This window comes from Rattus norvegicus, chromosome Y, assembly GCF_036323735.1.
Source record: "Rattus norvegicus strain BN/NHsdMcwi chromosome Y, GRCr8, whole genome shotgun sequence".
Taxonomy (NCBI): Eukaryota; Metazoa; Chordata; class Mammalia; order Rodentia; family Muridae; genus Rattus; species Rattus norvegicus.
In genome coordinates, this window is record NC_086040.1 from 26954054 (window position 1) to 27026142 (window position 72089).

General features: G+C 39.3%; 1 long non-coding RNA gene across 1 annotated transcript; it reads right to left on the reverse strand.

Moving 5' to 3' along the window:
• Positions 1-8592: 8592 nt before the first annotated feature.
• Positions 8593-34818, reverse strand: LOC134484523 (uncharacterized). The gene is made up of 3 exons (XR_010061972.1): positions 33658-34818; positions 19694-19914; positions 8593-8907 (listed from the first exon to the last, which is right to left on the reverse strand). It is a non-coding gene; the product is annotated as an uncharacterized LOC134484523 (long non-coding RNA).
• Between the last annotated feature and the right edge of the window lie 37271 nt (positions 34819-72089).

Consider the following 72089-nt stretch of genomic DNA (forward strand, 5'->3'; position numbering starts at 1 on the left):
ATGTTTAATCATAAGGAAAATGCAAATCAAAACAACCCTGACATTCCACGTCACACCAGTCTGAATGGCTAAAAAAAAAAAAAATCTCAGGTGACAGCAGATTCTGGCAAGGATATAGAGAAAAAAAAGAGCACTCCTCCATTTTTGGTGGGATTGCAGACTGGTAAAAATCATTCTGTGAGCTTCTTTAGAAAACTGGGCATTGCACTATCTATGTACCCAAGTATATCTCCCCTGAGCATATACCCAAAACATTCTCCAACATACAACAAAGACTCATGCTCCACTATATTCACAGAAGAAGATGGAAATTACCCAGATGCCCTTCAAGAGAGGAATGGATACAGAAAATGTGATAAATCTACACAAAGGAATACTACTCAACTCTCAAAAAATGACATCATATAATTCATAGGCAAGTGGATGGAACTAGAAAATATCACCCTGAGTGAGGTAACCCAATCACAGAAAAAACACTCATGGTATGTAGTCAATGATAAGCGGATATTAACCCAAATGCTCTAATTTCCCAAGATGCACAGACCACAGGAATTTCAAGAAGGATGACTGAAATGTGGATGCTTCATTCCTTCTTTAATAGGGCAACAAGAATACCCATAGTAGGGCACGGGGTGTCAATGTTTAGAGAAGAGAATGAAGGAACAGTCATTGGGGCCCATACATATACAGCCACCAAACTAAATAAATGGATGAAGCAGCAATGAGGGGCAGGCTGACAGGAACTGGATGTAGATGTCTCCTGAGACACAAAGCCAGATAATGGTAAATACTTAGGCAAATGCCAGCAGCAAACCTCTGAACTGAGAAACGGATCCCCGTTGAAGGAATCAGAGAAAGGCCTAAAAGAACTGAAGGGGCATGAGACCCCATGTGAAATAAAATGCCCACCAACCAGAGCTTCCAGGGACTAAGCTACTTCTCAAAGACTTTACATGAACTGACCCTGGTCTCCAAAATCATAGGAATCACTGAATGCCTAGTAGGGGCACCAGTGGAAGGGGAAGTCTTTGGTCCTCCCAAGACTGAACCCCCAGTGAATGGCATTGTTGGGAGAAGGGCAGTAATTTGGGGGAGAATCGGACAGTAACACCCCTGTAGAAGGGGAGTGGGAGGGGCTAGGAAAATGTTAACATGGAAACCTGGAAAGCAAATAACATTTGAAATGTCAATAAGAAATTCCCAAGTTAATAAAGATTGAAGAAAAAAAAAAACACTCCTTCTGGAAGAGGAGAATGTATCATTTTCCGTTCAGTATCTGTGGGAAGAATTTTGGACACTTGGGCAAATGTGGAATAACCCTATAGAACATTGGAAACATTTGGTTATTTCCGCAAAGTCTTGGGTGGGTAGTAACATCTTGGGGTAAAATGGGAGATCGAAGTTCTCCATGTCTAGATAGGGAAGGATGTTGGGAACCTGGAAAGTGTGGGGAAATTACCTGTCCAAGTTTGTCAGTAGAAGAGTCAGCAGAAGGTGGCCCAGGCACGGTGTGATCTACTTTGAATCTTTCAGTGTTTTCTCCAGTACTGTGTTTTGTAGATGTTGCAGGCACTCTGGCTACCAACTCGTCAAAGTCCATATTTTCTTCAAACCCAGTAGAAATAACCCACTTTTTTTTTTTTCATCTTCCCAAGAATGAGCACTAAAGATGCGGCCACTCTCTTTCTGGTAGCAGGATGTAAGCACATGTTCTGGTATCCCTGGTCAGTGGGTTACTCAGTGATCTGCTATCCTTGGTCAGTGAATTACTCATGCCCTCAGGAACCCTCAGAGGAAGTGGAACTGTCCATTTCTTCTTCTCTGTCAGTTCCGGTCTGTGGTCTAGGACCCCCTTACTGACTGAAGCCTTCATATGATCTTCGAGTTTCCGTAGCTTTTCTGTAGCACGAATATCAGGTTTTTTTGAATCTCTGGTCTTCATAGGGTTTTGTGCATCTGAACTTGTACCGAGTGCGTCTAAGTAGTCCGGGAGGTACAAAGTCGCTCGGGTCTCTGCTGTTCAATTGCTTCCCACACTGGTGTAGGAAGTTATAATCCGGTTGGGGGACACTGAAGGCGGTCTCAGGTGGCGAACACTGGGAACCCTTAAAGTGCTTCCCCCATTGGAGTCCGGTGTTATAATCATCTTGGGGGACTCTAAAGACGTTCCAAGGCCGAGGAGGCTGGGAAATCGGCGGTGCATGGTCAGAGGGTAAAGTCCGGGATGAAGCTCACTGGCCTCTCTCCACACATCTGGCCTTTTAGTCGTTAGGAAATTGAACAAGAAATGGCAAATGGGCTACTACTCGTGAAGTGGCAGTGAATGTACTTCCCAGTGGTGAGGAACATCAGTTGAGCTGTATCATTTGAGTATTGCTCTCTCTCCCGAGAACTTTGGACAAGTCCGGAAGGCAAAGCAGGGAAATCTCGAGTGACCATTGATCTCAGGAAACAACCAAAGCTCGAGAGGGCCTGTCCTCGAGTTAGCACGGGGCAGTAGCGAGGACTGCATGGTGCAGTCGCGAGGTCTGCACGGGGGACGTGAGGTCTGCACCGGGAAGTCGCGAGGTCTGCAGGAGGCAGTCGCGAGGTCTTCATGGCCCAGTCAGGAGCTGCCTCACTTGTCAATTCTGCTTGTAGTAGCGGGCGATCATCCAAGCTTCCTGAATGGGGAGGATCCCTGTCGACTCTCCTCCTTTGAATCCAGAGTGCTATCTGATCTTGTGCACACTGTCAGGGGCCAAGACAAGGGATTCTGGAAGGATCAACATGAACGGAAAGGGCAAGGAGTGCTTAAGACACTGTGCAGTCAAGCGACTCTTAAAACAGGGTAGTTTCCTGTAAACTGAAGGCCATCAGTGGTGCAGTCATGTGTCTTGGAGCCTCAAAACCGAATGTGAAAAGCTGATCCAGACCCTTGCTCCTCAGAGACTGCAGGGACTAGAAAATCACTGGTGGACTGTGTTAGGGAATGAACATGTAATAGGATATGAATAGAGCATAGAATGCATGTGATTGATATTAGAATTCCATGTGACTTCCAGGTGTTTCTGTGATGCTTGTGACTTGGTGTTCATTATTTTTTCTTGTCCTAAAGCTCTTAATATTATTTCCATGATGATATTTTTGAAATATTGAGTATGCTACTCAATGGAATGTATTTTCTCTAGTCACATATATTGAAATTCTAAATGTCTCTTGTTATCGTACACAGTTGCCTGGCTAGAAATCCTGGGATGCATTCAATACTAGTAAGTTTATTGAACACATACTGTTCGTGTTACAAATTTTGCTTGTAATTAATTCTTTTGGTGACCCCCAATTAGATTGTAGAAATGGCTCCTGCCTTTTACAGACATATCTACAATCACCCTTGCTTGGAGAAAGGAGTTAAGTGTTATGCCTTCTTTGAATGAAGAGAAAGACCTAAGGCTACACTCCTCAGAAAACAAGAAATCAGAAACTGTAGGAAGAAATATGCATCTAGGCAACAATAAATGTTCCAAGCTAACCTGTGCAGTAAAATAATGTATGGAAAATGCCACTCCTTTATTATTAGTATTATTAATCATTGTTTTTGTTTTCATTGCAAATATTAACCACTTTCCAGTCCCTGTTAATAAACCACCCCACAGTATACTCCTCCACTTTGTCTCTAAGAGGGTGCCTCCCCAAATCTCCCACTCATTCTTGCCTCACCCCTCTAGAATCACTCTTCTCTGGGACATCAAGCATCTAAAGGCCAAGTGCTTCCCCTTCCACTGATGTGAGATGAGGCAGTCCTCAGCTACATATGTAGGGTACCAGACCATATACATTCTATGGTTGGTTGTTAGGGCCATGGGAGCTCTGAGGTGTCTGCTTAATTGATATCGTTATTTGACCTCTAATTACAATCCCCTTCAGCTCCTTCAGGCCTTCCCCTACATCTTCCATTGGGATCTCTAGGCTCAGTTCAATGGTTGGCTGTGCTGGCAGAGCCTCTCAGAGGTTAGGCATACCAGACTCCAGTTTGCAAGCAGATCTCAAGATCAGCAACAGTGTCCAGTTTGGTGTTTGCAGATCTCTGGATGGCCTTTCCTTCAGCCTCTGCTGCATTTTTGCCCTGCATTTCCACTAGACAGGGATAACTGTGATTTAATAAGAGATGGGTGAGTTGTCCCATTCTTGCACTGTGGACCGTGTCTATCTACTGCAGGTGGTGTCTTCAGGTTCAATATCACTGTTGTTGTGTATGTTGGCTAATGTCATCAATGTTAGGTCCAGGGAACCTGTCACATCCTTAGTATCTGAGAAATTCGAGAGATTACCCCCTTACAAGTGAGTGAATGCCATGTGCCTTTATTTGTGTTAGGGTTACTTCACTCAGGATGATATTTTCTAGTTTCATCCATTTGCCTATGAATTGCCTGAAGTCATTCTATTTAATACCTCAGTACCACACCATTGTGTAAATGTACCACCTTATCTGTTTCTCTTTTGAGGGACATGTGGGCTCTTTCCAGCTTCTGTCATTTATAAACAAGGCTGTTATAAACATAGTGGTGTATGTGAACTTGTTGTAGGTTGGAGCAAGTTTTGGATATATGCCATCGAATGGTACAGCTGGGTCCTCAAGTAGTAAATACTACGTTCAATTTTCTGAGGAACCTCCAGCCGGTTTCCAGAGTATTTAAAGAGCTTGCAATTTCAACAGTGACAGAGTGTTCCTTTCTCTCCACATCCTTGCCAGCCTCTTTTGTCACCTGACATTTTTATCTTAGCCATTCTGAGTGGTATGAGGTAGAATCTCAGGATTGTTTTGATTTGCTTTTCCCCAAGGACAAAGGATGTTGAAAATATCTTTAGGTGCTTCTCAGCCATTCAATATTCATCAGTTGAGAATTTTTGTGTTTAGAACTGTAGTCCACTATTAAATAGTGTTATTTGGTTCTCTGAAGGATAGCTTATTGAATTTTTTGTATATATTGTAGATTAGTGCTCCATCGGATATAGGATTTTTAAATATCTTTTCCCAAGATGTTAGTTGCTGTATGGAAGTAATGACAGTGTCCTTTGCCTTACAGAAACTTTGAAATTTTATGAAGTTTCATTTTTCAATTTTTGATCTTAGAACAAAAGACGTTGGTGTTGTATTCAGGAAATTTTCCCCAATTCTAAAGTGTTCAAGGCTTTTCCCTGCTTTTTCATCAGTTAGTTTCAGTGTATCTGGTTTTATTTGGAGATCTTTTTTTTAATTTTTTTTATTAACTTGAGTATTTCTTATTTACATTACCAGTGTTATTCCCTTTCCAGTTTTCCAGGCAAACATCCCACTAAGCCCTCCCCCTCCCCTTTATGGGTGTTCCCCTCCCCACCCTCCCCCCATTGACACCCTCCCCCAACAATCACATTCACTGGGGTTTCAGTCTTACCAGGACCAAGTGCTTCCTGTTCCACTGGTGATCTTTATGTGGAGGACTTTAATCCACATTTACTTAAACTTTGTACAAGGAGATAAGAATGGATTAATTTGCATTCTTCTACATTCTGCCCTTCAGGTGAAACAGCACAATTTTTTAAAAAATGCTATCGTTTTTTCCACTGAATGGTTTTAGATCTTTTATCAATTTCCAAGTGGCCATAGCTGTGTGGGTTCATTTCTGCATCTTCAATTCTATTCCATTTATTTACCTGCCTGTCTCAATACCAATACATTACAGTTTTTCATCACCATTGCTCTGTAACACAACATGAGCTCAGGGATGGTGATTTCCCCAAAATGCTTTTATTTTTGAGAATAGTTTTCTCTATCCTGGGATTTATTTTATTCCAAATAAATTGGCAAACTGTCATTTTTATGTCTGTGAAGAATTCACTTGTAATATTGATGGGGATTGAATTGAATCTGTAAATTGCTTTTGGCAAAATGGACATTTTCACAACATTTGTCCTGTCAATACACAAGCATGGGAGATCTTTCTAATTTCTGAGACCTTCAATTTAATTCTTCAGAGACATATGTTCTTGTCATATATATCTTTCACTTGCTTGGTTAGAGTCACACTGAAGTATTTCATATGCTTTTTGACTGTTGTCAAGTGTGTCATTTCTGTAATTTCTTTCTCAGTCTATTTCTCTTTTGAGTAGAGTACTGATTTGTTTGAATCAATTTTTTACCCTGCCACTTTGCTAAAGTTGTTTATTAGGCTTATAAATTCACTGGTGGAAATTTTGGGGCCAATTAAATATACTACCACATCATCTGCACATAGTGACATTTTGAATACTTCATTTGCAATATTAGTCTGTTTACCTACATTTGTTGTCTAATTACTCTGGCTAGGACTTCGAATACTATATTGAAAAGGTAGGGAAAGAGTGGGTGTCCTTGTCTAGTTCCTGATTTTAGTGGGATTGCATTAAATTTCTCTCCATTTAGTTTGATGCTGGCTACTGGTTTGCTGTATATTGCTTTTACTGTGCTTCAGTATGGTCCTTGAATTTAAGATATTTCCAAGACTTTTAACTGTAAAATGCTTTCTCAGCATCTAATGAGATAATTAATTGTTTTCTTTTCTTTGAATTTGTTTTTATAGTGGGATTAGTTTGATTAGTGATCAGGTTCTGTATATTAAACAATCCCAGTATCTCCAGGATGAAGCCTACTTGATCATGATGGATGATTGTTTTGATGTGTTCTTGGATTTGGTTTGAAAGAAATTTACTGAGAATATTTGCAGGGATATTCATGAATAAATTGGTCTGAAATTCTCTTTTTTTGATGGGTCTTTGTTTGCTTTAGTTATAAGCATAACTATGGCATCAGAGAAAGAATTGTGTAGTGTTTCTTCTATTTCTAGATTGTTGAATAGTTTGGAGAATATTGGTATTAGGTATTCTGTGAAGGTCTGAGAGAATTCTGTACTAAACCTTTCCAGTCCTGGGATCTTTGTTTGGGAGATATTTAATGACTGCTTCTACTACTTTATGAGTTATGGGAGTATTTACATGGTTTATCTGATCCTGATTCAACTTTGGTAACTTGTATCTGAATAGAAAATTATCCATTTATTCCTTACTTTCCCGTTTTTTTAAGCATAGGCTTTTATAGTAGGATCTGATAATTTTTCGAGTTTTCTCATTTTCTATGGTTATATCTCTATTTCAATTCTGATTTTGTTATTTTTAATTTGAATACTAAGGATTTGCCTATTTCTGGATTTTTCAAAGAACCAGCTCCTGGTTTTGTTGATTCTTTATATAATTCCTTTTGTTTCTACTTGGTTGATTTCAGTCTGGAGTTTGATTATTTCCTGCTGTTTAGTCCTCTTGGTGTATTTGGATTTGTATTGGTTCTGAGATTTCAGGTGTTCTGTCAAACTGCTAGTGGATCATAGCAATTGTTTCTTTGTGGAGGCTCTCAGAGCTATGAGTTTTCCTCTTAGCATTTCTTTTTTGTGTTCCCAAGTTATGGCTTCATTTTCATTAAATTCAAAAGTGTCTTTAATTTTTTCTTTATTTCTTTCTTGAACAAGTTCTCCTCGAGTAAATCATTCCTGAGCTACCATGTATATGTGGGTCTTTGGTTGTTCTTGTTGTTATTGAAGACCATTCTTAGTGTTTAGTGATCTCATAGGATGCAAGGGATTAATTCAGTCTTCTTGTATTTGTTGAGGCCTGTTTTGTGATGGATCATATTGTCAGTTTTGGAGAAGGTACTATGTGGGACTGAGAAGAAAGTGTCAGGAGCCATGACTGGACAAGCTAATAAGTGGCAGGTGATCATCTTCAGATGAACAGCATCGGATTACTTTATAATCCACAACTGGTACACCCTTATTAAGCAAGGTTGTAATGGATTCATTTTGGGAAAGTTTCCTGCTATTAAAATGCTATTCCTGTTGTTATTATTAGACATATATAACAATAATTGAGTTATAGCACCTTTGGAGCACATCTCTGCAGGCCTATGAAGTTGTACTGTCCCGTAGTGTTAGTATACAGACAAGTAGATGAATTCTTTAGTCTTAATAACGATCCTACAATAAATCTTAAAATTATATCAATGGTTATTAAGCTCTTTTATAGTGGGACTGCTATAAGTCTCTTTCTATTAGTCAAAATTCCAGTGACAACTCTGCCAGTCTCCCAGGTGTCACCAGTTAACTGTTCTGAGAGAGTAAACAGACTTAATCCTACTCAGAACACATTCCAAGAGGTTCCAAAACAGTTATCAAGAGTCAAACAAAGAGATCAAACGATTTGGTACAGGTGAAAGGACACAAGATAAGATATTGACTGGGTTTTTCTATATATAACTTCACTAACAACTATGGTTTAGGATCTTCAGTGAGCCTGTGGAGCTGACACTCTTGATGAATGTTTAGCCAGATAATTACTTCTGATGGATAATCGTGATGTCATGCCCCACCACCATGATGTCATGTCCCACACCCATGATGTCCCGCCCCCTTCCCAGTGATGTCATGCCTGAGTCCCTTGCTAGAATGGTTTCATCTATTCACCAGGTAGCATTCTGAATGCTGCCTTGGAACCACACTCCTCCAGGCTCCTACCATTAATACTCCCTCCTTCTATCCTCTCCCCTTCTTATCTGAGAGAGTGGAGGACCCCTCTGGGTTCACCCTCTCCCCTGGCACATCAAGTCTCTACTCAACTACATTCATCGTCTCCCACCAGGTCCTGAAAACGCAGCCCGGGTAGGAGAACAGGATCCACAGACAAGTGACTGGTTTAGTGACCCCACCTGAAGATCATTGTGCTCCTCTGTCTCTGTCTACACTTCCCTCAGCCCTTCAGTGAGACTCACTGAGCTCCATTCAATATTTGGCCGTATGTCTGTGCACGTGTGTCAGTCGGCTGCTCTGTTGAGTCTTGCAGAGGACAATAATGCTACCCTCCTGTCTGCAAACATAAGAAAGGACCATTAATAATGTCAGGGTTTGCTGTTTGCCCATAGGATAAGTCTCACATCCGGCCTCTTACCTTGTCGCCATTCCCTCATTTCCTCTTCCATCTCTGTACTTGTGTTTCTTATAGAGAGGACAAATTCTGTGTCAAAATTTTGGGAGTGTGTTTGGGTTATTATCCTTCCACCCTGGGTCCTCTGTGGCTATGGAAAGTGACCATTTCAGTACCCGTATCCCCACTGCTACGAATCTCAGCTAAAGTCACCCTCATGGATGCTGGGGTAGCCTCACACATCCCAGATTGCAGGCAAATAATACAGATATCACCCACCCTGGACAGTCACTGATTTCAGTTTATTCTCTTGGCCCTCTGTCCCTCTTGCCCGTCTCTCCCAAGAAATGATTCTCAAACCCCATTTCCCTTCCCATCCTCTCACCACCCAATCCTTTCCTTCCATCTGCCTACTCTCATTATTTTATTCATCTTTCTGAGTGAAATTTAAGCATTTTCTTAGGCCTTTCTTCTTGTTTAGCTTCTTTGGTCCCGTAGATCGTAGCTTGTGAATTCTGTACTTTATGGCTAATACCTTCTTTTAAGTGAATATGTACATCTTATTTTGTGTCTCAATTACCTCATTCAGAACAATACTTTCTCATTCCATCTACTTGACTACATCCTCACAATGTACTCATTTTCATAGCTGCATAGTATTCCATACTATAAATGAACCACATTTTCTGTAGCCATTCTTTAATTGAGGGGCATCTGGGTTATTTCTATTTCCTTCTCATTATGAAGAAAGCAGTAAGGAAACTTATGGAGCACATGTCCTTGAGGTATGGCAGAGGTCTTTTCAGTTATAAGGCCAGGAGTAGTATAGCTAGGTATATATATATATATATATATATATATATATATATATATATATATATATATATATTGGTTTATATGCAACTTCAACAAAGTTTAACTCCATGTTTAGCTCACAAGTTATTGTGAAATGCTGAGGGCAGAATTTTTTACACTTCAGTTTGCTTATATGGTGAATCACTTTGATCGATTTTCATAGACTGAACCACTCCTGCAGCTACAGGAGGAAGCCTACTAGATGGCACTGGATGGAATATTCATGTGTCCTTGGATTTTGTTTTCTATAATTTTACCTAGTATTTTTTCCACCTATGTTCTTAAGGGAAGTTCGTCTGAAATTCTTGCTGTGTTGAGTCCTTTTGTGATTTAGGTGTCAGGGTGACTGTGCTGTCACGGAATAAGTTTGGCAATTTTCCTCCTGTTTCTGTTTTTTGGAGTATGTTGAGAATTCTTTGAAAATCTGGTAGGACTCTGTGCTCAAACAATCTGGCCTTGTGGCTCTTTCAGTGGGGAAACTTTTAATTACTCTTTTGTCTCTTTAGGTGTTGTAGAGCTATTTACATAGTTTATCTTACCTCAGTTTACATGTGGTCAGTGTTATCCATCTACAAAATCATCCATTTCATTCAGAGCTTCAAATTGTGTAACCACCAGGTTTCTGAAGTGAGACCTAAGGATTTTGTGACTTTTATCAATGTCCATCGATGTGGCTCCCTGATCATTTCTGATTTGGATGCTATTTCTCCTCCTAGTACATTATCTGTCTTAGGGTTTGTCTGTCTTGTTGATGTTCGCAAGGAACCAGCTATTTTTTTTTTTTTTGTTGATCTTTGTATTCTTTGTTTCTGATGTACCACTTTCACCCCGAGTCTGATTATTTCTTGCTGTCTCCTCCTTTAATATGTATTTGCTTCTTTTTATTTTAGAGATTTAGGGTGTGCTGGGAAGTTGCTAGTGTTGGTTCTCTCTGGTTTCTTTATGAAAGCGCCTTGTGCTGCATATGCATGTTCCTCTTAGCAATGCTTTCCTTATTTCCCTTAAGTTTGGAGAAGCTGTGCCTTCATTTTCTTTGAATTCTAGGAATGCTTTTTTTTATGTCTTCTCTGAACTGATGGTTCTTCAGTTGCGAGTTATTGAATTTCAATGAGTTTATACACTTTTTCTTATTGTTGAAGTCCAGTTTTAATCCATTGTCATCTGAGAAAATACAATGGTTAGCACAGTCTTTCTGTATCCCTTGTGGCTTTTTTAGAGTGTGAGAACATGATCAGTTTAGGATAAGGTTCCATGAGGTACTGAAAGGAGAGTGTTTACTTTTGTATTCAGGTGAATTATTATGTAGATACCAGTGAGGTCAACTTAATTGAACCCCATGTTAGTTACATCATTTTTTTTTAATTTCTGTCTCAATGGCCTGCCCTTGGTAAGAGTAGGACATTGATATTCCCTACTACTCATTTGTGAGGTTCGATTTGATATTTAAGCTTCAGCAATATTGCTGCCTTTGTCTTTGGCATATAGACATCTAGAATCGAGATGGCATTTTGGTGGATTTTTCTTCTGATGCATATGAATTGTCCTTCCCCAACTCTATTGATTACTTTTGGTTGCATGTCTGATTTGCTGGATGTTAGAATATCTACACCATTTGTTTCTTGTGTCTATTTGCTTGGAAAAGCTTTTCAAACACCTTTGTATGAGGTTGTGTCTATCTCAGTTGCTGGATTGTGTTTCTTGAGTGCAACAGAAGGATAGATCCTGTTTTTAAATCCATTGTGATAGCCTGTGTTCTTTTACTATTGAGTAGAGGCCATTAATGCTTAAAGGCATTAATGATAAGTGATATTTAGTTCATTCTATTTTGATGTTGTCGAAGCATGGTTATTTTTTTTTGATTGCATATTTTTTGGTTTTTGTTTTTTCGATTGGGATGTTTGAGTGTGTATGTGAGTATTAGATATGTTCTGTAGGGTGCATGGCTTTTTTTGTTAACATGTTTCGTTTTTGTTTTTTGGAGGAGCTGTTAGAGTATGTGTGTGAATATGAGAACACTTCTGTAGGTTATGCTGTGCAATTATTAATTTCTAGTGGGAGGCAGGGATGGTTCAATTTCTGAAAATCCATCAATATAATGCACTACCTAATGAAAATAAAAGAAAAAAATCACATGATAATCTGATTAGATGCTGAAAAGGCTTGCAAAAATATTCGAAACCCTTTTCATGTTAAAAGGATAAGAGCGAGCAGGGATACCAGTCCTATGCAGAAACATAATAGAAGCAATGAGCTGCAAGTCGGTACCCAACATCAACCTAAATGGAGAGAAACATAAATCAATTCCATTAAAGTCAAGGACAATGTAAGGATGCCCACTATCAGTAGAGTATTTGAAATTCTATCCATGGTAAAAGAATGGTTCAAGTTTGGTTCTGACATGGAGTATGGCCAAGGCCTGAGAAGGAGAAATGGCATAGAGATTTAGAACTCCTGGGTTATGGCCCACTCTTCAGCACAGCCTCATTGGACCTTGGTGAGTCATGAACCCAACGAGGACTTCATGCAGACTGTTGCTCAGTTATACCACTCATATCTCTCTTAATCTAAGAAGTGCATGAAAATCCTCATGGAGATTCCCACCACTCACAAGGCAGCACCATTGGTATTGGCAATAACAGTGGTCAAGGTCTTTTAGGGATTGCCTCTGGGGCAGATCAGTGCTTTCATCATTGTCTGAAGAAATGTACAATGGTCAGAGACGACCACAACCCTTAAAAAGATTTTTGGAAAATAAAATTGTTCGTGAAGCTGGCTAAGATGTTTCCACTACTGTCTCTGATGTAAAATAAATATATATATATATATATATATATATATATATATATATATATATATATATATATATATGGAACAATTTGAAGTTCGGAAAGGCTGGGATCAAGAACAATGGTGGCACAGGTAATGGTGTGACTGTCACAGAAGCTGGACTGTTGATGACTGATTTCTGACCCAGTTTTACCCTCAGCTTCCTGATAAGATTTAATAAGGATTTCCAATCACAGACGTATATTCTGATCATTTAAAGCAGATATGACGTTTTTATACAGATGTTTAGATTTCTTTTTTTTTTTAAAGATTCTTATGAGGGTACTTTTAATGATAAATAATACAATACTTAACCATTGCTCTAGAAATTCAAATTGCTGCCTACAGTGAAGGGAAACCAACTGAAAAAAGTACTTTGTTTGTTCTTTGTTACTTTATAACAAATTGCTTACTTATGAAGTTACGTTGGCCTTGGGAGTAATTTGTTTTCTCTACGTGTATTATGTAATACTAGGTCTCATACAGTGTTGGGTACCACTTTTTTTCACCATCAAGCAAGAGAAGAAAATTAGTACATGTTCACATTTGCAATTTTTAATGGCTTGAAAGATTTCACTAGGATATCAAAGCTACTTGTTGTGGTTTGCCCTGAAGTTATCTGTATTTTGATGCTAAATCCACTGGCCCAAGGATAGTTGCCTAGTCTTGTACTCAGAACTCAGGTGACTTCACAAGAACCACCTCCCATTGAATTTGTAAAGTACATGTGAGGGGCAGGAACAGGATAGAAGGAATCCTGTCATTGGAGGAGAAGGAAGGATGGGCGGGAGAGATGTTTGAAAGGAGAGGAGGAGACTAGAGGAAAAGGGAGAGACAGCAAGAGGAGAGGGTGAGAAGCCATTGAAGGTGAAGTCAAGATTCTGCTCTCTGTATTTACAGGTTGGTATTAATGTTCCTAAGGGATAGATGGTAAAGTGCTTTGTTTGTTTAAGTGGGCAATTATATCTTATTAATTGGGTCAAAATTATTGTGTTGTGTGTTCTTTTACATGAGGGTTTGAGGATAGGAAAGTGTGTGGCAGCAAGAGACACTGGGCAGCCAAGGAGTGGGGATGTGTTTTCCCAAAGATATCTACCAGATATCATGGGACAATATGGTGCCAGTGCTAGCGGTGTAAAAGGCAACATTACTTTTTTCTTTTCTCTTTTTACAACAGATCATGAACCAAGGTGATGATCAAGAATCCAATAGCATTCCTTAGAGTTTACTGAAAAGTTTTATTTTCTAAGTAAGAGGACACAGGCTCTATGTTAAGGCATGTGATAACTTAAGGCCAGGAATTCAAACAATGAAAAAGCGAAGCAGCCTGTACTGACAGGCTGTAGGTCCGCTGCTCTGTGATAAGTAAGGGCAGCTCAGAGAGTTAAGAGATTAAAGCTGCTTTTTAAAGAAAGTTGTTTAGAAAGTTTTTCAGGATACTCATATTCTTTTTAAGGTGGGCTCCAAGTGAATTTTGGGATTAAATCCTAGCTACACAAGGTACTTCATTATTACAGGTATTATTAAAAAGTGATAAAATTTGGTTCTAGGAAGAAGAGTGTAGAGACATTTCCTGAAACGGGGGATTTTCATAAATGCTTCAGAACTTAGATAAGGAAAAATTAGTCACTACCCCCAAGTAGAGAGTTGTGATAAATGTCTGTAACAGCAGGCAGAGTGAATGCAGACAGATATTGTAGAAGTTATTAAGGTTAAAGAAAAATCTGTGGCTCCGGGTAGAGAGCTTAAGTGATGGATATATTTTGGGCTAAAGCCCTGAGTTTTAAGTTGCATATTGATTTTAGAATTGATAGAATGTTGTGGTTTGCCTTGAAATTTTCTCTGAATTTGTTAAATAAAGGCAAGAGCGTGAGATTTGGACAGAGGGAAATGTCAGGAGCAAGAGGGGGATTAGATTCAGAGAATAGGGTTAGAGAGGACAGTTGCTGACAGTTGAGCCAGTGGAACCTGAGCAGGAGGGGGAGAGGATGGCACAGTTGGGACTGTGAAGGGAGGAGAAGGAAGCAAGGAGGAGAAGGGAATGGTTTAGAGATAGGATGGGGAACTGAGAAGAGTTAGAAGAGACAGGAGATGGAGATAGCGGAGGAGAAGGAAGCTAGGAGCAGAAGGGAACGGTTTAGGGACAGGATGGGGAACTGAGAAGAGTTAGAATTGACAGGAGATGGAGAGAGGGGAGAAGCTAGGAGTCTTTGTAAGAGAAAGAGAAACTAAAGCATGAAAGGGTTGATATATTTGGGAGAGTGAGTAAAGAAAGAGAGAGAGAGAGGAGAAGCAAGGAGTCGTTGTGGGAGAAGCTGGAGACTTGGTAAATATAAGGTGCAAGGGATAGATGGTACCGGGCTTTGTATGTTTAAGTGGGCAATTATATCTTACCAATTGGAAATAAGATTATTGTGTGGTGTGTTTTTATATGTAAGAGTCTCACTGTAAGAAAGTGTGTGGCTGGGCTGTGTTTCTGCCAAGATATCCAGCAGATATCTGGGGCACTGAGGTGTGGAACCCAAGCAGGGTAAACCAACCAGAGAAAAACATTTACTGTTTCATTTTTATTTTTTATTTTTTATTTTTATTAATTTTTACAACAACAATAGAAGGTGCTTAAGTTTGTTTTAAGGAGAGTAAAGAGACTACCTGAATCACGTGGTGATTTTCATCTGTGGTTTGAAACTTAGGGAAAAATTGGTCTTATTTTGCAGTTTGTGTCTGACACTGATATCTGGGAGATAGAATTGTTTCTAGTTGAGACTTCATCATCTCAGTCTTTTCACTAGTAATAATCTGAGTTCCATTCCTTGACAGTGACCTTTTAGATTTCTGAATCAGTAGGTGTGATTAGGTGGCAGATTTCTTTACTTTAATTTCTTTTATTTTTTTTAGCAAATTTTATTCCTTTTTTCAATTGGATAATTCTATATTTACAATTCAAATGTTATTTCCTCCCCAATTTCCGGCCCATAAGATCCCTAAACTGTCCCTCTCCCCATTTCTACAATGTCCCTTACTGCTCCTTGACATTCCCTTGAACTGGGAGTCAAACCCAGGGAGGATGAAGGGCTTCTCCTGTTGATGCACAAAAAAGCCATCCTTTGCTACATATCCAGTTGGAGCCATAGGTCTGTCCATTTAGTCTTTGAATATTGGTTTAGACCCAGAAAGCTCTGGTTCATTGGCATTGTTGTTCTTATGGGGTTGAAAACCACTTCAGCTCCTTTAATTCTTTCTCAAAATATACCAACAAGAGGTCTGTTTTCAGTTCACTGGTTTGCCACTTGCATTCACTTCTCTGCTTGACAGGTTCTTCCTGTGTCTCTCAGGGAAGATCTATATCAGCTTCCTTGCAGAATGCACTGCTTAGCTTTATCAACATTATCTAGTTTTCGTGGCTAGTAAATATACATTTGTTGGCTCATACAGCTGGTTAGGTGCAATTTTAAAATGGATTCTGCACAACTAGGTCAAGATTTTATAATCCACAAATGAATATGACCAATAGACTCCCTCCTTTTCATATAAACATATTGGTATTGAGGTTTTAGTGGACCTAAAGCCATTCCTCTCACAGCCGATCCTTCTGAATATTGTTTGGCCTGTAGAAATAATCATGGTAGAACATCCATAACCCTCAAGTCAGGGACTGGGAACACAGGAAGGTAGATATGTGAGAACTGATATCTAATGGGACTAGAGAACTGCATTCTATACTCCATGGTGTTTTTTGCATTACTGATTTCTGGTAATTTTTGGATAAAATAAGGTTTAGGGAGTTTATTCTTTGAAGTAGGTACATAATATTTAAATTATTATACTCTATAGCTGAGTCCCCTTTGTTGAAAAAATCATTTAAAAAATTGGAATTGGAAAACAGAAGTTTTGAGTACACATTCAGGAATATATTTATAAAGTCCCCTATCAAGGAATGTAAAATAAGAAAATGTAATGTGAAATTCATTCAATTAAGGTCTGTAGAAAAAATATTGGCTTGTGGAAAACATAGAAAACCTAGGAAATTGAATTGTATGTCAGAGGAATGGAATTGGGAATAAAATGATTGTCCAGAAGAATCTATTTCACCCCATGTTCCTAGATCTTTTCTCTGTATGCCCAGTGCCTGACCTTCTACATTTACAGCATGTATACACTAATGAAGCAAGAAGTAGTTTCTAACTTTAGGGAGATGTAGTATGTAAAGGTGTCCATTGTATAACCAATTCTATATGGGTGATCCCCTTCCCATCCTCCCCCCATTACCTCCAGCCCCCCAACAATCACGTTCACTGGGGATTCAGTCTTAGAAGGACAAAGGGCTTCCCCTTCCACTGGTGCTCTTACTAGGATATTCATAGATGCCTATGAGGTCAGAGTCCAGGGTCAGTCCATGTATAGTCTTTGGGTAGTGGCTTACTACCTGGAAGCTCTGGTTGGTTGGTATTGTTGTTCATATGGGGTCTCGAGCCCCTTTAAGGTCATCCAGTCCTTTTTTTGATTCTTACAACGCAGGTCCCTTTCTCAGATCATTGGTTTGCTGCTGGCATTCACCTATGTATTTGCTGTATTCTGACTGTGACTCTCAGGAGAGATTTACATGTGGTAACTGTCAGTCTGAATTTCTTTGCTTCATCGATCTTTTCTAATTGGGTGACTGTATATGTATAGGCCCCATGTGGGGCAGGCTCTGAATGGGTGTTCCTTCTGCCACTCATTTGATCTTTGCCTTCCTATTCCATGCCAAGTGTATTCTGGTTCCACTTTTAAAGAAGGAGTGAAGCATTCGCATTTTGATCATCCGTCTTGAGTATCACGTGTTCTGTGCATCTAGGATATTTCATGCATTTGGGTTAATAGACACTTATCAATGAGTGCATACCATGTGTGTTTTTCTGTGATTGGGTTACGTCACTCAGGATATTTTGCAGTTCGATCAATTTGCCTATGAATTTCATGAAGGCATTGTTTTTGATAGCTGTGTAATATTCCATTGTGTAGATGTACCACATTTTCTGTATCCATTCCTCTGTTGAAGGGCATCTGGGTTCTTTCCAGCTTCTGGAAAGTATAAATAAGGCTGCTATGAAAATAGTAGAACACGTGTCTTTTTATATGTTTGGGCATCTTTTGAGTATATCCCCAAGAGAGGTATAGCTGGATCCTCAGGTAGTTCAATGTCCAATTTTCTGAGGAAACTCCAGACTGATTTCCAGAAGGGTTGTACAAGTCTGCAATCCCACCAACAATGGAGGAGTGTTCTTCTTTCTCCACATCCTTGCCAGCACTTGCTGTCCCCTGAGATTTTGATCTTAGCCATTCACACTGGTGTGAGGTGAAATCTCAGGGTTGCTTTGATTTTTATTTCCCTTATGACTAAAGATGTTGAACATTTCTTTCGGTGTTTCTCTGCCATTCCGTGTTCATCAGCTGTGAATTCTTTGTTTAGATCTGAACCCCATTTTTTAATAGGATATTTGACTCCCTGCGGCGGTCTAACTTCTTGAGTTCTTTGTATAATTTGGATATATATATATACCCTCTATCTGTTGTAGGATCGGTCAAAATCTTTTCCCAATATGTTGGTTGCTGTTTTTTCCTAACCACAGTATCCTTTGCCTTCAAAAGCTTTTCAGTTTTATGAGATCCCATTTGTTGATTCTTGATCTTAGATCCATGGTTTCTTCAGGAAGTTTTCTCCAGTGCCCTTGTTTTCTAGACAGCATGCACTTCTTAGCATCATCAATCTTATCTAATTTTGGTGTCTGAAATATATATATATAAAATATATAGAAAATGTATGCACACACACACACACACACACACACACACACAAACACATATTTTGGTGGCTCCTACAGCTAGGATGTTAGGTGGAATTTTAACATGGTTTCTGGGAAACTAGGTCATGAATGTAGAATCCCCAAATGACAATGTCAAATAGACTCCCTCCTGTTTTTAAGAAACTATTGAAGTTGAGGTTTATCTTGACCTCAAGTGATTTTTCTCCCTGCCCATCCTCCTGAATCTCATGTTTTACCAGAAGAAAGAATCGGGGTAATTTATTTAAAACCCTCAAGTCTGTCCCTGAGAACTCAGGAATTCAGATATTAGAGTACTGATATCTAATGGGACTACAAGAAACATAATCTGTAGTTCATTTTGTCCTTTGCTTTACTGATGTCTGGTAATATTGGGATAAAATAAGGATTTGGGAGTTTATCATTTGAATTAGGTACACTATATTTAAAGTCTTAGATTTACTCTATAGCTCGAACCTCTTTGTTGCCAAAATCAGTGCAAAAAATGAATTGGAAAATACAGTTTTTGAGTACACAAATATATATACAAAGGAATATATACAAAGTCTCCAATAAAAGAAGTAAAATAAGAAAATGTAATACAATATTCAGTCAAAATACTGTAGGGCAAATTCTGTCCTTTAGGAAACAGAAAACCTAGGAAATTGCACTGTATGTCACAGGAATTGATCTGGGAATAAAATTATTATCCAGAAGTATCTCCTCTACTCTGTGTGTCTAGATCATTTCTACCCCTGCCAAGACTAACTTTGTCCATTCAGAACATGTAAACTGTAATGAAGCAAAGAGAAGTCTCTAGCTTTAGAGAGACGGAGTACATAAAGGATTCCCCTGTGTTACAGGGCACATACCTGGAAACGGCACTCTCGAAACTGCTCAATGTAAAGAAAGCTGTTTAGAGGTAGGCCATGGAAATTCTCAGTTACATCATCATTAGGCCCTCCATGAAAAAATCTCTTGTATCCTGGAGATCCCTAGTTTCTCCTGTGATATCATGTTGTCATGTCTGCAATGCCTCTCGTATATTCCTTCAGCACCTATAGGTTTTACTAATTGGCCTCTATTTCAGAGGAAACATCAATTTGGGAGTGAGAACAAAGAGGATGAAAAGCTCAGAGATGGGGAGAATGAAGATGGACTTCTGTCTTGGTATAAAAAAAAAGGAAGAAATATGTCCACCCAGAGAAATCTCACTGAGTCCTTGGTAGGAGTTGAGTAGTTACCTTGAAGAGATAGAATTGATCTGAGCCTTCCACACATGGGATCAGGAGCTCGGAGCTCGGAGCGTGTCAGAAGCTTCTGGACTTCCCTGCTTCAAGTGGTTCCTGTTAGAGAGTTTATATCATTAATATCTTTATCCCAAAAACCAGGCGTTGCGAAGGGCACTGTTCTTTTCCTTAGAGCTGATGGCTTTTATTTTTTTTTTGCCCAGAAGAAAAAGGTCCTAAGGAAGAAGTGAAAGACAAATATTGTCTCTTCAGCTCACAGTAAACTCCTCGATTATTTGGATACCTATAGTGCAGTTTGTCTCTGTTACTGGTATTTGGGAGAGAGACATGTTTATAGTTCATCATATCATTTTTCCACTAATATTACTCTGTCTCCCATTGCCTGGTTGTGACCCTTCAGATTTCTCAGTCAATATGTATGATTAGATGGCAGTTTTCATATCTTTAACATATTTAATTCTTTTTATTTTTTAGCAATTTTTTTGCTTTTTAATTTGATTTTTCCATATTTACATTTCAAGTATTTTTGCCTTTCCCAGTTTCCTGTCCATAAGATCCCTCCCCGTCCCCCCACACTTCTTATATAATTTCCCTTTATGCCCTTTGACATTCCCTTGAATTGGTAATAAAACCCAGTTTAGACCAAGGGCATCTCCTTCTATTGGTGCCCAGCAAGGACATTCTCTGCTACATATGAAGTTGGAGCCATAGGTCTATCCATGTACTATATTTGAATATTCATATAGTACAAGAAAACTCCGGTTCATTGGCATTGTCTTTTTTATTGGACTGAAAGCTCCTTCAGCTCGTGTAATCCTTCCTCAAAAATCTACCAACAAGAGATGTGCTTTCAGTTCACTTTTTTGTTACTACCATTCACTTTTGTATTTGACATGTTCTAGCTGTGTCTCTCAGGAAAGACCTATATCCATATCTTCTGATCATGCAATTTTAAGTTTCATCAATCTTATTTAGTTTTGGTGGCTGATACACACACACACACACACACACACACACACACACACATATATATATATATACATATATATACATATATATATATCTGTATATCTATATCTATATCTACATCTACACCTGCATCTCCGTCTACATCTCTCTCTCTCTCTCTCTCTCTCTCTCTCTCTCTCTCTCTCGCCATTCCTCACCCTGCCAAACCTCGTGAATCTTATGTTTGGCCTGAAGAAAGAATCATAGTCAAGCATCCACAACACTCTAGTCTTGCCACGGGAACACAGTAAGGTAGATAATGCAGAACTGGTATCAAATGGGACTAGAGAACCGAATTCTACAGTCCATGTTGTTTTTTGCTTTACTGATGTCTGGTAATTTTGGGATAAAATTAGGATTTGTGAGTTTATCATTTCAAGTAGGTACACAATATGTACACTGTTATACTCATTCTAGAGCTAGGCCACATTTGTTTACAAAATCATTGCAGAAAAAGGAATTGGAATACGGAATTTTTGAGTACACATTCAGAAATATTTATAAAGTCCCATATCGAGGAATGTACAGTAAGAAAGTGAAACACAATATTAATTCAATTGAAGGTCCGTAGTGAAAATACTGGCCTTTGGGAAGCAGAGAAGAGAAACAAAATTGAACTGTATTTCACGAAATGTACCTGGGAATAACATTAATATCCAAAAGAATCCCATCCATTCTATGTTAAAAGACCTTTTCTACCCATTCCAAGCCCTTGACTAACTTTTTCTGTTCAGAGCATGTAATCTCATATAAAGCAAAGCGAAATCTATAGTTTTACAGAGATGGAGGATATAAAGGTTTCCACTGTTTCACAGGAGACATATCAGGAAAGGACACCCTCAAATATGGTCAATGTAAGGAAAGCTGTTCAGCAGGTAGGCCATGGCAGTTCTCAGTGATATCATCATTAGGCCTTGCCTGAAAAATCTCTTGTAACCTGGAGAGATTTTTCTTCTGTGATGTCACAATTGTTGTCATGACTTCATCTGCATCTCAGGTATTCCTTCAGTACCTCTAGGGTTCAGTAATAGGCATCTAATTCAGAATAAACATCCATTTGGGAGTAAGAACAAAGAGGATGAAAAGATCAGAAATGGGTAGAAGGAAACTGCCATTCTGTCTTTGTCTAAAAAAGGGAAGTAATATGTGTGCTTGGGAAAACTCAGTGCCTCCTTGGTAGGGGTTGACTGGTATTGCTGAACAGATAGCCTTGATCTGAGCCTTCCACATATGCAAATCAGGAGCTGGGACCCTCTCAGAAGCATTTGGACTTCTCTGTTCTTATGGTTCCTGTAAATCAGAGAGTTTATATAATCAATTTCTTCATTCCAAAACTAGTTGTTGGGAAGGGCACAGTTGTTCTCCTCAGAGCTCATGGCTTTTACTCTTTCTGCCCTGAAGAAAAAGGTCCAAAGAAACAAAGAAAAGACAAGTATTGTGTCCTCAACTCAGTGTAAATGCCTCCAAGCTTTGTATACCTGTAGAGCAATTTGTGTCTGATACTGATATCTGGAAGGGATCTAGTTGAGACTTCATCATCTCAGTCTTTCCATTAGTATTACACTGAATACCATTTCCAGACAGTGACTGTTTAGATTTCTCTGTCAATAGGTTTGATTATCTGGCAGGTTTCTTTTCTTTCTTTCAATTTTTTTATTTTTTAATACAATTTTATTGCTTTTTTATTTGGATATTTCTACATTTGCATTTCAAATGTTATTTCCTTTCCCAGTTTCTTTTCCACAATTGCCATATCTAAATCCGCTAACCTTCTTATATAACCCACCTTACTGCCCGCTGACTTTGCCTTGAACTTGGAGTCAAACCCAGGCAGTACCAAGGACTTCTCCTTCCATTGGACTTCTCCTTCCATTGGTGACCAACAACGCTATCCTTTGCCACAGATGCCGTTGGAGCCATAGTTCTATCCATGTATAGTCTTTGAATATTGGTTTAGTACCAGAAATCTCTGGTTCATTATCATTGTTGTTCTTATAGGGTTGAAAGCACCTTTAGCTCTTTTAATCCTTTCTCAAACTCTACCAAAAAGATGTCCGTTTTCAGTTCACTGGCAGCATAGACTACTTAGCTTCATCAATCTTATCTACATTTGGTTGCTGAGTGTGTGTGTGTGTGTGTGTGTGTCTGTGTGTGTGTGTGTGTGTGTGTGTGTGTGTGTGTGTGTGTGTGTGAGTGTAGAGCTGAACAATGAATTCTCAACTGAGGAATATCAACATCCTTAGCCATTAGGTAAATGGAAATAAAAAAAAAAAATCCTGAGGTTCCACAGCACACCAATCAGAATGGCTAAGATTTATTTGGTGCCTCATACAGCTAGGGTGTTTTGTTGATTTTTAACAAGGATTCTGTGAAACTAGGTCAAGAATTTAGAATCCACAAATGACTAAGCCAAAGAGACTCCATCCTATTCTTATGAACCTATTGAAGTAGAAGATTCACTGCACCTCAAGCCCCTCATCCCTCAGCCCATGACATGAACCTTATGTTTGGACTTCAGAAAGAATCATGGTAAAACATCCAAAACCCTCAAGTCTGGCCCTTGAAACACAGGAAGATAGATATTAGAGAACTGCTATCTAATGCGACTACAGAAATGTATCATATAGTCTATGCTGTCCTTTGTTTTACTAATATCTGGTAATTTTTGGATAAAATAAGGATTTGGGAGTTTATCATTTAAGTAAATAAAAGATATTTAGAACTATAGAGCTGGGCCCCCTTTGTTTCAAAATCATAGCAAAAAAATGGAATAGGATAATAGAACATTTGAGTACACATTCAGCAATATATATATATATATATGTGTGTGTATATATATATATATATATATATATATATATATATATATATATTCCACTATCAAGAAATGTACAAAAAAATTTAATAAAATATTCACTAAACAAAAGGTCTGTAGGGAAAATACTGGCCTTTAGAAAAGAGAGATATCTGAGGAAATTGTACTATAAGCCAGAGGAATGGAACTAGGGATAAAATTATTATCCAGTAGAATCTCCTGCACTCCATATTCTTAGATCTTTGGGACACATGCCAATGCCCTGACTAACTTTCTCCATAAGAGCATGTAACCACTAGTGATGCAGAGAGAATTCTGTAGCTTTAAAGATGGAGTACGTAAAGGTTTCCACTGTGCCAAAGGAGACAGACCTAGAAAGGACACCCTCGAATCTGGTCAATGTAAGGAAAGCTGTTCAGTAGGTAGGCCCTGCCAGTTATCAGTGACATAATAAATAGGCACCACCTGAAAAATCTGTTGTAACTGGAGAGCCCTAACTTCTTCTGTGATGTAACAAGTATTGTCCTGACAGGAACTGCCTCTCAGATATTCCTTCAGTACCTCTCCAGTTTACTAATAGGCCACTTATTCAGAGAAAACAGCCATTTGGGAGGGAGTACAAACAGGATGAAGAGATCAGAGAAGAGGAGAAGGAAGCTTGCCTTCTGTCTTAGTATTAAAAAAAGTGAAGATATAAGTGGTACTGGAAAGTTCAGAGAGCCCTTGGTAGGGGTTGAGTGGTATCACTGAAGAGATAGACTTGATCTGAGCCTTACTCATATGGGAATCAAGATCTGGAAGCTTCAGTGAAGCATCTGGACTTCCCTGTTCTAATGGTTCCTGGATGTCAGAGGATTTATATCATTCATTTCTTTATTGCAAAGCCAAGAGTTTGAGATGGCACAGTTGTTTCTCTGAGAGCTATGGCCTTTATTATTTTTGTCCTAAGAAAAAGGTCCTAAAGAAGAAGTATGGACATGTATTATGTCCACATCTCAGAGGAAACTCCTCCAAGATTTGGATACCTATAGTGCAGTTTGTGTCTGACATTGATATCTGGGAGAAAGAAGTTCTTCTAATTGAGACTTCCATCATCTTTGTCTTTCCACTAGTATTACTCTGAATACCACTATAGATTTCTGAGTGAATAACTGTGATTAGTTGGCAGTTTTCTTTATTTTTATATCTTTCTTTCTTATTTTTTATAAAATTTTAGTGTTTTTAAAGTGGATGAGTCTATATTTACATTTAAAATATTATTTCCTTTCTTAGTTTCCTGCCCATAAGATCACTACCTGTTCACAATCCTTTCTTATCTAACCATACTTCTACCCCTTGACATTTCCTTGAACTGGGTGACAAACCAACATAAGACCAAGGACTTCTCCTTCCATTGGTGCCAGCAAAGCCATCCTCTGCCAAATATACATTTGGAGCCATAGGTCTGTCCGTGTTCATTCTTTAAATATTGGTCTATTACCAGAAAGCTCTGTTTCATTGACATTGTTTTTCTTTTGGGGTTAACAGCACCTTCAACTCTTGTAATCCTTTCTCAAAACCTACCAACAAAGGGTCCGTTTTCCGTTCACTGGTTTGCCACTAACATTCACTTCTGTATTTGACATGCTCCAGCTCTCTCTCAGGCAAGACCTATATCCAGTTCCTGGTAGAATGCACTTAGCTTCCTAAATCTTATCTAGTTTTGGTGGCTGATATATATATATATATATATATATATATATATATATATATATATATATATATATATATATACTTTTGGTGGATCCTACTGTATGAAGTTAGGGGGAATTTTATCATAGATTCAATGCAACTGGGTCAAGAATGTAGAATCCACAAATGGAATTGGCAAATAGATTCCCTCCTGTTCTTATGAAACTATTGAAGTTGAGGTTTCCCTGGTCCTGAAGCCATTCTTATCACTTCCCATCCCTCTCTATCTTATGTTTGGCCTCAAGAAAGAATCATGGTAAAACATCCAAAAACCTCAAATCTAACCCTGAGACACTGGAAAAGAGATATTGAAGAACCGAGATCAAACGGGACCTGAGATCCAAATTCTATACTCCATGTGGTCCTATGGTTTACTGATATCTGGAAATTTTTGGATGAAATAGGAATTTGGAGATTGCCATTTGAAGTAGGTACACCCTATTTACACTGTTATAATCACTCTATAGCTGGGCGCCTTTGTTGCTAAAGTCATTGCAGAAAATGGAACTGGAAAAGCAAATTTTTGAGTACAAATTCAGGAATATATATAAAGTCACCTATCAAGGAATATTCAATAAAAATTGAAATACACATGCATTCAATTAAAGGTCTGTAGGGAAAATACTGGCCTTTGGGAAACAGAGAAAATGAAGAAAATTGAACTGTGTGTCACAGGAATGAACCTGAAAAAGAAAATATTATCTAGAGGAATCTTCTAAACTCAAATTCCTAAATCTTATCGACTCGTGCCAAGACCCTGACTACCTTTGTCCATTCAGAGCATTTAACCACTAATGAAGCAAAGAGAAGTCACTAGCTTTAGAGAGATGGAGTACGCAAACATTTCCACTGTGTAATAGGAGATATATGTGGAAAGGGCACCCTCAAATCTGGTCAATTTAAGGAAAGCTCTTTAGCAGATAGGCCATGGCAGGTCTTAGAGACATCATAGTTAGTTCATTCATGAAAAATCTCTTGTATCCTGGAGAGCATTAGCTTCTTCTGTGATGTCACATGAGTTGTCGTGACTGCAACTGTCTCTCAGATATTCCTTCAGTAACTCTAGGTTTTACTAATTGGCCTCTAAATTCAGAGCAAATTGGGGAGTGATAACAAAGAGGATGAAGAGATCAGAAATAGGGAGAAAGAAGCTGGTCCTCTGTCTTGGTACAAAATACAAGGAACAAATATATGGTCCTACGGAAAGCTCAGTGAGACATATATAGGGGTTGAGTGCTATGGGTGAAGAGATAGCCTTGAACTGAGCCTCCCACATGAGGGAATCAGGAGCTGGGAGACCCTCAGAAGAATCTGGACTTCCCTGTTCTTATGGTTCCTGAAGAGTTTATATCCTTCATTTCTTACTTCCAAAAGCCAAGTGTTGTGAAGGGCACAGTTGTTTTCCTAAGAGCTCATGGCCTTTACTCAATTTGTCAAGAAGAGAAGGTCATAAGGAAGAAGTGAAAAACAAGTATTGTGTCCCTAGGTCTGAGTAAACTCCTCCATGCTTTGGATATCTATACTGGAGTTTCTGTCTGACACTGATATTTGGAAGAAAGAAGTGCTACTAGTTGAGATTTCATCATCCCAGATTTTCCACGAGTATTACTCTGACTTCTTTACTATTTAATTACTTCACTATTTCACTTTACTATTACACTTCGGATTTCTGAGTTAATATGTGTGATTACTTGGCAGGTTTCTTTTCCTTTATATCATTCATTTTTTTTTTATTTTTTAGCGAAATTTATTGATTTTTTAATTGGATATCTCTATATTTACATTTAAAATATTCTTTCCTATCCCAGTTTTCTGCCCATAAAATTCCTAACCATTCCATTTCTTTCTTCTCTAACCAGCCTTTCTGCTGCATGACATTCCCTTAAACTGGGAGACAAGCTAGGGAAGACAAGTGCTTCCTTTCCAATGTTGCTCAAAATCTCATCTTCTGCCACATATGCATTTGGAGCCATAGGTTCAATGTACGTTCTTTGTATATTGGTCTAGTATGAGAAAGTGGTGGTTCATTGGCATTGTTGTTCCTATGGGGTTGAAAGCACCTTCAGCTCTTCTAATATTTTTTTTCAAAAATTACTAACAAGTGGTCCGTTTTCAGTTCACTAGTTTGCTACTAGCATTCACTTCTGTACTTGACTTGCTGTATCTCTGTCTCTCAGGAAATATCTATATCCAGTTCATGGAAGAACGCACTTCTTACCTTCATCAATCTTATCTAGTTTTGTTGGCTGATGTAAACATATATACTTTTGGTGGATCCTACACCTATGTAGTTAAGAGGAATGTTAACATGGATTCTGCACAACTATTTCAAGAATGGAGAATTCACAAATGACAATTTTTAAAAGAATCCCTCCTGTTTTTATAATCTATTGAAGTAGACCTTTAACAGGTCCTCAAACCATTCTTCTCCCTGCACATCATCTGGTATCTTACTTTTGGCCTTCACAACATAGGAAGCTAGAGAGTGTAGTACTGATATCAAATGGGACAAGAAACTTAATAGTCCATGTTGTCCTTTGCTTTCCTGATGTCTGGTAATTTTTCAAGAAAATAAAAATTTGGGAGTTTACCATTTGAAGTAGGTACACAGTATTTACACTTTTATATTCACCCTTTAGTTGGGCCCCCTTTGTGACCAAAATCATTGCAGAAAATGGAATTGGAAAACAGAATTTTTGAGTACACATTGAGGAATATTTACAAAGTCCCCTATCAACGAATTTTCAATAAGAAATTGAAATACAACATTCATTCAATTAAACGTCTGTAGGGAAAATACTGGCCTTTGGGAAACAGAGAATACCTAGAATATTGAAGTGAGTCACAGGAATGAACCTGGGAATATAAGTACTATCTAGAAGAATCTCCGACACTCCATGTTCCTAAATCTTTTCTACCCATGCCAAGACCCTGACTAACTTTCTCCATACAGAACATGTAACCTCTATTGAAGTAGACAGAAATCTCTAGCTTTAGAGAGATGGTGTACGTAAAGGTTTCCACCGCATCAATGGAGATGGACCTGGAAAGGGCACCCTCGATCCTGTCAACGTAAGGAAAGTTGTTCAGGATGTAGGCTATGGCAGTTCTCAGTGACATCACCATTAGGCCTTCCCTTAAAACACTCTTGTAACCTGGAGAGTCATACCTTCTTCTCTGATTTCACAACTGTTCTCATAACTGCAACTGCTTCTCAGATATCCTTCAGTAACTCTAGGGTTTAATAATTGGCCCCTATTTCAGAGAAAATTGGAGAGTGATAACAAAGTGGATGATGAGATTGGAAATAGGGGAAAGGAAACTGGCCTTCTGTCTTGGTATAAAAACAAGGTCGTTTGGAAAGCTCAGTGAGTTCTGGGTTGTGGTTGAGTGGTATCGCTGAAGAGATAGCCTTGATCTGAGCCTTCCACATAAGGAAATCAAGAGCTGGGAGACTCTCAGAAACATCTTGACTTCCCTGTTTTTATGGTTCGTGGATGACAGAGGGATTATATCATTCATTTTTTTATTCCAAAACCAAGTTTTATGAAGTGCACAGTAGATTTCCTGAGAGCTCATGACCTTTACTATTTTTGTCAAGAAGAAAAGGACCTACGGAAGAAGAAAAAACAAGTATTGTGTCCCTAACTCAAGTTAAACTCCTCAATGCTTTGGAAACTTATAGTGCACCTTGTGTCTGACACTGATATATGGGAGAGAGAAGTGCTTCTAGTTGAGACCTCATCATCTCAGTCTTTATACTAGTATTAACCTGACTTCCACTTCTGAGTCAATATGTTAGAATATTTGGCAGCTTTCTTCTCTTTTATATCATTCATGTTTTTTTTATTTTTTAGCAATTTTTTCTATTTTACTAGATGTTTTATATATACATTTAAAATATTATTTCCTTTCCCAGTTTCCTGACCATAAGTTCCCTACCAGTTCCATTTCCTTCTTTTCTAACCAGCCTTTCTGCCGCATGACATTCCCTTGAACTGGGAGACAAACTAGGGAAGACAAGGGCTTCTCTTTCCAATGTTGCCCAAAAAGGCTATCCTCAGCAACATATGCATTTGGAGCCATAGGTCAGTCCATGTACTTTCGTTTTATATTGGTCTAGTATAAAAAGTCTCTGGTTCATTGGCAACGTTGTTCTTATGGGTTTGTTAGCACCTACAGCTCTTCTAATTCTTTTTTTCAAAATTTACCAACAAGAGGTCCATTTTAAGTTCACTGGTTTGTTACCAGCACTCACTTCTGTATTAGACATGCTATATCTGTTTCTCTCAGTAAATATTTATATCTGGTTCCTGGCAGAATGCACCTCTTACCTTCATCAATTTTATCTAGTTTTTTTGACAGATGTATACATATATACATTTGGTGTCTCCTACACCTAAGTGGTTAAGTGGAATGTTATCATGGATTCTGCCTAAATATGTCAATAATGTAGAATTCACAAATGACTATTTCAAATAGACTCTCCTGTTTTTATGAACCTATTGAAGTAGATGTTTAACTGGTCCTCAAGACCTTTTTTGCCCTACCGATCATCAGGTATTTTATGTTTGGCCTTAAGAATAATCATGGTAAATTATCCTATACTCAAGTCTGGGCATGCAAACACTGGATGTTAGATAGAGTGTATTGTTATCAAATGGGACTAGTGAACTTAATTCAATAGTCCGTGTTGTTTTTTGCTTTCCTGATGTCTCATAATTTTTTGTTAAATAAGGATTTGGGAGTTTATCATTTGAAGTAGGATTACAGTATTTACACTGTTATACTCACTCTGCAGCTGGGCACAGTTTGTGACCAAAATCATTGCAGAAAATGGAATTGGAAAACCGAATTATTGAGTACACATTGAGGAATATTTACAAAATCCGCTATCAAGGAATTTACAATAAGAAATTGAAATACAGTATTCATTCAATTAAATGTGTGTAGTGAAAATACTGGCCTTTGGGAAACATAAAAAACCTAAAAAATTGAACTGTATGTCACAGGAATGACCTGTCAATAAAAATATTATCTAGAAGTATCCCCTACACTCCATACTCATAAATATTTTCCACCCATGCCAATACCCTGACTAACTTTCTCCATTCAGAGCATGTAACCAATAGTCAAGCTGAGAGAAGTCTCGAGCTTCAGGGAGATGGAGTACCTAAAGGTTCCCACTGTGTTACAGGAGATGGACCTGGAAAGAGCACCCTCGAATTTGGTCAGTGTAAGGAAAATTGTTTAGCAGGTAGGCCATGGCATTTCTCACTAACATCACCATTAGGCCTTCCCTGAAAACTCTCTTGTAACCTGGAGAGCCATAACTTCTTCTGTGATGTCACAACTGTTGTCCTGACTGCAACTGCCTCTCAGAAATACTTCAGTATTTCTAGTGTTTACTAATTGGTCTCTAATTTAGAGCAAATAGGGGAGTGAAAACAAAGAGGATGAAGAGATTGGAAATGGAGAGAAGGAAGCTGGTCTTCTGTCTTGGTATAAAAAACAAGGAAGAAATATGTGGTTTTTAGGAAAGCTCAGTGAGTCTTTGGTAGGTGTTGAGTGATATCACTGAAGAGATAGCCTTATCTGAGCCTTTCAGATATGGGAATCAGAAGCTGGGAGCCTGTCAGATACATCTGTGCTTCCCTGTTCTTATGGTTTCTGGAAATCAGTAGGATTATATCATTCATTTCTCTATTCCAAAAGGCAAGTGTTGTGAAGGGCATATTTGTTTTCCTGAGAGGTTATGACCTTTACTCTTTTTGTCAGAAGAAAAGGTCCTAAGGAAGTAGTGAAAAACAAGTATTGAGTACTGAGCTCCGAGTAAACTCCTCCATGTTTTGCATATCTATACTGCAGTTTGTGTCTGACACTGATATCTCGGAGAGAGAAGTACTTGTAGTTGAGACTTCATCATCTCAGTCTCTCCAATAATATTACTCTGAATACCACTTCAGATTTCTGAGTCAATATGTGCGATTACTTGGCAACTTTCTTCTCTTTGATATGTTTCTCATTTTAGCAAATTTTATTGCTTTTAATAACTGGATGTTTCTATATTTACATTTAAAATATAATTTTCTTTCCAAGTTTCTTGCCCTTCAGATCCCACTTGTTCTCTTTTCCTACTTCTCTAACCAGTCTTTCTGTTTGTTGACATTCCCTTGAACTGGGAGACAAACTAGGGAGGACCAAGGGCTTCATGTCCATTGTTGCCCAAAAAGGCCGTCCTCAGCAACGTATGCATTTGGAACCATAGGTCAGTCCATGTACTTTCTTTGTATATTGGTCTTGTAAGCAAAAGCTCTGGTTCACTGGCTTAGTTGTTCTTATGGGGATGAAAGCACCCTCAGATCTTCTACTCCTTTTTCTAAATTTACCAAAAAGAGGTATGTTTTCAGTTCAATGGTTTGCTACCAGCATTCACTTCTGTATTCGACATGCTGTATCTGTGTCTCTCACTAAATATCTATATCCAATTACTGGCAGGATGTATTTCTTACCTTCATCAATTTTATCGAGTTTTGTTGGCTGATGTATACATATATACATTTGGTGGCTCCTACACCTAAATGGTTCAATGGAAAGTTAACATGGATTCTGCCCAACTATGTCAAGAATGTAGGATTCACAAATGACAATGCAAATAGACTCCTTCCTGTTTTTATGAACCTATTGAAGAAGATGTTTCATTGGTCCTCAAGACATTCTTCTCCCCGCCCATCATCTGGTAGATTACATTTGTTCTTAAGAAAGAATTATGGTAAAAAGTCCTGAATAATCAAGTCTGGCCATGGGAACACTGGAAGGTACAAAGGGTTGTACTGATATCAAATGGGACTAGAGGACTGAATTCAAACTTCATATTGTCCTTTGCTTTCCTGATGACTGGTAATTTTTTGATAAAATAAGGATTTGGGAATTCATCATTTGAAGTAGGTACACAGTATTCACACTCTTATACTCACTCTATAGCTGGGCCCCCTCTCTGACCAAAATCATTTCAGAAAATGTAATTGGCAAATGGAATTTTTGATTCCACATTGAGGAACATTTACAAAATCCCCTATCAAGGAATTACAGTAAGAAATTGAAATACAATATTCATTCAATTAAAGGTTTTAGAGAAAATATGGCCTTTGGGAAAGAGAGAAAACCCAGAAAATTGAACTGTATGTCACAGGAATTACCTGTCAATAAAACTAATATCTGCAAGAATCTCCTACACTCCATGTTCCTAAACCGTTTTTACCCATGCTATGCCCCTTAATAACTTTCTGCATTATGAGCATGTAACCACTGGTGAAGCATAGAGAAGTCTCTATTTTAGAGTGATGTAGTACATACAGGTGTCCTGTGCCACATGAGACATACCTGGTAAGGGCAATCTCGAATCTGGTCAATGTAAGGAAAAGTGTTCAGCAAGTAGACCAAGGTAGTTCTCAGTGACAGCATCATTAGGGCCTCCATGAAAACTCTCTTATAACCTGGTGAGCCCTACCTCCTTCTGTTGTCATGACTGCAACTGCCTCTCAGATTTTCCTTCAATAACTCTAGTGTTTACTAATTGGCCTCTAATTCAGAGACAATTTGGGAGTTAGAACAAAGAGGATGAAGAGATATGATATGGGGAGAAGGAAGCTGGACTTATGTCTTGGTATAAAAAACAAGGAAGAAATATGAGGTGCTTGGGAAAGCTTAGTGTGTCCTTGTTAGGGGTTGAGTGGGATCACTGAAGAGATAGCCTTTTTCTGTGCCTTCCACATAAGGGAAACAGGAACTGGGAGACTCTCAGATGCATCTGCACTTCCCTGATCTTTTGCTTCCTGGTAGTCAGAGACTTTATATCATTCATTTCTATATTCCAAAAGTCATGTGTTGTAAAGGACACAGTTGTATTCCTGACAGGTCATGGACTTTATACATTTTGTCAAAAAGAGAAAGTTACTAAGGAAGATGGGATGGACAAGTATTGTGTCCTCAGCTCAGAGTAAACTCTACAGTGCTTTGGATACCTATTGTCCAGTTTCTCTCTGTCTGAGACTTCTATCTTGGAGAGAGAAGTGCTCTATTTCAGACTTCATCATCTCAGTCTTTCCACTAGTATTACTCTGTCTATCATTTTAGATTTCCAAGTCAATACTTATGATTAGTTGGCAGGTTTTTTTTTCTTTTATATCTCTCAATTTTTAGCAAATTTTATTGGTTTTTTTAACTGGATGTTCCTTTATTTACATTTAAATTGTTATGTCCTTTCCCATTTTCTGGCCCATAACATCCCTATCTGGTCCCCCTGCCCGTCTTCTATAACCCTTCTTACTACCCCTTAACATTCCCTGGAACTTGGAGTTAAACCTAGGGAGGACCAAGGACTTCTCCTTCCATTAGTACTCACCAAGTCCATCCTCTTCCACATATGCAGTTGGAGCCATAACTCTGTCCATGTACATTCTTGAACATAGGTCTAGTATCAGAAAGCTCTGGTTCATTAGCATTGTCGTTCTTATGGTGTTAAAGCCCCTTCAGCTCTTGTAATCTTTCCTGAAAATCTACAAACAAGAAGTCCATTTTCAGTTCACTGGTTTGCCACTAGCATTCACTTCTGTATTTGGCATAATCTAGTTGTGTCTCTCAGGAAATATCTATATCTGATTCCTGGAAGAATGCACTTACCTTCATCAATCTTGTCTAGTTTTGGTGGCTGATGTATATGTATGTACTTTTGGTGGCTCCTACAGCTCTGAGTTTAGCTGGAATTTTGACATGGGTTCTGCATATCTAGGTCAAGACTGTAGAATCCACAAATGGCAACACCAAATAGACTCCATCCTGTTTTTTGAAACTTCTGAAATTGAGGCGTCACTGGTCCTCAAGTCATTCCTCTAGATGCCCAGCCTCCTATATCTTATGTTTGGCCTTAATAACTAATCATGGTAAAATACTCAAAACCCTCAAGTATGGGAATGAAACTCAGGAAGGTAGATATTGCAGAACTGATATCAAATGGGACTAGAGAACCGAATTCAATAGTCCATGTTGTGCTTTGCTTTTCTGATATCTGGTAATTTTTTGTTAAAATAAGGATTTGGGAATTTATAATTTGAATTAGGTATACAGTATTTACAGTGTTATGCTTACTCTATAGTTGGGCCTCCTTTGTTGCCAAAACCTTTGCAGAAAATGGAATTGGAAAACAGAATTTTTGAGTACACATTGAGGAATATTTTCAAAGTCCCCTATCAACGAATTTTCAATAAGAAATTGAAATACAATATTAATTCAATTAAACGTCTGTAGGGAAAATACTGGCCTTTGGGAAACAGAATACTTAGAATGTTGAACTGAGTCACAGGTATGAACCTGGGGATATAAGTATTATCTAGAAGATCTCCTATATTCCATGTTCCTAAATGTTTTCTACCCATGCCAAGACCCTGACTAACTTTCTCCATTCAGAGCTTTTAACTACTAGTGAAGCAGAGAGAAGTCTCTAGGTTTAGAGAGATGGAGTATGTAAAGGTTTCAACTGTGCAATAGGAGACTCTCCTGGAAAGGACACCCTCGATTCTGGTCAATGAAAGGAACGCTGCTCAGCAGCTAAGGACATGGCAGTTCTCAGTGACATCATCATTAGGCCTCCCTGAAAAATCTTTTGTATCCTGGAGATCCCTAGCTTCTTCTGTGATGTAACAAGTATTGTCCTGACAGGATCTGCCTCTCCGATATTTCTTCAGTACCTCTCTGGTTTACTAATTGGCCACTAATTCAGAGTAAACAGCCATGTGGGAGTGAGAACAAACAGGATGAAGAGATTAGAAATGGGCAGAAGTAAGCTGGCCTTCTGTCTTAGTATTAAAAAAAAGAAAAAAATAAGTGGTATTTGGAAAAGCTCAGAGAGCCCTTGGTAGGGGTTGAGTGGTATTGATGAAGAAATAGACTTGATCTGAGCCTTCCACATATGGGAATCAAGAGCTGGAGCATCTGGACTTCCCTGTTCTTCTGGTTCCTGGATGTCAGAGGGTTTATATCATTTATTTCTTTATTCCAATACCAAGTGTTATGAACGGCACAGTTGATTTCCTGAGAGCTCATGACTGTACTCTTTTTGTCAAGAAGAAAAGGTCCTAAGGAAGAAGGGAAAAACAAGTATTGTGTCCCTAACTCAAGTTAAACTCCTCAAGGCTTTGAATCCCTATAGTGCAGTTTGTGTCTGACACTGATATCTAGGAGAGAGAAGTGCTTCTAGTTGAGACTTCATCATCTCAGTCTTTATACTAATATTAACCTGACTACCACTTCAGATTTCTGAGTCAATATGTTAGATTACTTGGCAGCTTTCTTCTCTTTTATATCATTTTTTTTTATTTTTTAGCAATTTGTTTTCTTTTCAAACTACATGTTTCTATATATACATTGAAAATATGATTTCCTTTCCCAGTTTCCTGCCCATAAGATCCCTACCAGTTTCATTTCCTTCTTCTCTAACCAGCCTTTCTGCTGCATGACATTCCCTTGAACTGAGAGACAAACTGTGGAGGACAAGGCCTCTCTTTCCAATGTTGCCTAAAAAAGGCCATCCTCTGCCACATATGCATTTGGAGCCATAGGTCTGTCCATGTACTATTTTGTATGTTGGTATAGTATGAGAAAGTTCTGCTTCATTGGCATTGTTGTTTGTATGGGTTTGAAAACACCCTCAGCTCCTCTATCCTTTTTCAAAATTTACAAACAATAGGTCCGTTTTCAATTCAATGGTTTACTACTAGCATTCACTTCTGTATTTGACATGCTGTATCTGAGTATCTCAGGTAATATTGATATCCGGTTCCTGGCAAAATGCATTTCTTACCTTCATCAATCTTATATAGTTTTGATGGCTGATGTATACATATATACTTTTGGTGGCTCCTACACTTATGTGGTGAAGTGGAATGATAACATGGATTTTACCCAACTATGTCAAGAATGTAGAACTCACAAATGACCATTTCAAAAATACTCCTTCCTATTTTTATAAACCTAATGAAGTAGATGTTTAACTGGTCCTCAAGCCATTCTTCTCCTTTCCCATCATCCAGTATCTTATGTTTGGCCTTAAGATAGAATCATGTTAAAACATCCTAAAACCTCACGTCTGGCCATTGGAATACTGGAAGCTCAATAGTGTAGTTATGATATCAAATTGTACAAGAAACCGAAATCAATAGTCCATGTTGTCCTTTGCTTTCCTGATGTCTGTTAATTTTTCAATAAAATAAGAATTTAGGAATTTATCACTTGAAGTAGGTACACAGTTTTACACTTTTTATACTCACTCTATAACTGGGCCCATTTTGTGACCAAAATCATTGCAGAGAATGGAATTGGAAAACAAAATTTTTGAGTACACATTGAGGAATATTTACCAAGTCCCTTGTCATGCCCAACCTCGACCAGCAAAAAAGATATGACCAATGAAGATCTTCTTCAAGCAGTTTTACTCAGGAACCTTGAAACAATCTTCTGACCCCGGGGAACCCCCGGAGAACACTTAAATAGCTAGTGCTGGCTAATCCCAGCAAGCTATCTGGGTCATGCAGACAGGCTATCACTATGCGGAAGCTAGCAAGCCTGGCAGGTATAGCCAAATAAGGACTTGCTTACTACAAGGAGCGCACACTGTTCGGAGGGTGGAAAGTGGAACCAGCTCGATCTTTGACGCCTGTCACGTCACAGCCGCCTATAGTTCCACCTTTTTGTTTAATTAACCAAGCAGGCAAAGGCACCACTGAGTGTGGTGACCCCCACTGTCTTAGGATCATCCCTTCATTAAACCAGTCTTATGACACCTCTTTGCCCACCAAGTTCCTTAGCTAGAAGAGAGGTTGCCCATAACTGGGGAGGGTCACTCACACATACTCATGCCTGAGGTACAACAAGGTCTTCTGAATAACCTTAAGCCAGGCTTGAGGGGACTGTCCTGCTTCAATTGCTGCAAATACCTGTACCACCATAACAGCGTGCCGCCTCTGAAGAAACCTCATTCTACAGAGACAACACAGGCACACTAGGCAGACCAGCAGCAAGAATCCAACTAGGGTTCCCATACCCTCCCACTCCCTCAGATGATTCATAGCAGCCTCAACCCAAAATGACAATCCCGTAGCCAGTCTAGCATATGCACGTGTGGAGTTCACCATCACGATGGCTGCACATAGCTGAACCATTAAGAAATCGAATTCTCCTGTCCAATTTCCTAGAAGATAACTTGACAACTTTTTAGAAAAATTAGATGAGTGGATTTAAAAGTCATGACGTATCGGCATGAGTCTCCGGAACACCAATAGTATCCCCCACAGGGGTTCCATTTGGACCACCATTTGGGTCACACCAAGAAGTGTCAACAGCAGCAGGATCTTCATTCTTGTTGTACCTCCTGGTCAATCTTTCAGCGACCCACAACGGATCTTGCCGGTCCTGAGGAAACACACAAAGAGACCCTCTTGCCCATGACAACACGGGATCTGGCCAATGTCATAAGCCAGTGATCACGTCTTTCCATTTCACGTAAACTTTCAACATGCCCACCCGACACTGATGTCTGTCAGTGGCAGATAGGCCATCATAATCCAATATTAAAAAAATTAAGAGTAAAAGGGGCTAAGGATATCTGTTCCCTGGTGGTTCTACCATGGCCTATTCCCCCTATTTGTTTAATCACACATTCCTTCAAGGTACGATATGCTTGCTCAACAATACCTTGACATTGGAGATTATAAGGCAGGCCATGGGTCAACTGCATATCCATCTGTTTACAAAAGGATTTGAAAGATATAGCAGTTTAAGCTGGGTCATTATCAGTTTTTAAGTGTTAAGGCTTTTTCCAAACAGCCCAGGCTTATAGGAAGTGTCCAATAACATTGCGTGGCTTTTCTCTACTAATAGGGGTAGCATGAATGACACCTGAACAAGTATCCACAGAAACATGAATGCATTTTAGAGTCCCAAATCCAGATATGTGAGTTAAATCCATTTGCCAAATCTTTAGGGGCAAAAGGCCTCTAGGATTAACCCCTACACCTGGGGAATCGTGAAAAGTGATACACTGTTGACATCCTAAAACTATCTGTCGAGCATCTGCTCAAGACAGATGAAACTTCTGTTCTAAGGTCTTAGTAGGCACATGAAATTGTTGATGAAACTGTCCAGCTTGATCCAATGATGAGCATAAGAAGATGAACTCCATTTGGGTCCATCTATCCACAAGATCATTTCATTGTTAGACAAAAATCTTGACCTCTTTTCAGATCAATTCCTGAAGTTCCCTCAGCAGCTGGCATACCGTGCTGCTAATTTTAATAGGGCTAACCACTTCTAAAATCTTAACTGCATTAACAAATATGATGAATCAGAGAGCAAATTAAAGGCAAAGGAACAATTTTTATACACTTCCTGCACAATCTTGAGTTCAATTATTTGTGGAGAGCTGGGATGATATTGACACAAAATTGGCTCTTGATGGTTAATCATATAAGCTCCACAGCCATTTTTGGATCCATCTGTAAAAATGTTTGGCGCCCCCTGTATAGAAGTACTGGAAGTAACCTTAGAAAGAATATGGGATGTTCTTTAAAGAAGGATAGCAAAGAATGTTTTGGATAATGATTATCTATCTCTCCATGGAATCCACAGCATAATATAGCGCAATCACCCACAGTGCCACACAAGATCTTCATCTGCTGACCTGTATAGGGCACTATGATCGAGATTAGGGAAACACCAAAAAATTGTATGCACTTTTGGATCCCATACAGGCCTAATTCTGTAACTGCAGTAGGATAATACTCTACTGATCTAGCTGGAGAAGCCTTGGGATAAAAACAAAGCAGAGGGCCATCTTCGCACAACAATTCTGTGGGCTGCATGTAGGTGGCTAGAATTCATAGCACAATGTCTGCACCCTCCTTCCATCGATGTAAAATTGCGCCTTGTAATCCTTTTTCAACCTTCTTTAAAGCTCTCCTTGCTTCATTTGTCAATTGTCTATGAGAATCCAAGGCCGAATCCCAAACTAAAGTATTATAAAATGGTTTTAATTCATAATTTGGTAAATTTAAATAACATCTGACCCAATTAATATCTCCTAATAATTTTTTAAAATCATTAAGTCTTAAGATTATCTTTCCTCCATTCATCCTCCTGGGGAATAATGATAAATGACTTAATTTTGCTCTTAAATAATTTACAAGATTGCCCTTTTGTACCTTTTCTGGGGCAATAATCCCCTACCTTCTAGCAATTTAACTAAATTTCCACATGATAAATCTAAAATCTCTTCATTCTTTGCAGTTAAAAGGATATCATCCATAATATGAGGTGCATGAAACTTCTGTCTTATTGGGGTGATGGTGTTGCCAACAAAAAGTTGACATATAGAAGGGCTATTTGGCATACCCTGTAGAATAACTACCCACTCATATTTTTGATCAGGTTCTTCATGTTTGCATGATGGAACAGTAAAAGCAAATCTTTCACTATCCCTTGGACAAAGAGGTATGAAGAAAAAGCAATCTTTTATATCAATCAGTACAGCAGGTCAACAGGCTGGCAGAGAGGATAAAAGAGGAAGCCCACGTTGCACTGGGCTCATGATTTGCAACTGTTGATTATTAAATTGTAAATTATGCATCATCATTCCCTGACTTCTTATATCACATATATTGGGGTATTCCAATATGATACTGATGGTTTTATATGCTTCATAGTCAGCTTTAGCTGTGGCAAGCTTCTCAGAAGAAAGCAGTCACTGAAGAACCCTCAATGGCTCCTCTGTTTTCCAGGTAATGGGAACCCTTACTCAGCAGCCCCAAGGAAAAACCCAAGTCCTGATCCTTTTCTCTCTTTTGGGCAGTTATAGGGTTAGTCCTACCCTGCAGGTATTTCCCTATTCCCTTACTGGGAATATACCCCATATGTTTCATAATTTTTTGTGAAGTTTCAGAATACTCAGTGTTCAATTTGAAACCCATATATTTCAGCAAATCTCTCCCTCAAAGGGAAATGGGCAAATCCAACATACAGGGTTGCATAACTCCCGAATGCCCTTCCTGATCTCTCCAACTCAATTGTCTTGCATTCATATCAGGAGCTCATGCTTAATGGAGACATTTTGATATGAGGCCTGTACTGGCCATCCAGAGGGCCAATCTTTTTAGCTATTATACTTTTATTGGGCACTGTATCCAACAGTCCTAGGATCCTTTTTCCTTCTACCCTTAGCTCCATTACTGGGTGTTGGTTTAAACCCAAGGCTAGAAATGTAAGGTTGGAGCTGAAACCATTCTCTCCTCTCCCTCTAGACTGGGCTGCAAATCTTCCATGAAGCCTAGGCAAAGTAATAGTTGGGCTATTCTGTCCCCAAGGGAAATGGCAGTAATCCCTTTCAGTGATTCTACCATGTTCTTGACTACCCCAGTATAATCTGGGTCAATAACTCCTGGATGGACATGTAGTCCTCTTAAAGCCGTAGATGATTTCTCTATAAGTAACCATACTGTGCCAAGTTCAAGGGGACGTTTAAATCAGTTTCTATCAACTGTACACCCATCCAAGGAGTTAGTACAAGTCTGGCAGTGGACCAGATGTCTAGTCCTGCAGAGCCTTTAGTGGCTCTCCTTGGCCCCTCAGATGGCGAAGGGATGGCCATCTCTCGTGACTCTGTTCTACATCCTAATTCTCGACTGGCACATATATTTGTGGGCCTTAGGGTCGTGGACGTGGCTGTCCATTTTTTGGACCTGCTCCACCAAAACCCGAGCTAAGAGGCTGCCCATTGATGTCTTTTACCGAGTGGCACTCATGAGTGCAATGGTTCCCCTTTTTGCACTTGGGGCACAACCTTTTTGCCTTGGTCATTGGCCACTTCTTGTACTGAAAAGACTTCTCCTTTCTGGACATTGCCTTTTGAGGTGCCCCTGTTGATCACACTTAACACACATTCCTGAGCGTCCTCCTTTTCTCTGCATCGTCTGCATAACAGCAGCTGCAAGTCCAGCATTAGTCAAAGATCCCCCTATATCTCTACAGACCTTGTTCCAAGCTTCAAGTCCCTTATTCTTGTAAGGAGTGATAGCGGCTCGACATTCCTTTGTGCAAAGCTCATAGGCCAATTGTTTAGTTAAGGGCATAATCATAATGGGGTCGCCAAAGTCTCTACCTGCTGCTACCACTAATTGGGCTACAAAGTCAGAGAATGGCTCCATAGGTCCTTGAAGGATCTTGATGAGGTTTCTACTTACTTCTCCCTTATTAGGTAAGGATTTCAATGCATTTGTTGCAACCTCATTAATCTGCTGGTAAACCTGTCCTGGATAACCTGTCTGAGCATTGGCAGAGTGTCCCTGACCTAGCAGCATATCTCTATCCGAGGCAGCCTCCCCCCCCCTCGCTACCAAGTTAGCAGCAGCCTGTTCATTGGCAAACTCAATAAGAAAAGCTCTCCAGTTCAAATACTGTCCCAGACTAAGACAGGCCTAAGGAAGTTTACTCCAATCACTAGGAGTCATGCAAAATCTGTATAAGACCTCAACCTGAGTTATGGGAAATGAGGCCATAATGCAATATGTCCTGACTGATTTTACAGGGACTTGATCACCTTAAAGTCTAAAAGCTCATGATACCTTTGTTGATTATCATCCACATAAACAGGATAGACCAGATGCAGTTCTGTGTGGATTGGCTTCCACACTTCTGGGCAGAATTTACTACCCATTTGTCACGCGCCCAATTTCTCACCAGCAAGAACGACGTGTGGCAACAGGATTCTTCTGCGAACAAGCCTTTACTGTACAGCTCTCTTGAACAGGGACAGGGAGACCTCAAGCAGCAAGAATGCTCGCCTTATATAGACAGCAGCTGAGACTTTGCTAATTGTACTTCGGGGATTGGCGGAGCATGAATACCTCATTATCATGGTGCTGCTCCCTCATTAGCATATTACTGGCCAATTGATGCCAGGTGCAAAGCCTGCACATGCACAGTACTGTTGTTCACCACAGGAGGGCTCCCTGCATGCGAAACTCTACTTCCTCCTTCTACAACATTGCAGGGAGGAGCAGCTGAGGGGAACCACACAGGAAGTTCCTCCACCATTTTAGGCTTTTTCCTTTTCTTGTTCTGTCTATTCCTTAGAGACTGTTTCCGCATTTGATCTCTCAACTCTTGTAACTCTTTTTCTGAATCTGTTTCGTTTGTTTCTTCCTCTGTATCTGTCTTTTCTGAGTCGGTCTCCTTTACGCTTCCCTGCTTTTCTGTCCTCTCATTTTGATGCATTTCTTGGGCAGCTTGCCCCTTCTCCATAGTTGCCTGACAACATTTTTGATCCTCAAGACAACTACGCACTAAGGGCCACACTGGATGGACCCCAGGTCTTTGCGTCCCCTGTTCCCATGCAAAATCAAGGTCTTTCCCTAATTTTTCCCAACTTCCATAGTAAGATTACCAGAGACTGCGAACCAGGGGGCGATGACATCCCATTCACTCAAAAATCTCTCTACTAATGCTCCTTTTTATTTTTAGTTTCTTATGCTCAAACAGCTCTTGAAGAGCCAGAAAAATTGGATGAGACTGTGAGGTCCTCATGACAAAAACTTTCTACCCTGCTATGGATAAATTCACCAAGCGTCTTCCTAATTTCGGTTCGCTGCTACCGAGTACTTTCTTGGTAACTACACTGAATATTTATAGCCACTTATATCCCAGGGTCGTTATGGTCCCATCTTACCTTGGGAACTTTCCAGCGCTGCCCTGACTGCATGAAGTTCTGATATCAGGAGGTCCCGTACAGGCCACCACTTGCCATGTCCAACCTTGACCAGCAAGGAAGACACAAATAGTGAAGATCTTCTTCATGCAGTTTTACTTAGGAACTTTGATACAATCTTCTGACCCCAGGGAACCCACACACCACACTTAAATAGCTAGCACTGCCCAATCCTAATAAGCCACGTGCGTCATGCAGATATGCTGTCACTATGCAGAAGCCAGCAGGCCAGGCAGGCATATAGCCAAATAAGGAATAGTTTAGTGAAAGGAGAGCTCACCATTAGGAGGGTGGAATGCAGAAACAACTGCCAACTTTGAGCCTGGGCACATCACAGCTGCCTACAGTCGCTTTTCAAGGAATTTACAATAAGAAATGGAAATACAATATTCATTAAATTAAAGGTCTGTAGGGAAAATACTAGAGTTTGGGAAACAGAGAAAACCTAGAAAATTGAACTGTATGTCACAGGAAAAAAACTGTGACATAGAGAATAAAAATATTCTCTAGAGGAATCTACTACACTCCATGTTCCTAAATCTTTACTACCCATGCCAAGCCCCTGTCTAAATTTCTCCATTCAGAACATGTAACCACAAGTGAAGCAGAGAGAAGTCTCTAGATTTAGAGAAATGGGGTACATAAATTTTTCCACTGTATCACAGGAGACACTCCTGGAAAAGGCACTCTTGAATCTGGTCAATGTAAGGAAAGGTGCTCAGAAGTTAGGCCATGGTTGCTCTCAGTTACATCATCATTAGCCCATGCCTGAAAAATCTCTTGTAACCTGGAGAGCCCTAGCCTCATCTGTGATGTCACAAGTTTTGTCCTGACAGCAACTGCCTCTCAGATATTCTTTCAGTAACTCTATGGTTTACTAATTGGCCTCTAATACAGAGTAAATAACCATTTGGGAGTGAGAAGAAAGAGGGTAAAAAGAACAGTGATGGGGAGAAAGAAGTTGGTCTTCTGTATTTGTATAAAAAAGATAGAAATACTTGGTCCATTGGAAAACTGAGTGAGCCCTGATTAGGGTTGAGTGGGTTTACTGAAAAGATAGCCTTTATCTGAGCTCTCTACACATGGGAATCAGGAACTGAGAGCCTCCCAGAAGCATCTGGACATCCCTGCTTGCTATGGTTCCTTGAATTCAGAGAGTTTAAATCATTAATTTCTTTATTCCAAAAGCCAGGTATTGGAAAAGGCCCAGTTGTTTCCTGAGAGCTCATGGGTTTTATAATTTTTCTGAGAAGAGAAAGGTCCTAAGGAAGAAGGGAAAGAAAAGTATGGTGTCCTCAGCTCAGAGTACACACCTCCTTTTTTTGATTCCTGTAGTGCAGTTTGGGTCCGTCACTGATATCTGGGAGAGAGAAGTGTTTCTAGTTGAGTCTTCATCATCTCAGTCTTTCCACTAGTATTATTCAGACAATATTCCCTGACAATTACACCTATAGATTTCTGAGTCAATAGGTGTGATTAGCAGGCAGTTAACTTTTTTTTCTCTCATTTTTTAGCAATGTTTATTGCTTTTTCTAATTGGATATTTTTATATTTACATTTCAAATATTATTTCCCTGGTTCCTGTCCATGAGATCCTTAAACAGTCCCACTAACCTTCTTCCATAACCCCTCTTACTGCCCTTTGACATTCCCGTGAACTGGGAGGCAAACCTAAGGAGGAGCAAGGGTTTCTCCTTCCATTGGGGCCCAACAAGGCCATCCTCTTCTACCTATGCATTTGGAGCCATAGGCCTGTTCATACACAGTCTTTGAATATTGGTTTAGTACCAGAAAGCTCTGCTTAGTTGAATTGTTGTTCGTATGGGATTTGAAAGTCCATTCAGCTCTTGTAATCTTTTCTAAACATCTACAAACATGAGGTTCATTTTCAGTTCCCTGGTTTGCCACTAGCATTCACTTCTGTATTTGACATGCTCTGGCTGTGTTTCTCATGAAAGATCTATGTCCAGTTCCTGGCAGCATGAGCTTCTTAGCTTCAACAATCCTATCTAGTTTTGGTGCTTGATATATATATGCTTTGGTAGCTCCTACTACTAAGAATTTTGATGGAATATTTACTTGTATTCTGTGTAACTAGGTCAAGAATATAGGATCCACAAATGACAAGGCCAAATAGAGTCCTTCCTGTTCTTATAACCTATGGAAGTTGAGGTTTCACTGGACCTCAAGCCATTCTTCTAGCTGACCATCACCCAGAAACTGATGTTTGTCCTGGTAAAGAATCATGATAAAACATCCAAAAACCTCAAGTCTTTCCCTGGGAACACAGGAAGGTTGATATTAGAGAACTGATATATAATAGAACTACAAACTGCATTATATAGTCCATGTTATCCTTTGCTTAACTAATGTCTGGTTATTTATGGATAAAATAAGGATTTGGGAGTTCATCATTTGAAGGACATACACAATATTTACACTATTATATTCACTCTATAGCTGGTCCCCTTTTGTATCCAAATTTATTGCATAAAATGGAATTGGAAAAATGAAAATTTTTAGTACACATGCAGGATCATATGTAATGTCCCCTATCAATGAATGTACAATCAGAAAATGTAGTACAATATTCACTCAATTAAAGGTCTGTAGGGAAAATACTGGAACTTGGAAAACGAGGACACTTAGGGAATTTAACTTTATGTCAGAGGAATGTACCTGGGAATAAAATTAATCTCCAGAAGGAACTCCTTCTCTCCATGTTCCTAGATCTTTTCTACCCATGCCCAGCCCCTGACTAACTTTGTTCATTCAGAGCATGTAATCACTAATGAAGCAGAGAGAAGTCTGTAGCTTTAGAGTGATGTAGGATAAAAAGATTTCTACTGTATCACAGGAGACACTCCTGGACACGGCACCCCTGAATCTGGTCATTGTAAGGAGATCTGTTCAGCAGGTAGGCCATAGCAGTTCTCAGTGACATCATCATTAGGCCCTCTCTGAAAAATCTGTTGTATCCTGGAGAGGCGTAGCTTCTTCTGTGATGTCACAAGTGTTGTCTTGACAGCCACTGCCTCTCAGATATTCCTTCCTTATATCTATGATTTACTAATTGGCCTCTTCTTCAGAGTAAAGATCCATTTGGGAGGGAGAACAAATAGGATGAAGACATCAGAGATGGGGAGAAGGAAGCTGGCCCTCTTTCTTGGTATAACATAAAAGAAGAAATATGTGGTTCTTGGGAAAATTCCCTGTGACGATGACTTTAGTTCTTTTGTTTTCTAGGTGTACCGAGCTCTTGGAGAAGTTGCTTAAAATCCTAAAGAAATTTGGGCAGATGGTAAAGTTTCTAGGTACCCCTTTTTAGATTCAATTGTCCTGGGGATTGTATGTCTTATGGTACATGTTTACCAGGAAGAGTGATAAAGCCAGATTGATTTTTAGATGTTTTAGAAGACATGGAATTTTTCTGATATACTTGGCCTAATGATTGCATAAGGTCCAAAGGATTTTTTTTCGATGTGGACTTTCCCTCAGACCTTTGGAAATATAAAAAAAATAGTTTTGCATTTTTAAGTCTAATTTGCACAATGAAAAATCACTTTGAGCATCTTTGGACGACATTGGATGTCCAGCATTCCCTTGAAAGCATTGTTAACTTTACAAATTTCCTTCGTCATTTTTTGAATATTCCAAGGCCCTTAGGACAGAGAAGGTGTGGGACTCACCTAAGGAGTAGTTGTAGCTTTTGGTGTCTCTTTTGCAGAAGAAGTCACAAGATCCCTTTTGGCAGAAGGGGGAAGGTTGAAACTGTCTTCCTTAGAGGAGAAATTTCTCAAGACTCCATCAGAAGGATCAAATCTTAACCCTTTGTTTCTAGAAACTGGATGCCTGTGGCACATTTTTGTAGAGGGAGAATGTCGACTATTTCTCTCCAGAGAGGACATGTGAAAGAAATCTACTTGGGTACATGGGATAGTTGTAAAGCATGCTGTTCAGATGTAGTAGATCCTAAGATATCCTTCTCAGGTGAGGAAGGTCTTAATGTACCATGTATATGTTTAGAAATCCTGACTGACGTCAGAATGGGGCTTAGGTATTAGAGATACCTCTGAAGATGTGACCTCTCCTAGAGCATCATGGATATATGTGAGATGGCTGAGAGCCTCATGAACAGATAAGGATGTTTCTAGATATAGTTGTGTAATTGAGGAAGTTCCAAGAAAAATTTCTTCTGCTGGAGAAGAAGAAACAGACTTTCATATAGAATTGTGAGGTTCCCTAGCCTCCTTGATAGGCAAAACAGGTTCGAAGGCCCCTTCAGAAGTTTAGATAAAATCCAGAGCCTTTGAGGTATTAGGTAAAATCAGAGCCTGGGACTGATTGTGGGTATAAAGTAGGACTGGAAACCCTTTGTGCATACTTGAAAGAGTGTACCATCTTCTGTAGTTAGGGAAGATGGCTGATCTTGAGGCGATAAGGAAGTTCCCATAGCCTCCTGTGAAATTTGCGGAGGTCGTATGCATTCTTTTACACAAATGTAATCCAAGGAATCACTTTCCTCAGATGCCGAGGATGGTACAGACACTGGTGTTTGCATATCATGTTCCCCTACTCCACGTTCACATACGCTTGGATCCATAACCTTCTCTACAGAAGGAATATGTCCTAGAACATCTTTTGTACATGTGTCACATCCACAAGACGTTTCTCTAGATGTGGCTGTGGGTAGAACTCCTTTAGTAGATATTTCTCGTTCCACAGACTCTTTATGAGATAGAGTACTACTCAGAGAATCCTGCTCAGTTTTGGGAAATTCTAGCATCTCTGATGTATATCTGGAAAATTTTGGAGCCTCTCCTTTTTTGAAAAAATGACCTAGAATCCCTTGAGTAGGTAGGAGATGATTTATCTCCTCTGCACATTGTATTAATACAGAGTTTGCATGGCTCATTGACTGTGTGTTGTGATAAACTTGGCTCTTTTGTGCCTGATGAAAACCAACATTTGTGCTCCAACTGTACTGCCTGATGGACTCAGGACACAAAAAGACCGTATTTCCATTGGGACCAGGCAGTTCCAGTTTCCAGTTTGTTGATCCTAACCCAGAACTCCCTGCTCCTAGATGCTGTGGGAGAGAGAGCTGATCACCCAGGTCTGTAGGCTATACTGAGACTACAGGGCAGGAGAGACTGAAATTTTTGCCCAACATTGCCCACATCTCTGGCCCAAGAGGATCCTTCATAGTGCCTCTGGACACCTGGACACCGGAATATAGGAGGAGTAAAGCTGCAGGACCACCATGTTACAGACTGTGCCTGGATCTGAACTGAACTGTTCAAACAGCTCTTTCATCCAAATCCTGAGGGTGGGGGAACTAGAATTTCAGAGGAGCAGACACTCCTGGGAAACCAGAGGAGACTATTCTCTGCCCAGATTCCTGACTCAACAGGAAAACCCCTTGGGCCATCTGTGCAACACCCCCACAGAGGAATCTAAGAGAAATAGGTGAAGGTCCTGCTTGTTCCTAACCACAGGGATGACTGAAAGCCAGTGGACAGGAGAAACTACTCGACTGAGAGCAGAATACTCTGTTCCCGTAACTGGCTAAAAGAAAACAGGAAACAAGTCTACAGCAGTCCTGACAAATGAGACTACAGGATGGTCAAGCCCCTGTCAGAAAGAATTAGGCAAGCTAACTCCAGAGACAACCTGATGGTGAGAGGAGAGCACAGGAAAGCAAGCAACAGAAATGAAGAATGCTTTGGCTCATCAGAGACCAATTCTCCCACCAAAGCAAACACTGGATATTCAAACACCCCAGAAAATGAAGATCTAGATTTAAAATCTCATTTTATCATGACAATTTAGGATGATAAGAAGGTCATAAATAAATCCTTTAATAAAATACAGGACAACAGAAGTAAACAACTAGAATCTCTTAAAGAGGAAACACAAAAATACCTTAAAGAACTACTGGAAAAACAACAAAACAGGAGAAGGAAATAAACAAAACCATCCATGAGTAAAAATGGAAATAGAAACAATAAAGAAAGCAGGAAGGGAGACAACCCTGAGAATGAAAACCAAGGGTAGATACCAGTAGTCATAGATGCATGAATCACAAACAGGATACAAGAGATAGAAGACAGAATCTCAGGAGCAGAAGATTCCATAGAAAACATACACACAACTGTCAAAGAAAATATAAAACAGAAAAAGCTCCTAGCCCAAAACATACAGGAAATCCAGGAAACAATAAGAAGCTCAAACCTAAGGATCACAGGTATAGAAGAGAGTGAAGACTGCCAGCATCTAGGGACAGTAATATCTTCAACAAAATCATAGTAGAAAACTCCCTAACCTAAAGAAAGAGATGCCCATGAACAGATAAGAAGCCTAAAGAACTCTAAATAGATTGGACTAGAAAATAAAATCCTCCCCTCACATAATAGAGAAAAGAACCAAATGCAAAAAACAAACAAAAATATTAAAAGCAGTAATAGAAAAGGTCAAATAACATATAAAGGCAAACCTATCAGAATTACACCAGACTTCTCATCAGAGTCTATGAAAGCTAGAACAGCCTTGACAGATGTCACACAGATCCAAAAGAAACAAATGCCAGCCCATGTTACTGTGTCCTGAAAAACTGTCAATTAAAATAGATAGAGAAACCAAGATATTCCATGACAAAACCAAATATACATAATATCGTTCTACGTATCCAGTCCTACAAAGGATAATAAATGGCAAAGTCCAACACATGATGGCAAGTAAAACCATAGATAAGGAAAGAAATTAAACTTTTCACAACAAATCAGAGAAGAGAAGCACACAAACACAAACTAACCTCAAATTACGAAAATAACAGAAAGCAACCATCACTATTCCTAAATAACTCTAAATATCAAGGAACTCTATTCCCCACTAAAAAAAACACAGATTAACAAACTGGATATTGAATGAGGACCCAGCATTTTGCACTACAGGGAACACTACTCAGAGAAAAAGACCGACATTACCTCAGAGTGAAAAGCTGGAAAACAACTTTCCAAGCAAATGGTCTGAAGAAGCAAACTGGAGTAGTCTTTCTAATATCAAATAAAATCGACTTTCAGCCAAAAGTGATCTAAAAAGATAAGGAAGGAGACCTCATATTCATCAAAGCAATAATTCATCAAGATGAACTCTAAATCATAAATATCTATGCTCCAAATAAAAGGGAATCAGCATAAATAAAAGAAACCTTACTAAATCTCAAAGCATACATTGCACCTCACACAATAAGAGTAGGTGATTTCTACAGCCCACTCTCATCAATGGAAAGATAATGGAAACAGAAATTAAACAGAGACATAGACAAACTAAGAGAAGTCATGAATCAAATGGACTTAACAGATAATTACAGAAAATTTTATCCTAAAGCAAAAGGTACTCACCACCTCATTGCACTTTCTCCAAAATTGACCGTAATTGGTCATAAAAAAGGCCTCAGCAGATACAGAAAGGTAGAAATAATCCCATGCATCATATCAGTCCACCACGGGCTAAAGCTTGTCTTTAATGACAATAAGGAAAGAATGCCCACATATACGTGGAAGTTAAACAATGCTTTACTCAATGATAACCGGGTCAAGGAAGAAATAAGGAAAGAAATGAAAGACTTCTTAGAATTTAATGAAAATGAAGTTACAACATACCCAAACTTATGGGACACAATGAAAGCTGTGCTTATAGGAAAACACATAGCTCTGAGTGCCTGCAGAAAGAAACAGGAGAGAGCATAAATCAGGAGCTTGACAGCACACTTAAAAGTTCTACAACAAAAAGGAAGGTAATACACCCAGGAAGAGTAGAAGGCAAGAAATAATCAAACTCAGAACTGAAATCAACCAAGTAGAATCAAAGAGGACCATAGAAAGAATCAAAAGAACCAAAAGGTGGTTCTTTGAAAAATCAACAAGATAGATAAGCCCTTGGGCAGGATAACGAGAGGACACAGGGAGTGTGTCCAAATTAACAAACTCAGAAATGAAAAGGGAGACATAACTACAAAATCAGAGGAAATTCAAAATCCCACAGATCCTACTACAAAAGTCTATATTCAACAATACTTAAAAATCTGCAGGAAATGACAATTTCTAGACAGATACCAGTTGACAAAGTTAAATCAGGAACAGGTAAACTATTTAAACAACCCCATAACTCCTAAGGAAATAGAAGCAGTCATTAAAGGTCTCCCAACTGAAAAAAGTCTGTGTAGAGATGTGTTTAGTGAAGAATTCCTTATTTATAATAGCCAGAAGCTTGAAAGAACCAAATGCCCTTCAACTGAGGAATGGATGCAGAAAATGTGGTACATCTACACAATGGAATATTACTCAGCTACCAAAAGCAATGACTTTATGAAGTTCTTAAGCAAATGGATGGACTGGAAAATATCATCCTGAGTGAGGTAAACCAATCACAGAAATACACATAAGGTATGCACTCATAGATAAGTGGCTATTAGCCCAAATGCTTGAATTACCCTAGATGCACAGAACACATGAAAGTCAAGAAGGATGACCAAAATGCGAATGTTTCACTCCTTCTTTAATTGGGTACAAGAATACCCTTGGCAGGGAATAGAGGCTAAGATTAAAACAGAGACAGATGGAACACCCAATCAGAGCCTACCCCACATGTGGCCCATACATATACAGCCACCTATTTAGACAAGATGGATGAAGCAAAGAAGTGCAGGCTGACAGGAGCTGGATGTAGATCTCTCCAGATTGACAGAGCCAGAATACAGCAAATAGAGAGGTGAATGCCAGCAGCAAACCACTGACCTGAGATCAGGACCCACGATGAAGGAATCAGAGAAAGAACTGGAAGAGCTTGAAGGGGCTCGAGACCCCAAAAGTACAACAATGTCAAGCAACCAGAGCTTCCAGGGACTAAGCCACTACCCCTAAAGACTATACATGGACTGACCCTGGACTCTGACCTCATAGGGAGCAATGAATATCCTATTAAGAGCACCAGTGGAAGGGGAAGCGCTTGGTCCTGTCAAGGTTGAACCCCCAGTGAACATGATTGTTGGGGCGGGGGCTGAAATTGGGGGGGATGGGGCGGGGAACACCCATATAGAAGAGGGGGGTTAGGGGGATGTTGGCCTGGAAACCGGGTAGGGGAATAACATTCAAAATGTAAATAAGAAATACTCAAGTTAATAAAGATAAAAAAAATTAATGTGAACAGATAAACAGATACCGGTTTTCAGTTCTTCATAATTTCAAGAAGAACCTTAAAGAGAATATATAATGTTCCAGAGATAAAATACGGGAATTTAAATTAGCCGGCATAAATATGTTGTTAAAATTTTCTCCCTTCTGTTATCTAATAATTCTGACTATTCGTGCTATGAATGAAAATATGGTTGTATAATGTCTATCAATCCCCAAAGCCTGAAACGTTGTGAAAAAGTTTCGTATTTCTCCCTACCGTGGGTCTTTGGTCACCATCCTTTTCATTGCCCATCTAAATTCTCTGTAGATCAAGTAAATCAGAGGACTACGTGAGGATGTCACTCTCATGTAGAAGACCAAGAAACTGTCTGTACTTGCATGTATTTGCTCTTGGGCGCATGCAAATAAAACTTTCAGTTCCAAGAAGAAAACATGGCCATCCAATGGGAACCCCGTTAACCAAAATCTTTCTTTCTGCCATCAGTGAACTTTAGCAGACTGGTAACAACGCAGACTATAATATAAAGGAATAATCCTGTAATAATAATAATAATAATAATAATTATAATAATAATAATAATAGTAACAATAATAATAATAATAATAATAATAATAATAATAATAATAATAATAATAATGGAATAATGCCCTGAGGGATCACGGACTAAGGAAATATCATGTTGAGCCGTGTTTTTCTAGGCATATTGTATCCATGAAAGCAAATTTCCTCACACATGAAAATCACGCACCCTGTCACGGGTTCACAGAGAGAGTTGGGAACCAGAGTGGTCTTTTCTTAGGACAAGAGAATCTTCGCCAACCTTCCAAATGGAAAACCAATCCAGACAGTCTGTGTGAGGATGGTTAGCTTATGCATGACTAACACACACACACACACACACACACACACACACACCACACACACACACACACACACACACACATCCCCCCCACACACACATGCACACACACACATGCACACACACACATGCACACAAACACACATGCACACACACACACAAACACACATATACACACACACACATATCTCTGATGTAAGCTTCTTAGAGTGTCCAGGTGCACACCATGTATAAAAGGATGAAGTGGTCCCAGGAACCAGTCGGTCAGCAGAATCTAGGTCTGCCTGCAAGTAAGTTAGGGTTCCTCCAAGGAATTCAGTGTCACAGCTCTTTTAGAAGTTATTCGGGGAAGCGCTGTGTGCATATATTTTACTCAGGGTGAACAAGGGCTACACAAACCTTTGAGAGCATGAAGGGGTATTCGGGTGCATTTACATTGATGGAGGCCTCATTTGGTTGAGCTTTTTAATCTCTGTCCCATCCTCAGTCTGTTGTTCAGGGATCTCCATTTGACCTCCTCAGACACAGACTCCACTGAATGTGCCCCATCCCCACCCCTGAGGTCTTGCTTTCTCGATATCAAAGGTTTTCAGGTTCCGACTCTGCATTCTCCATCAGATTAAATCCTCAGGAAGGTGGCCTTCTAGATGCCATGAATTAACCAGTGCATCGAGTTTCTGCATTAACCCGTATGTCCCCTAATTTTGGCAGGTTCTCTCTGCACAGCGCTATCCCTCCATCTTCCCCACCGAACCTCTGCTTCTGTCCTCAGACGCCCTCACTCACCCACAGAATCTGTTCGAGTTTTCCTTTCAGAGAGGTCGATGCTTTCCCCCTCACCGGCCTTCTCCTTTCCTATGTCCTCTCTCCATTTGAGGATTGTAGATAAAATACGATTTAACTCACAGCTGATACTGATACCATCCGTAGGTAAACGCCAGCCATGTTTGTGTCTCTATGTCTCAGCTCCGTCTCGGGCTTTTTTTTTTTTTTTTTTTTTTCTAGTTTCATCTATTTTCCCTGAAGCATGATGATATCATGCCCCATCCCTATGACATCATTCCCCCACCCCCATGATGTCATGCCCCACTCCATGATATCATGCCCCACCCGTACGATGTCATGCCCCACCTCCATGATGTCATGCCTGTGCCCCTTGCTAGAATGGTTGCATCTATTCACCAGGTAACATTCTGAATGCTGCCCTGTCACCACACTCCTCCCCGCTCCCAGCATTTACAGTCCCTCTTTCTATCCTCTCCCCTTCTTCTCTGAGAGAGTGGAGCACCCCTCTCAGTGCACCCTCTCCCCTGGCACATCAAGTCTCTGCACGACATGGTTCATCATCTCCCACCAGGTCCTGAAAACCCAGCCCGGGTAGGAGGACAGGATCCACAGACAGGCGACGGGTTTAGTGAACCCACGTGAAGACCATTGTGCTCCTCTGCCTCTCTCAGTCCTTCCCTCAGCTCTTCAGTGAGACTCACTGAGCTCCATCTGATATTTGTCCGTGCACCTCTGCTTCTGTGTCAGTCGGCTGCTCGGTGGAGCCTTGCTGAGGACAATAATGCTACCTCCCGTCTGCAGACACAAGAAAGAACCATTAATAATGTAAGTGTTTCCCGTTTGCCCGTAGGATAAGTCACTGATCCGGCCACTTACCTTTGGCTATTCGCTCATTTCCTCTTAGATCTCTGTCCCTGTGCCTATAATAGAGAGGGCAATTTCTGGGTCAAAATTTTGGGGGTGGGTTTGTGTCCTTATCCTTCCACCTTGGGTCCTCCGTGGCTACGGAAAGAGACCATTTCAGTATCCGTATCCCCACTGCTACAAGTCTCAGCTAAAGTCAACCACATGGACCCCAGGGTAGCCTCACCCATCCCAGATTGCAGGCAAATCAAAGACATAGCACCCACCCTGGACAGTCACTGATTTCAGTTTATTCTCTTGGCCCTCTGTCCCTCTTGCCTGTCTCTCCCAAGAAATGATTCTCAAACCCCATTTCCCTTCCCATCCCCACAGCCACCCACTCCTTTCCTTCCATCTGCCTCCTCTCATTATTTTATTCCTCCATCTGAGTGAAATTAAAGCATTTTTCTTGGGTTTTTCTTCATGTTTAGCCTTTTTTGGTTCCATAGATTGTAATGTGTGAATTCTGTACTTTATGGCTAATACCCTCTTTTAAGTGAGCATGTACATGGTATTTTGGGTCTCAGTTACCTCATTCAGAACAATACTTTCTAATTCCATGTATTTGACCACATATTCACAATGTCCTTATTTTCAAAGATTCACAGTATTCCATAGTGTAATTGAACCACATTTTCCGTAGCCATTCTTTGGTTGAAGTGCTTCTGGTTTATTTCTATTTTCTGCTCATTATGAAGAAAGCGGTTAGAAATCTTATGGAGCACATGACTTTGCGGTATGGCAGATGTCTTTTCAGATATAAGGCCAGGAGTAGTATAGCTGGGTCTTTAGAAAGAATATCACTCATTTTCTCAGAATCCACTGGATAGATTTGCAAAGTCATTATTCGGATTTGATCTTCCCACAGCAAATGTTATTTGTATCCTGATTTTTATCTGCTTCCTAAAAGGATGTTGCCCCTGACTAGACCTCTGTCATGGAATAAGGAGATCACATATGAACCTTCTGTACATTTTAATTGTTCCGTAAATGCTAGAGCCTATAACGGGGGCAAGAGGGGAAAGTTTATACTAGAGGGTTGAGGGTGGGGTTGGGTAGAGAGGCAGAAGAGGATAAGAGAGGCATAGTATTATTACCGTATAATAATATAATATACTAACCTAATATATTAATGTTATTTATATTTTATCATGATATTTATATATAATAATTTAATATATTAATATAATATATTAATATTTATTTTATATTATCATAATGTTGATACATAACAATTTAATATGTTAATATAGTATATTAATATTAATTATATTATTATAATGTTAGTATATAATAATTTAATATTAACTTATTAGAATATTTTATATATGTACATACACACACACACACACACACACACATATATATATATATATATATATATATATATATATATATATTGAATGATCTGTAACTTCCACTAAGTTAACTCGAAGTGGACCTCACACATTAATGGGAAATGCTAAGGGCAGAATATTTTTTTTCAGTTCGGTTTGCTTATATGGTAGATCACTTTGATGGGTTTTCGTACATTGATCCACTCCTGAAGCCTCAGGAGAAAGCTTACATGATCGCAGTAAATGGCGGTTTTGATATGCCCTTGCATATTATTTTCGAGCATTTTCCCTAGTATTTTTTCCACCAATGTTCATAAGGGCAATTCGTCTGAAATTCTATCTTTGTTGAGTCGATTTAGGTGTCAGGGCGACAGTGGTGTCATGGAATCAGTTTGGCATTTTCCTCCTTTTTCTGTTTTTTTGGAGTAGGTTGAGAATTCTTTGAAAATCTTGTAGGAGTCTGCACTCAAGCAATCGGGACCTGGGGCTCTTGCTTGTGGGGGGGACTTAATTAATGTTTGTGTCTCTTTAGGTGTTGTAGAGCTATTTGCATAGTTTATCTTACCTGAATTCACTTGTGGTCAGTGTAATCAGTCTACACAATCATCTACTTCATTCAGAGCTTCTAATTTGGAGACAGAGGGTTTTTGAAGTGAGACCTAATGATTCTGTGACATTCATCAGTGTCCATTGATACAGCTCCCTGTTCATTTCTGATTTTGTTATTTGGATGCTGTCTCTCCACCTATTACATTATCTGTCTGAGGATTTGTCTGCCGGGTCGATGTTCCCAAGGAACCAGCTCTAATTTTTTTTTTTTTAATCTTTGTATTCACTTTGTTTCTGATGGATCACTTTCACCCCGAGTCTGATCATTTCTTGCTGTCTCCTCCTTTAATATGTATTTGCTACTTTTATTTTAGAGATTTAGTGTGTGCTGAGAAGTTGCTTGTGTCAAATCTCTGGTTTCTTTATGAAAGTGCCCTGTGCTGCATATGCATGTTCCTCTTAGCACTGCTTTTACGTCCCTTAAGTTTGGAGAAGCTGTGCCTTCATTTTCATTAAATTCTAGGAACCCTTTTTGTTTTTCATGTCTTCTCTGAGCTGGGGATTCTTCAGTTGCGAGCTATTGAATTTCAATGAGTTTATACATTTTTTCTTATTGTTGAAGTCCAGTTTTAATACATGGAGATCTGAGAAGATCCAATGGTTAGCACAGTCTTTCTGTATCTGTTATGGCTTGTTTAGCGAGGGAGAACATGGTCAGTTTAGGATAAAGTTCCATGAGGTACTAAAAAGAGAGTGTGTACTATTGTGTTCGTGTGAACTATTCTGTAGATATCAGGGAGGTCAGTTTAATTGAACCCCGTGTTAGTTATATTATTTTTTTTTTAAATTTCTGTTTCAAAGGCCTACCCTTGGTGAGAGTGGGACATTGATGTTCCCCACTATTAATATGTGAGGTTCGATGTGATATTTAAGTTTCAGCAATATTTCTCTCACCAATATTGCTGCTTTTTCTTTGGCATATAGATGTCCAAAATCGAGATGCCGTTTTGGTGGATTATTCCTCTGATGCATATGAAGTGTCCTTCCACATCTCTTTTGATTACTTTTGGTTGAAAGTCTGATTTGCTGCATGTTAGAATGGTTACATCATCTTTTTTCTTATGTCCATTTGCTTGGAAAACTTTTTCCAACTACTTAGTCTGAGGTTGTGTCTATCTCGGTTGTTGGATTGTGTTTCTTGAGTGCAACAGAAGGATGGTCCTGTTTTTAAATCTATTGTGTTAGCCTGTGTCCTTTTACTGTTGAGTAGAGGCCATTAATGCTTAAAGGTATTAATGAGAAGTGATATTTATTTCATGCAATTTTGATGTTGTGGAAGCAGGGTTTTATTGCTTGCATCCTTTTTGTTTTTTGTTTTTTTGATTGGGATGTTTGAGTGTGTATGTGAGTATTTGATATGTTCTGTAGGGTGCATGGTTTTTTTGTTTGCATGTTTTTTGTTTTTTGTTTTTTGTTTTGTTTTTGGTAGCTGTTAGAATATTCATGTGAATATGAGATCCCTTCTGTAGGTTATGCTGTGTAATTATTAATATCTAGTGGGAGGCAGGGATGGTTCAATTTCTGAAAATGCGTCAGTATAATCCAGGATATAATGAAACTGAAAGAAAAAAATCACATGATAATCTCATTAGATGCTGAAAAAGCTTGCAAAAATATTCCAACCCCCCTTCATGTTAAAAAATGAGAGCGATCAGGGATACCAGTTCTATGCAGAAACATAATAGAGGCAACGGACAGCAAGCTGGTACCCAACATCAACCTAAATGGAAAGAAATGTAAAGAAATTCCATTAAAGTCAAGGACCATGTAAGGATGCCCACACTCCCTACTCTGTATAGTACTTGAAATTCTATCCAGGGTGAAAGCATGGTTCAAATTTTGTTCTGACATGGAGTATGGCCAAGGCCCGTGAAGGAGGAATGACACAGAGCTTTAGAAATCCTGGGGTATGGCACACTCTTCAGCACAGTCTCGTTGGACCTTGGTGAGGCAGGAACCCAAGGAGGACTTCATGCAGAGTGTCGGTCGGTTATTGCACTCATATCTCTCTTAATCTAAGAAGTGCATGAAAATCCTCATGGAGCTTCACACCACTCAGAGGGCGTCGCCATTGGAATTTGCAATAACAGTGGTCAAGATCTTTTAGGATTTGCCTCTGGGGCAGATCAGTGCTTCCATCATTTCCCGAGGAAATGTAGTATGGTCAGCGACGACCACCAACCTTAAAACGCATTTGGAAAAGCAAATAGTTTGTGAAGCTGGTTAAGATGTTGTCCCTACTGACTCTGATGTAAAACACAATTTATGTAACAATTTGATGTTTGGAAAGACTGGGACCTTTTCAGGTCAGGGATCAAGAACAATGGCGGCATAGGCTAATGGTGTGACTGTCACAAAGGCTGGACTGTTGATAACTGATTTCTGACTGAGTTTTACCCTCAGCTTCCTGATTGATTTAATAAAGATTGCCACAGATGTGCATTCTGATCATTAAAAGCAGATATGACATTTTTATGCAGATGTTTAGATTTCTGTTTTTTTTAAGATTATTATAAGAGTACACTTAAAGATAAGTAATACAATACTTAGCCATTTCTCTGTAAATTCAAATTGCTTACTTTTGAAGTTATGTTGGCCTTGAGAATAATTAGTTTTCTTTAGGTGTACTATAAAATATTTGTTCTAATACAGTATTGGGTATCACTTTATTTCAGCACTAAGATAGAGAAGAAAACAAGAACATGATCACATTTGTGTAATACAATATTCAATAAATTAATGGTCAATAAGGAAAATATTGCCTGTTGGGAAACAGAGAAAACCTCGAAAATTGAACTATATGTCACAGCAATGAACCTGGGAAGAAAAATATTATCTAGAAGAATCTCATATACTCCATGTTTCTAAATCTTTTCTACCCATGCCGAGCCCCTGACCATCTTTGTCCATTCAGAGCATGTAACCACTAATGAAGCAAAGAGAAGTCTCTAGATTTAGAGAGATGGAGTATGTGAAGGTTACCACTGTGTCACAAGAGACACTCCTGGAAAAGGCCCTCTCGAATCTGGTCAATGTAAGGAAGGCTGTTCAGCAGGTAGGCCATGGCATTTCTCAGTCATCATCATTAGGCCCTGGCTGTAAAATCTCTTGTATCCTGGAGAGCCCTAGCTCCTTCTGTGAGGTCACAAGTGTTGTTGTAACTGCATCTGCCTCTCAGATATTCCTTCAGTACCTCTAAGGCTTACTAATTGGCCTTTAATTCAGAGTGAACAGCCATTTTTGAGGGAGAAAAGGAGGATGAAGAGGTCAGAGATGGAGAGAAGGAAGATGCCCTTCTATCTTGGTGTAAAAAAAGGAAAAAATATGTGGTCCATTGGAGAGCTAAATTAGTCCTGGGTAGGTTTTTAGTGGGTTCCTTGAAGAGACAGCCTTGATCTGAGTCTTCCACATATGGGAATCAGGAGCTGGGAGCCTCTCAGAAGCATCTGGACTTCCCTGTTCTTATGGCTCCTGGAAATCAGAGAGTTTATATCATTCATTTCTTTATTCCAAGAGCAAAGTGTTGGAAAGTGCACAGTTGTTTCCTGAGAGCCCATGGCCTTTATTCTTTTTGTCAAGAAGAATAATGTCCTAAGGAAGAAGGGATGGGCAAGTACCTTGTCTTCAGCTCAGAGTAAACTCCTCCAGGATTATGATCCCTATAGGGCAGTTTGAGTCTGACACTGACATCTGGGATAGAGAAGTGCTTCTAGTTGAGATTTCATCATCTCAGTCTTTCACTAGTATTACTCTAACTACCATTCCCTGACAGTGACCCTTGAGATTTCTTAGTCAATAGTTGAGATTAGCTAGCAGTTTCTTTTCTTTTATATCTTCCATTTTTTTTATTTTTTACCAAATTTTATTGCTTTCTTAACTGGATATTTCTATATTTACATTTCAAATGTTATCTTCTTTCAAAGTTTCCTGTCAATAAGAACCGTAACTGATCCCCCTACTCTTCTTCTATAACCTCCCGTACTTCACCTTGACATTCCCTTAAACTGGGAGTCAGACCTGGGAAGGACCAAGGGCTTCTCCTTTCATTAGTGCCCAACAGAGCCATTCTATGTCACATATGCAGTTGGAGCCATAGTTCTGTCGATGCACATAATATTGGCTTGGTACCAGAAATCTCTGGTTCTTTGGCATTGCTTTTCTTGTGAAGATGAAAGCCCCTTCAGTTCTGTTTGGAGGAATGCCCTTGACGCCCTCCATTGTTGATGTTATTATTATGGTTAGAATTAAGTAGGATTATTTTCATGGAAAATCCCCAGCCAGCTTCATAATACTAATACAAATCTGATGGTCATGAAAAATAATAACATTTTAAAGTTGTCCTGCTGACTAATAATATGACAAACCTTTTACATTTCTGATATTATGTCAACATTAGCTGATTCCATGACCACACCAATATTGTATCTTTGGACTGAGTAAATGTTTCTTACTTCTCCCCACCCTATGTTACCACTGTTATGGTATAAATTCAGCCTTGGAGGAAAATAAAATTGTCACCTTGATCAGAGTCTTATCTTAACAACCTACGTTGTTACCCTTTTACCCAGTTCTATTCCAGGCACCCTCAGACCTCTCACTTACAAATGGCACCCAAGGAGAGGCTCTTTGAAGGTGTCCTAGAGGAGAAAGTCATTCCCTGTAAATAGGCTGGTCTGTCTTCTTTGTTTTTGAAAGCCTTTGCTCCCCCTTGGAGTTTTTGCTCCCATCCACCACCACCTCCCAGAGCTTCTGCTGAGAGATGGCACAAGCATTCTACAGTAATCTTTTGTGACATGACTCAGGGAGTCACTCAGGACACAATGAATATGGTTAAAAATTTAAAAAAAAATCTTAGATTTTGTAAAAATATTGTCCATAGTTCCCCCAGGAAGGAGCAATTGATTCAAAAGATAGTATAGAGTTTGTGATAGTTTAATGAATGAGCTAACACTTTTACTGAAGTCTACAATCTGGAGGGAATAAAATTTATGTGCATTTTGGGTACAAGGTTGCCTCTCCTTGTGTGGATGAGCAACCCCACATATGTGGATTAGAAACCTTATACACTCATGCTACTGCTCCGGTCACTTTGTCAATCTATGCTCCGTGGTTGCACTCCAGAAGTGGTTCACTATGGGGTTTTGGTGCATCACAGGGAACTGTACTCCCTCCAAACCACAATTGGTGAAGAGATCACAGCTAATCTCAAACAAGTCAGTCTTTTCTGTTCTGTGTTACTTTCTGTTTTATCTCCGTGTCATGTCTCGTCTTTGTTTCATGTTGACTTGTGTTGTCTGCCTCTGAGGTCTGCAGGGTGTGAGTCCCCACTGGAAAAGGTTTAGAGTCCACTCGGTTGTCACTATTGGTCCTGTAAGGGGCTTACATTTGTGACAGGTTGACTTGCTAGTTGACACAAGCCATAGGGCCTAGAGGAGGCTCTAGGAGGAAAAAGGAATCTAGGGGACACTCTAGAATCCCATTGGGAGGTGGGATCAGATGGTCTGCCTCTTCCCAGAAGAAGCTAAGGTTAAGCTGCATTTTGGGCCAGGTACTGAAGGTAACAGGCATCTGTGGAATTCACTTATAGAATGATTTTTCTTGGTCCTGTTTTTCTATTTTGTTTTCTTTGGTATTGCTGAGTGTCTTTTTTTGGCTTTTGTTTAATTTTTGGACTTGGGCTGATGATAGTGTTTGAAATCATGGAACTGTTTGCTTTGTTTCTCAAGAAGTTTTACTTGGTCCTCTTGGTGCTTAACTTGGAAATAATTTGCTTCAGAGAAATTGCTTTCTGCCAGGGAGCCTGCCTTATCTGCTGGCCCTATTATAAGTGAGGAGTTGATCTTCATCATTAAGTCCCTTCCTTGTTAGTCATCATTAACAAAGACACTGCCTCTGATCCTATCACTGCAGCAGTCAGTTCTTGTCCCATGGTCAAAATGCCTCAGGTTAGGAGTCAGGGTAGTCCCTAAAATAGTTTAAGAAAGACTCTGCACCAGACTGAGAAGAACTTTTTTTGCCAGACAAAACAGGCTTTACTCTAGGATGACATGAGGAGAAAGTGTTGGCACCGGCTCTTCATCTTACACTAATTGGAGGCTGTGGCCAAGGTCATGGTCAATGTTTTTTTTTTCCCCCATGGCCCTCTAACTAAGTGAGATGGCTTACTGAAGGGCTACTCCTGCAGTACTGGGAGGGCTATACTTCTATTAAAGATCAGTATTCCACTGTTAGTCATATATTTATTGGTTGTAAGAGGCAGGAAACCCAATGCAATTGTGACTCTGCCTCAGGAATGGCAGCAGAAAGTGTCCTTAAAACCAATTGCCTCTAACTATAGCTTACTCTCTGATACCTGAGGCTTCAGTCGGATAACAACACCTTGGGCAAACCCTCTTCAATACTCAAATGCTACTTTCTCCTGGTCTTTTGGGGGAAGGTCATCAGGCATGTCTGACATGCTGGAAGAAACTTCCCCCCTAAAGCAGATGAACCATAAAATGATTTTGTCAACCACTTGGCATTTACTACTCAGATCCTAACCATCTCCCCATCCTTTTGTTATTAATTCTTACTGGAAGCCTAGTGTCCTTCAGAGGCTGGGTCTCTTGAGAGGCAGAGCCACTGAGCTGACTCTAAGGAGCTGAGTGGAGCTTAGTCCAGAAGGACAGCCAGTAACAGACCAGCTGCCCCTCTGCTCTCATTTTTATTTCATTGGCACAAGGCTTCTGCTCAATTATGGGCTGGCCTTTTCGCCCCAAGAAAGTTGGCTCATTTAGCTGTGCGACTGAATGCTATTTGTCACCTGATAAGGTTGTTACACCTGCTCTCATCAGGCCACTCCATAGCATTCTTGCCAGGCCCCTTACAGCTCTTCTTAAGAATTTTATCACCTAAGACACTGTGTACTTTGACTTAAAGTATATCCCATCCTGCTTATATGCATGTCCCAGATTCACATTCTGAAGGTCCTAATTCTAAAACAAGGGGATGGTGATCCCCCCTAAATATTAAATTTTACTCCACGGTCTGAACCAGGATTGGACAGATGGATATAGTTGGGGTCTTAGAATGCTTCAATCAGGTGCTGATATGGGGATTATATTTACTATAAAATTGTTAAAAGTGACAGTGCATTCTTATTGCTTCGCTTTTGGGCACTGATCCAAAGAAGGAGCTCAGGGAGGCACTGAACATGCCGCAAGGTACACATGACTTCATCTTCAGCCTGCACTCCACTGAGAGGACCTGCTTCCTCAAAGATCTGCACTGATTCAAGTCCACTGCCATCGCTCAAGAAGAATCAGTAACCTACCACCCACTCTAGCACAACTAAAATATGTATTCTTCAACAATGCAGTACCTTTCATAGGATTTGACTTTTTGGATAATGCAATTATGATTGTTGCAGGAACACAAATTTATGATTTATTCAAAACATGATTTATTTTGAAATATATAAAAATGTCAATCAGAATGTTATTTTTCCTTCTATGTATCAACACATTATTTATTTCTCAGTTATTGATGCTGTATTTAATGACGTGTGGTTTGCTTATTTCTTATTTGCCATGCATGGGATACCTGTTTATCTCTTTGTCTTTTACTTATATATTTTGGACCTTGGACATTTATTCCTTTAACCAGCCTTGTTAAATAACAGGGAGACAATATAGCAACAAAACCTATTCACTTATATCATCATAGGCTAACTCTCGATGATGCTTTGATGAGGGTCAAACTCAAACACAAATCTCCATCTCAGTTCAGGCAAGGACATTTTTGTCCTTCAGTCAAATGGGGCCAACATTCTTTTTTACCTACTGTCCTGATGCGTTTGCTGAAAAACCAAAAAACTGTCACCACTGCATGCTGAGCTGGACAGTCAATGATGGATAAGAGAGTGATATGTTCATGAATAAGCGGCCTAAGACAGGAGGGCCGACATTAGCTGCTGCCTTATCCCATGATGGGCCCTGGTTACAAGATTCTCTTGGCCATGTGATAAATAACACCCCAACCTAAGACAGACGCAGTTTCCAAGGGGTTCATTCCAGGACATACATGGCCATTGGTCACTTTTACATTTGAATATAAGTAAGGTTATGGTTGACTAGGTTCATGGAAAATCCCCAGGCAGCCGTAGAAGACTAATACAAATTTGGTGGTCAAGAAAAATAATAATATGATAATGTTGTCCTGATGATTAATAATACGACACACCTGTGAACTCTCTGACATCCTTTCAACATCAGTTCTGTGATCAAACAAATCCTGTGTTCTTGCCCTGCGTAAATATTTCTTAGTTTCCTCCCTCCCTCTGTTACCCCTGTTATGGGATAAATTCAGCCTTGGAGAAAAATAAAATTGACACCTTGTTCAGACTCTTGTCTTGGCATCCTTCTTTGTGTCCTTTGTCCCACATTCTCTTCCAGGTACCCTCAGAACACTCACTTACAGAGCATTTGTAATCCCTTCTCAAAAATCTACCAACAACAGATCAGTTTTCAGTAAACTCGTTTGCCAATAGCATTCACTTCTGTATTTGATATGTTCTAGGTGTGTCTCTCAGGAAAGATATATATCCGGTACCTGGCAGCATGCACTGCATAGCTTCATTAATCATATCTAGTTTTGGTGATATATATATTCTCCTACACCAATGAGGTTAGGTAGAATTTTAGTATGGATTCTGTGCTACTAGCTCAAGAATGTTGAATCCACAAATGACAATGCCAAATAATCTTACTCCTGTTCTTAGGAACCTATTGAAGTTGAGGTTTAACTGGACCTCAAGTCATTCCTCTCACTGCCATAAGTATTATGTATGGCCTGAAGAAATAATCATGCTAAAACATCCAAAACCCCCAAGACTGACACTGGGAACACAGGTAGGTAGATATGAGAGAACTGATACTTAAGTGGAAAGAGAACCACATTCTATACTCCATGTTGTCCTTTGTTTTATTGATATCTGCTAATTTTTGGATAAAATAAGCATTTTGGAGTTTATAATTTGAAGTAGGTACACAATATTTTCACTGTTATATTCACTATACTACTGGACCCACTTTGTTGCCAAAAATCACTGAAAAAAAATAGAAATGAAAACAGATTTTTGATATGATATTCAGGAATATATGTAAAGTCCCCTCTCATGGAATGTTCAATTAGAAAATGAAATACAATATTCACTCAATTAAAGATCTGTAGGGTAAATACAGGTCTTTGGGAAACAGAGAAAACCTAGGAAATTGAAATATATGTCACAGGGATGAACCTGGTAATAAAATTATTATCCAGAAGAATCTCCTCCATTTTATGTTCCTAGATGTTTTCTACCCATGCCATGCCCCTGACTAAGTTTCTCCATTCACACCATGTAACCACTAATGAAGCAAATGAAGTCTCTAACTGTTGAGAGATGGAGTAAATAAAGGTTTCCACTGTGCCACAGGAGATAGAACTAGAAAGGGCACCCTGGAATCATATCAGTGTAAGGATAACTGTTCAGCAGGTAGGCCATGGCATTTCTCACCGACATCACCATTAGACCCTCTTCTGTGATGTCACAACTGCTGTTTTGACTGAAACTGCCTCTCAGAAGTCCTTCAGTACCTGTAGGGTTTACTAATTGGCCTCAAATTCAGAGCAAATTGGGGAGAGATAACAAAGACGATGAAGAGATTGGAAATGAAGAGAAGGAAGCTGTCCTTCTGTCTTGGCATATAAAACAAGGAAGAAACATGTGGTTTTTGGGAAACCTTAGTGAGTCCTTGGTAGGTGTTGAGTGGGATCACTGAAGAGATAGCCTTGATCTGAGCCTTTCACATATGAGAATCAGAACTGGGATCCTATCAGAAACATCTGTACTTCCCTGTTGTTATGGTTTCCCTAGTCAGTGGGATTATATCATTCATTTTTTTATTCCAAATCCAAGTGTTGTGAAGGGCATATATGTTTCCTTGAGAGGTTATGACCTTTACTCTTTTTGTCAAGAAGAAAAGGTCCTAAGGAAGAAGTGAAAAAGAAGTATTGAGTCCCTAGCTCCGAGTAATCTACTCCATGCTTTGGATATCAATAGTACAGTTTGTGCCTGACACTGATATCACAGAGAGAGAAGTTCTTGTAGTTGAGACTTCATCATCTCAGTCTCTCCACTAATATTACTCTGAATACCACTTCAGATTTCTGAATCAATATGTGCGATTACTTGGCAGCTTTCTTCTCTTTTATATGTTTCTCTTTTTAGCAAATTTTATTGCTTTTAATAACTGGATGTTTCTATATTTACCTTTAAAATATTATTTTTTCCAAGTTTCTTGCCCTTCAGATCCCTAATTGTTCCCTTTTCCTACTTCTTTAACCAGTCTTTCTTTCTGTTGACATTCCATTGAACTGGGAGACAAATTAGGGAGGACCAAGGGCTTCATGTCCATTTTTGCCCAAAAAGGCCATCCTCAGCAACATATGCATTTGGAGCCATAGGTCAGTCCATGTACTTTCCTTGTATATTGGTCTAGTAACCAAACGCTCTGGTTCACTGGCATAGTTCTTATGTGGTTTAAAGCACCCTCAGCACTTCTAATCCTTTTTGAAAATTTACCAACAAGAGGTCCGTTTTCAGTTCACTGGTTTGCTACCAGCATTCACTTCTGTATTCGACATGCTGTATCTGTGTCTCTCAGTAAATATTTATATCCAGTTCCTGGAAGAATGCACTTCTTACCTTAATCAATTTTATCTAGCTTTGTTGGCTGATGTATACATATATACATTTGGTGGCTCCTACACCTAAGTGTTTACGTGGAAAGTTAACATGGATTCTGCCCAACTATGTCAAGAATGTAGAATTCACAAATGACAATTTCAAATAGACTCTCTCCTGTTTTTATGAACCTTTTGAAGTAGATGTTTAACTGGTCCTCGAGACATTTTTCTCCCTGCCCCTCGTCCAGTTCTTATGTTTGGCCTTAAGAAAGAATCATGGTAAATCATCCTACCCTCAAGTCTGGGCATGCAAACACTGGAAACTAGATATAGTGTACAGGAATGACCTGTGAATAAAAATATTGTCTAGAAGAACTTCCTACACACTGGAGTTTTCTCTTCTTATGGTTCCTGGAAGACAGTGGGTTTATATCATTCATTTCTTTATTAAAAAAGCCAAGTGTTTGAAAGGCATATTTGTTTTACTGAAAAGTCATGACCTTTATACTTTGTCAAGAAAAAAAGGAACTAAGGAAGAAGGAAAAAACAAGTACTGTGTGCTTATCTCTGAGTAAACTCCATGCTTTGGATATCTATTGTGCACTTTGTGTCTGACACTGATATTTGGGAGACAGAAGTGCTTCTAGTTGAGACATGATCATCTCAGTCTTTCCACTAGCATTACTCAGACTACCACTTCAGTTTTCCTAGACAATATGTGTGATTACTTGGCATCTTTCTTTTCTTTTATGTCATTCATATTTTTTAGAAAATTTTATTGCTTTTTTTAACTGGATGTTTTCTCTATTTACATTTAAAATATTATTTCCTTTCCCAGTTTCTTCCTTTATGATCCCTACCTGTTCTTTTTTCTTACTTCTATAACCAGTCTTTCTGTCCATTGACATTCCCTTGTACTGTGAGACAAATTAGGGAGGACCAAGGGCATCATCACCATTATTGCCCAAAAAGGTCATTCTCTGCCACATATCCATTTGGAGACATAGATCAGTCCATGTACGTTCTTTGTTTATTGGTCTGGTATGAGAAGGCTCTGGTTTATTGTCATTGTTGTTCTTATGGGGTTGAAAGCACCTTTAGCTCTTCTAATACTTTTTTAAAATTTACCAACAAAAGGTCCGTTTTCAGTTCACTGGTTTGCTACTAGCATTCACTTCCGTATTAGACATGCTGTATCTGTGTCTCTAGGTAAATATCTATATCCAGTTCCTGGAAGAATGCACTTATTAGCATTATCAATCTTATCTAGTTTTGGTGGCTGATGTACATAAATAATTTTGGTGGCTTCTACACTTATGTTGTTAAGTGGACTGTTATCATAGACTCTCCCCAACTATGTCAAGAATGTAGAATTCACAAATGACAATGTAAATAGACTCCCTCCTGCTTTTTTTTTTTTTCTTTTCTTCAGAGCTGGGGACAGAACCCAGGACCTTGCGTTCGCTAGGCAAACACTCTACTGCTAAGCTAAATCCCCAACCCCTGCTGTTTTTATGAACCTATTGAAGTAGACATTTAACTGGTCCTCAAGCCATTCTTCAACCCTGCCCATCATCTGGAAGATTACATTAGGCCTTAAGAAAGAATCATGGTAAAACATCCTAAACACTCAAGTCTGGCCATGGTAACACTGTAAGATAGATAGGGTAGTACTGGCATCAAATGGGAGTAGAGAACCAAATTCAATAGTCCATGTTGTCCTTTGCTTTCCTGATGTCTGGTAATTTTTTGATAAAATAAGGATTTGGGAATTCATCATTTGAAATAGGCACACAGTATTTATACTGTTGTACTCACTCTATGGCTGGGCCCCCTTTGTGACCAAAATCATTACAGAAATTTTAATTGGAAACAGAATTTTTGGTTACACATTGAGGAACATTTACATAGTCCCCTATCAAGGAATTTACAGTAAGAAATTGAAATACAATATTCATTCAATTAAAGGTAGTTGAGAAAATACTGGCCTTCGGGAAATAAAGAAAACCCAGAAAATTGAACTCATTGTCACAGGAATGATCCTGGGAATAAAATATTGTCTTGAAGAATCTCCTACACTCCATGTTCCTACATCTTCTCTACCCATGCCAAGCCCCTGTCTAACTTTCTCCATTCAGAGCATGTAACCACTAGTGAAACAGAGAGAAGTCTCTACTTTAGAGTGATGTAGTACATACAGGTTTCCACTGTGTTACCGGAGACATACCTAGTAAGGGCACTCTCGAATCTGGACAATGTAAGGAAAGGTGTTCATCATGTAGACCACCGTATTTCTCAGTGACATCATCATTAGGAACTCCATGAAAACTCTCTTATAACCTGGTGAGCCCTACCTCCTTCTGTTGTCATGACTGCAACTGCCTCTCAGATTTTCCTTCAATACCACTAAGGTTTGCTAATTGGCCTCTTATTCAGAGACAATTTGGGAGTGAGAACAAAGAGGATGAAGGATATGAAATGGGGATAAGGAAGCTGGCCTTCTGTCTTGGTATAAAAAAGAAGGAAGAAATATGTGGTGCTTGGGAAAGCTTAGTGTGTCCTTGTTAGGTGTTGAGGGGTATCTCTGAAGATATGTGGTTTCCACATAAGGGAACCAGGAGCCAGGAGCCTCTCAGAAGCATCTGGACTTCCCTGTTATTTTGCTTCCTGGAAGTCAGAGAGTTTATATCATTCATTTCTTTATACCAAAAGTCAGGTGTTGTGAAGGGCACAGTTGTATCCCTGACAGGTCATGGACTTTATACTTTTTGTAAAAAAGACATAGGTACTAATGAAGATGGCATGGATAAGCATTGTGTTCTCAGCTCAAAGAAACCTCTTCAATGTTCTGGATACCCTATATTGCAGTTTTTGTCTGACACTTTTTTTTATTAACTTGAGTGTTTCTTATTACATTTCGAGTGTTATTCCCTTTCCCGGTTTCCGGGCAAATATAACCCTAATCCCTCCCCTTCCCCTTCTTTATGCGTGTTCCCCTCCCCATCCTCCCCCCATTGCCGCATTTCCCCCAACAATCACGTTCACTGTGGGTTCAGTCATAGCAGAACCAAAGTCTTCCCCTTCCACTGGTTATCTTACTAGAATATTCATTGCTACCTATGAGGTCAGTCTTTGTATAGTCCTTAGGGGTAGTGGCTTAGTCCCTGGAAACTCTGGTTGCTTGGCATTGTTGTTCAAAAGGGGTCTCGAGCTCCTTCAAGCTATTTGAGTTCTTTCTCTGATTCCTTCAACGGTGGTCCCGTTCTCAGTTCAGTGGTTGACAGTTATATCTGGGAGAGAGAAGTGCTCTGGTTCAAACTTCATCATCTCAGTCTTTCCACTAGTATTACTCTGTCTATCATTTTAGATTTCCAAGTCAATAGGTATGATTAGTTGGCAGTTTTCTTTTATATCTTTCATTTTTTATCAAACTTCATTTCTTTTCTTAACTGAATTTTTTATATTTACATTTAAAATGTTATTTCCTTTCCCAGTTTCCTGCCCATAAGATCCCTAACTGGTCCCCCTCCCCTTCTTCTATAACCGCCTTTACTACTCCTTGACATTACCTTGAACTTGGAGTCAAACCAAGATGAACCAAGGACTTCTCCTTCCATTGGTGCTCACCAAGTCCAACCTCTTCCACATATGGAGTTGGAGCCATAGCTGTGTCCATGTACATTCTTTTAATATTGGTCTAGTATCAAAAAGCTCTGATTCATTGGCATTGTTCTTCTTATGGTGTTAAAGCCCCTTCAGCTCTTGTAATCTTTCCTGCACATCTACAAACAAGAAGTCCAGTTCACTAGTTTGCCACTAGCATTCACTTCTGTATTTGGCATAATATAGCTGTTCTTCTCAGGAAATATCTATATCTGTTTCCTGGAAGAATTCACTTCTTAGCTCATCAATCTTGTCTAGTTTTAGTTTCTAATGTATACATATGTACTTTTGGTGGCTCGTACAGCTATGAGTTTAGCTGGAATTTTATCACTGATTCTGCACATCTAGGTCAAGACTGTAGAATCCACAAATGGGAACTCCAAATAGATTCCATCCTGTTCTTTGGAAACTACTGAAATTGAGGCTTCACTGGCCCAAAGTCATTCCTCTCCCATCCCAGCCTCCTATATCTTATGTTTGGCCTTAATAGGGACTCATGGTAAAATATCCGAGACCCTCAAGTATGGCAATTAAACACAGGAAGGTAGATATTGCAGAAGTGATATCAAATGGGACTAGAGAACCGAATTCTATAGTCCATGTGGTACTTCCCTTTATTGAAGTCTGGTAATTTTTGGATTAAATAAGGATTTGAGAGTGTGTCATTTGAAGCACGTACACAGTATTTACACTGATATACTTACTCTATAGTTGGGCCCCCTTTGTTGCCAAAATCATTGCAGAAAATGGAATTGGAAAACAAATTTTTTGAGTAAAAATTCAGGAATATTATAAAGTCCCCTTTCATGGAATGTACAATAAGAAAATATAATATAATATTCATTCTATTATAGGACTATAGGGAAAATCCTAGAGTTTGGCAAACAGAGATATCTGAGAAAATTGAACAAAAGACCATAGGAATCGACCTGGGAATAAAATTATTATCCAGAAGAATCTCATCC